The following is a 52,499-nucleotide window of genomic DNA, read 5'->3' on the forward strand; positions in this document are numbered from 1 at the left end:
AGTCATTAAAAAAATCAGCCATGCAAGGCTGTAGAAGATGTAGAAGATAAGAGCAAAGACACTTGTTCTTCAGTTGCTAGAAATAAGTAAATTACTTTTTGGTGTTTTTTTGGTGTTTTTTTTTTCTCTTTTCCAGCGCTCCTGCAGTCTGATATTGAGCCATTTGCAGCTTCTCTCAGACACCTTTTCTAGCCTGAGATATGCCTGTTCAATAATAATTTCCCAAATCCATCTGGTTCTAGTAGGTGTTCCCTGAACACGGCGCTGCCCCATCTTAAGCGCACAATCACTTTCCATTAATAGTTATTGAAAAACTTTGCTTTCCTAGAGGTGTAACAGAACCTCCCTAGGGGACTTCTAGTAAGATTTTCTTGTGATGCTCCTTCCTTCAGACCTGTCTTTGTAAGGCATGAAGTCTGAAGAGATAATTTTATCTCAGTTTTTTAAGAACTGTAAAATTGTTGATGTTTACATAAAAAATACTTGCAAAATACTCTGGAAGACATCTTTGCCCAGCACTAAGCAAGCCAGCCAGATAGAGTTCAGAACATGTTAGCAACGCACAAGGTCAGGAAAAGACCTCATCAAAGAACAGACATAATGGCACATGCCAAAGCAGGAATTATACATTATACATTATATATTATATTATTGCCCATCTCACACTTTTGAAAACCCAATGCTGGAAAGAAATAAAAAGCAGCTGTGGCAGGCCAGTCTCTGGAGTAGGTGCCTAAACAGCTTTCCACAAAGGGCAAAGAGCTATGAACGTTGCAAATATTTTTCATGAGATAGATCAGGCGGAGTTGTTTCAGCTTGCTCAGACTACTCACAGCTCTTGGAATTCATGGATTTTTCCTTCAGGCTTGCAGTTCATTTTCAATCATCTTGGGAGAAGTTTCGATTGTGCAGGTGCATGGCCAGGTAGATACAAGTGTGTGCTGCAGCTGGTTGCACAACATACTGCTGGTCTGCAGGGACTTCTTTGTGTGTGTCAACACAATGGGATGGGTTGATTGTAAGGTGCAGGGGGATATCATACAGCAACAATATGTCCTGCAGATTTACCTTCTCTTATAAGCAGCATTTCAGGAGAGGATAACAAGATTCAATCAGCTGAGGTGTTACATGATTTTCATTCTTCAGTTATCGATTTAAAGAACAGCACGAAGTATCTCCAGACTCTGGAGGAGTACTGCTACAGGAGTGAGTCAACCTGCCTCTCTCCTTGATTTGTTTTCAGCCCTGATGCTGGTGGGATGTTTGAATGTTGTATTTCAGCTTGTCTGGTCATGAGCAGCTTTGGCAGCAAATGGAGCTGGTGGGCAGAAAACCTACAGTTCTAATTTTTATTATGTACCTAGTTTTCTCCACAGAGCCAGTACATGTGCCAAAAGCATGTAGCCTTATTTGTGTTGAGTTCCCCACTTAGTGCTAGTACTAGTAACATTTTATCCAACCAGGAAAGCTGAAAAGGGGAACGCACTATTGCCCTCAGCAATAATTCGTATTATGAAGACAGTTTAATATATACCTTTACCTTCACTCATGAAGTGCTTTCTGTTCACAAGTGCAGGGTCGATGTGACAGTTCAACATGCGTATAGAATAACTTACAAAGCATTTCTAAGGCAGTTGTAAAAGACAGCAGTGGACTGCAGTGACCTGGCAACAATGGAAAATGTCTTTCCTACTTAGCAAATAAGAGCCACTGACTTTAATAAATGATACATCACATCCTATCCTCAGTAGGAAATTAAATACTGCAGATGCTAAGAGCTCTTCAAGACGACATGCTGTGAAATGTTTGCATTGCATTTCCTATCAGTGCCACTTTTCCCTTTACAAGACATTCAATTCCGCAAGCGTTTGCTCAGGTTTCTGGCAGAGATTACACAATCTGAATTTTTTTTTCTTTCTTTTTGTTTTGTTTTTTGAGTGGTTTTATCCTCAAGGAAACCAGGAAGGCCAGCCAAACCCAGCATGACAATCAGTGCTGAAAGGCATGTGATCACCATCAAAAGAAAAGGTGCTTTTGAAGCATCACAATCTCATTCACCTTGGGTGAGGAGTTCAATGAAACCATACCACATGACTGTAAAACTGAGGTAAGAACGAAAGGTTTCCACTAGATTGCCCGTATTTCCAGTAGAAGAAGAAAAGACATGCAGATTAGCAGCATGAATATTTGTAGAACGCAACTGCTTTTGGAAAAAATAATGAAATGTAAATAGGTATTCCATATCCAGGAACAGACAGGACCAGGGATTTTAAGAAAACCATGAGGGGTGTGTTTTCTGCATTAGATTCATAAAAGTTAAGATACTAATCTGGACAGACTTCTGTATTTTTTAAATCATTCAACTTCACACAGTAGTGCCTGGAAGTGTAATAGATAATTTTAATCTGACTAAAAAATATCGTCTAGAGACATGATGATGATGATGAAAAATGACTAATACTGACTTAGAAACAAGGTACAGAGAATTTCTGTCAGGTTTTATTAATCTCACTCACTCAGGGTGAGTGAGATTAATTCTATTTTTAATTGTACAATTCTATTTTTAATTTGTACAGTTTCAGCTTTCAGACACAGGTTGTTGTTATGCCATAGAATAAGGAGCTTTATCAAACATAGTAGTACCCTTTTGCTGTTTATCTGCAGTGAAGGCAAGATGATTATACTGTGTTCAGCTTCCTTCTCAGTCTTTGTTTCTATATGCAACCCAAGCTAGGTATGCCCCTCACTGAGAGACATTTTTTTCATCCCTCAGAAAATTTGTGCAGCTCTTCAACAAATCTTCTCTTGATCCTGTACGAGACATGCAGCAGTTCTATACTCTGCATCCAGCAACCTTAATACCATAAAAATACCCTACTCCTCTTAACATACCCAAGAATCACGTTAGTCCTGTTTGTCACAATGTCAGACTGGTGTTACCACTTTGTGGTTTGGGCAAAATCCTTTACAAATTTACCATTTTCCAGTACCCCATTTTATATGCATACTGCAACACAGTTTGTTTGTTACCAAATCCAGCTCATGCTGCGTTACGAGCCCTTAATCTGTCATAATTTATCATTCTGCCAGTCTTTGTGTCACCCACAGGTGTTATTGGCAGAGATTTTATATCTATTTCCATCTTTAATAAAGATGTTCGATTGAGCCAGTACTGACTACTGCCCACCAGCTTTACACAAAGCCTATTAAAGTAATGATCTGCGGCATTAAACCCCTTCTCTGCATAGTCAGGTCACACACCAGGAACATGATCCACTAAAGAGCAAGTTTGAGGTAAATTAACATGACAGGCTCTATGAAAATTACATGTATGTTATGAACAGCAGCTGCTGATTTATAGCCAACACTAAAAGAACTGAAATAATCTTTACTGGAACTGTTGCATATCCTTCCTTCCCGGGTGAAAAAAAATCAAAGGAAGCCACAGACAGATTATCAATCACATCAAGATCTGCAATAGGAGGAGAGTACTTCAATTGCTTGGAACAGACACTGCCTGAAATCTAGAAAAATCAGGAGTTTTGATGTGACTGCTTTCACCCTCTTCTACTGTCTGTACAGCTGACTGGGTGGCCAAGGTCTAGGATGCTGTCCTTGGTTAGTCATTCGGCACCAGGATTCTTAAATAATGCAGCACTTGCCCAAAACTGTGAAGATGATGTGCCATATTGTGGTGGGTTGACCTTGGCTGGATGGCAGGTGCCCACTAAGCCGCTTTATCACTCCTTCTCCTCAGCTGGGCATGGGAGAGAAAATAAAACAAAAATCTCATGGGTTGAGATAAGGACCTGGATAGATCACTCACCAGTTACCATCATGGGCAAAACAGAATCTACTCAGGGAAATTAATTTATTACCAATCAAATCAGAGTAGGATAATGAGAAAATAAAACCAAATCTTAAAACAATGAAGGAGAATATGTGAGAGAAACAGCTCTGCAGACACCCAGGTCAGTGCAGAGGGAGGGGGAGGACGTGCTCCAGGGACCAGAGAAGATATTCCCCTGCAGCCGGTGGTGAAGCCCATGGTGAGGCCGGCTGTGCCCCTGCAGCCATGGAGCTCCACGCTGGAGCAGATCTCTACCTGCAGCACGTGAAGGACCCCACGCTGGAGCATGAGGATGCCCGAAGGAGGCTGTGACCCCATGGGAAGCCCGTGCTGGAGCAGGGTCCTGGCAGGACGTGTGGACCCATGGAGAGTGGAGCCCATGTTGGAGCAGGTTTGCTGGCAGGAGTTGTGACCCCATGGGGGACCCATGCTGGAGCAGCCTGTTCCTGAAGGAGGGCACTCGGTGGAAGGGACCCAGACTGGAGCAGTTTGTGAAGAACTGCAGCCCGTGGGAAGGACTCACGTTGGAGATGTTCATGAAGAACCGTCTCCTGTGGCAGGGACCCCACTCTGGAGCTGGGGAAGTGTGTGAGGAGTCCTCCACCTGAGAAGAAAGGAGCGGCAGAGACAATGTGTGATGAACTGACCGCAACCCCCATTCCCCATCCCCCTGTGCTTCTTGGGAGGAGGAAGTAGAGAAAATTGGGAGTGAAACTGAGCCCGAGAAGAAGGGAGGGGTGGGGTTAATCTTGTTTTAAGGTTTAGTTTTTATTTCTCATTACTCTACTCTGATTTGATTGGTAATAAATTAAATTAATTTTCTCCAAGTCAAGTCTGTTTTGCCTGTGATGGTAGTTAGTGAGTGTTCTCCCTGCCCTTATTTTGACCCACAAGCTTTTGGTTATATTTTCTTTTGCCTGTTCAGTTCAGGAGGGGAGTGATAGAGTGGCTTTGGTGGGCATCTTGGCATCCAGCCAGGGTCAACCCACCACACATTACAATGCTAATCTTTGCATTGTCAAGTATACAGTCATCCAGCCAAATTTACATCTGTTGGTCTGTGTTGGGTTGACACCAGCCAGCAATGAAACACCATACAGGCCGATACAAAAATTAAGTCCATCACAGCCAGACCCAGTTCAACTGACCTCTTTGCATTTCATGGAAAAGGCTAGGTACCTAGGAAAAAAAATCCCAAATATTAAACCTCCGACTCTCACCAAAGGAAGTGGCAGCATATTTTCTGTCAGTTTGAAGGCTATTTTTCAACTCAGCAGAAGAACATTATCAGCTCTTGTTAAGAAATAAAATAAAGGTGGGAGAACTTTAAGAACAACATTCTTCTATATAGGGATATTTCTTCTTTCTCCAAATTATATAAAATTATTATAATCAGGATTTACAGTCTTTGCAGTATAGGTTTTTTTAAAAAAGGAAGAGAGAAAGTCATATTGTTAATTTAAAGATTGCATTGATGACATTATTTCATCCACTGTACTTTATTAGCTCCCCAATGCTTACAGGGATACAAAACAGCAGTTACTTAGGGCCAAGATGTCATGTGGATATTAGAACTACAAGACAAAGATGACTTTGAAGATCAAGGAAATGGTGCACTGCTTTGTGTCTTAGACAGGGAAAATTGAATGCTGACAGGTGTTTCAAGGTATGGTTGAAAAATTACGCTTGATGGCCTACAAATCATCTAGATTCTAATTCAAGAGAAAATAGAGAAAATACTAGAGACAGGGACAACCATAATTTTATAAACCCTCAACTGCTCAAGTTCAGTTAATGCAAATGGATAAAAACTTTCAGTGCATCCTACTCTCATCATCGTTGTCATCATGTAGAATCATAGAATCATAAAGGCTGGAAAAGACCTCTAAGCTTATCGAAAGTGTCTCATTCTAAGTTTTGACATGAAGGTATAGAGCTTCATGTAGGAGCACTCTTGCTCATTTTTACAAGATATTAATACAATTTACAAAATTATACTTCTAGCATAGGCAATGACCTTAAAATAAGACCATTTGTACTCTGTAATCCGCCATTGGACGTCTGTTGCATATAAAGGGGAATCCAAGGTGAGTGACTTTGATATAGATACTCATTTTCTAGAAATCCACATTTATTCAGGACAGTCCGATCCAGGATACCAGCCAACCCACAGTAGCCAGAAAATGTGAAATTATTCAGCTTGTCTTAACCAACAGTTAGAGAGTTAAAACCTGTATTTGATATAGGCTGGGGCCACAAGGACGTAGTCCAAATACAGATTTCTCTCTTGGTGACCACAGAACAGCTGGTGAATTACCCTTACTGAAGCTCAGCAAATTACAACCTTATGACTGAATTAAAGTTATCTGCCTTTAATTATCACAACTGAAGTTAAAGATCCAAGCCAGCTACACCTTCTTGTTTACAGGTACATGCTACTACTCTGAGACTGAGATGTGCAGAAATAGACGACTTACAGTGACATTTATTTCAGTGTTTTGAAAAATGGTTTACTTAAAAGGTCCAGATGCTCTTAGGGATTGAGTTTGGAGTTTAATTTGTGATAATGACAATCTTTTATACATGCTGGTTTACTGCAGCAATATCACAACACAGAGTTTCCAGTAGGAATGTTAAACACATGCAAATAGCTCACCTCTTCCAGATGCCAGAAACTAAACACTGCTTTGAAGTAAATCCCTAGATAATCCCTGAAAATTGTTGCATTATAAAATGTAAGGAGTAAGACATTTTTTCCTTGTGCTTTAGGAACAGCTTTTTCGAGGAAGAGGAAAAGGGATGGACAATTTCCTTGGTTCCTATAGCTGTAAACACCTTCCACCATATACCTGCTTCATTCCTTACTGAGCTGGACAAGTCTGGGACCTTCTGGGGCCACATGGCCCAGAAACCTAACCTGATTTTCAGATTTTCCGGAGAAAGGAAGTTGCTGCTTCTGACACATACTAAAAGAACGCTATATGAGTCAGAAAAAGGAATAAAGCTATTTGATTTTAAAGGAAATTTTATACCAAACTAATAAAAGGCTTAACTTTACCAACCTGTTAAGAAAACAAAAGAATGTTCATGAGCTTTTCCTTGCCTTTTTCCACCTTTATGTGTTCACTAAAGTAGTTTCCGCATTTGGTAGGTATGTAGAGGGAGAAAAAAGTGACAAAATACTTGAAAGGGAGATTTTAATAGATGAGGCTCAGGAGAGGCAGTGAAGACAAAGGCTCCCAAAGTACAAGGGCTTGAGTTTGGAGAATAGGAAGTGTAAGCAACTTTAAGAAGTATAAGCAACTTTATAGAACACAGAGAAGAACAGAATCATAGAATCATAGAATGGTTTGGGTTGGAAGGAACTTTAAAGATCATCTAGTTCCAACCCCCCTGCCATGTGCAGGGACATCTTCCACTAGACCACATTGCTCAGAGGCCCATCCAACATGACCTTGAACGCTTCCAGGGATGGAGCATCTACCACCTCTCCGGGCAGCCTATTCCAGTGTTTCACCACCCTCATTATGAAAATTTTTTTCCTTACATCCAATCTAAATCTACCCTTTTTTAGTATAAAACCATTACCCTTTGTCCTATCACAACAGGCCCTGCTAAAAAGTCTGTTCCCATCTTTCTTAGAGGCCCTCTTTAAGTACTGGAAGGCTGCAATAAGGTCTCCCTGGAGCCTTCCCTTCTCCAGGCTGAACAACCCCAACTCTCTCAGCCTGTCCTCACAGGACAGATGCTCCATCCCTCTGATCATTTTGATGTCCCTCCTCTGGACCCACTCCAACAGGTCCATGTCTTTCCTGTGCTGAGGGCTCCAGAGCTGGACGCAGGACTCCAGGTGGGGTCTCACCAGAGCGGAGCAGAGGGACAGAATCCCCTCCCTCGACCTGCTGGTCACGCTGCTTTGGTTGCAGCCCAGGATACAGTTGGCCTCCTGGGCTATGAACACACATTGCCGGCTCAGGTCCAGCTTTTCATCCACCAGTACCTCCAAGTCCTTCTCGGCAGGGCTGCACTCGATCCATTCTCTGCCCAGCCTGTATTTGTGCTTGGGATTGCCCTGACCCATGTGCAATAATAAATAGAATAAATAGAGCAACGATTCCTTTCTGGTTTGCCTTCGCCTTTTCACAAACTTGAATAACAGAACATTTAGCTCAGTTTTCAGCAGTCTCACTGAAGTGGCTATTTGGAGTCAGTGCCTGCCATCATCTTGATACAATTAACAAGCCTAATTTAAGAGAAAGAGACAAACTTTTCTCTCCAAGCAATGGCACTCTGTTTCTTGGCAGCACTGTCCCTCTTTTTAATGTTCTAAGGCAGGTCATAGAAGACCACAGAGAGACACATCTCAAGCTCACCAACTGCTCTTTCTTCTAAAGAGAAAGGTTCTGTCTGTCTGCTTTGTGGGGAAGGGGAAAGAAAAGGAGAAGAGAGATCATCTTGTCTATTTTCTTCTCTCCAGAGAGGCTCATTACTAGTGCAGCTTGACACACAGCAGAAACTAAGGAAGTTTCAAAGTGTGAGGGACATGCTTTCTGCAGAAGTTGTGTTAGGTATTAATTTAGCTCAGGTTGCCCAAGCGCAGACCACCATCTTGCCTAAAAGCAGACTGAGAATTTGGACATCCAGCCAATAAGCTAAAACCACAGAGATTTAAGTCATTGTGACTTTGGATAGTAGTAATCCAAATAATATAAGAAACAGATTTAGTTCAAGCATCAGAAATAATGATTTCTCTCAATGTGCAACATAGCTTTTCCTCTTCAGAGATGTTACTTTTAACAATACAATCAAATTTGAAGATAAAAGGAAAAGTGAGGCAGAAGGCAGCCCAGCTTGCCTCTGAAATTCAGAGAAACCTGAGACTGAATTATTCTAGCTGCACTTGACACTCTTCGCAGAATTAATAGGAAAATTGCCATTTCATTATGAAGACTAAATTCAAGTTGGTATCAGGTCTTCGTTGTTGTTATGCCAGAGCACTCAGTAAAGTGTTTCCACAGATTATTTGGGTCATTTGAGCAATATTTAATTTTCAGACTTCAGCTGGCTGACATCATTGCAGCCTCAAGCGACTAAAAGTCATTAACCCTCCTTACATATAAAGCAGACCTTTAACCTTATCTCCTGGAATCATCCTGATGTGTGTGCCTACAACACTGAACTTCATTTATCTCCAAGATATAAAGTAAAATGAATTAAATTTTTCTTTTAGTGTGCAATATTAATAAACTTGCATTTATCTTCATAATAGAAGTATGAGTACAAGTAGAAACTAATCAGGATGGTCTATAGGATAATTATAGAACTTTAAAATAATGCTCTGGTAACCTAAAGTATTGATATATCTAGCACACTGATTTTTATCATGTACACCAGAAGGTGAGGGGTATTCCAAAATTCTGTGTAAGTAGACCTGAATCCAAAGTCCATCACTTCTGACTTAATCAAGTTGATTATGAATGTAGAAATTTTAATCGAAGTTCCACACTAGCCCAAGTGTATATGAAATATACAGTTCCTCTCTGGACGAGACTTATCTTACAGTCTTTATACTCATCCCAATAACTTTGAGACATGATAGACACAACTTCCAAAGAACACTGAGCAGCAGTTTCATCAAGTGCCAGTGAGGAAACTGGGTTAAGTCTGTTCTACTTTGATCCTAGAACATGCTACATTATTGGCTACCAGACAGATTTTTTTTAAGCAGCTACCATATTCAGGTTCTGTACCAGAAACAGAACTGTTCTGTTCAGGTACAGAGCAAATTTACAGAACAAAATTACACATGAGTAATTTGCACTACCAGTCTTCAATATTTTCTGCTTCACAGGGCAGAAGATGCTATGCAGCATCTTATCATAGATCATATTAGGCACATAGTGTTTTTGTGGTACAGGGCAGAAGATGCTATGCAGCTAGAGTAGATCATATTAGGCACATAGTGTTTTTGTGGCGCCAACAGACTCCATGAGTTGTTTAGTTATAGAGAGCCATACTCACCCAAGAATGAGCCAATATGTTGTCCTGGACTACAGGACAATAGTCTAGATTTAGTTTTAGCTGAGCACTTCCAAGCACTTGCCAGATGTGTCTCACCGCTTACCCTTACAGGGTCAGAGAGATTGTAGGAGTTTTGCTAGTCATGTTCAGTACACTCTGGGAGATCCAGTAGCTTCAGTACTGTCCTAGATTGTACACCTTCTGTCTAGCAGAAGGTAATGTGAGTGTGATCACTATCATACTCGAACTACTTGCAGGGACTGGCAAAAAAGCACCTCTGTCCCAAAGAAAGTTTGATTCTCCAACATTGTGGTTACAGCCAAGTTCTTTTATTGCTAATGGGAACAAACAACATCACGTTGCATCTGAGAAGTTAGCTGGTAGGAAAGACAAGAAGGATCTCGGGTTGTTTCTACTTCAGAAAATATCTATTTCTGTAGGGATTGAGATCGGAAAAATGATCTCTCAGCCTTTCTAAAGGCAAAAAGTGTTCAGCCTAAGTAGACACTGTGGTAATCGAGGAATAAAATTATATAATCCAATAGGTTTATAGCTAGAAGTTAAGACTCTCAGACTACCTCTATACCATTATATGAAACCTCAGAATTGCTCCAGATAGTTCCTTTGGCATCAAAATCAGCAAATCAATTGCTTTGTATATTTGTAAGTTTTAATAAGTAAAATAACTGGCAGATTAGTTACAGGGATGCTTTCAATATGCTTATAAGAGCTTTGCTGATTGTTTTTATAAAAATATGATTGCATATCTCAGGTATAACCAAACCAGTTCACAACAACAAGTTCTGATGCTACATGGAGCAATTCCTCATCAGTTCTCATGCAGATAATTTTATACTGTACTCCTCAAGAAGATACAGGAGAATACACTGAAACGCATGAAGAACTGTTATAATTTAGGATTAGTGAACCAGACTCCTCTTCCTTGCAAATCTATGCAGAATTGTACCTGTATGAACTGAATTATTGAGCACTTTCCCTTGATGACTTACAAACTCCGGAAGGATCTTGGTCTTAACAATTACTCTTGCTTGGCCCTTGGGTTAGAGCTCTGTGGTTGTCTAGTGCTTCTGCAGTTTCTTAAAAACTGGCAGTAAGCCTTAAAAAGCTTTCCTGCATTGTGTGTCATATTAATAGCACATGTTTAATTCAACAATATTTGATGACATACTATTACTATTTCAGGGATCAGGTATGGATTTAAAACACCATACTCACCACAGTGAGACTCCTTTCTACAAGTTTATTTTCACAGCATCTGCATCTGCCATCATAGTTACTCATACTGCATTGTTCACTGCTGCAATGTGTGGAACCTGCCCAGAGATGCAAGCAGCTCATTCAAGGCACAGTGGTCCACTGCGGCATCAAGTCCTTCACGGCTTGATAATGCCACTTTCCCTGTAGATGGAGAGTCCTCACAGACAGCTTGCCTCAGTGTGGCCAAGATTTTGCACATTCCCATGACAGAGTTTGGAAAGATCTTAATGACTTGTAACTCTTAAAATCCATCTGAAATGGGATTATGTGTACCAAGGTGATCATTTGAGCCCTTCCCTCAACTCATCCCACAAAAAGAGAACCAAGGTAACAGCAGGATTTAAACCAAGACTAATTACTGTTCCTTTTTGTCTTGGCATTAACTACGTTGTTAGTTAATGAAGGTGGGTTCAATGGTCTCTGACTGTGCTAATGTCTTTCCATCTCACAAGGCCATCTTCCTTTAGGAAGGAATGTGAGTGGACTGGTATTTTTGACTTGATGAGCAGCTTGAACATCACCCCAAAGCAGGTTTATTTAGAACTAATTTTAAAGACTTCATGTATGAATTCATCATCTTTACTCCAGTAAAGTACTCCCTCTTCATAACTTTCAGTCTATGACATAGATTTCCATAAATGAGATAGATTGAGACATGATACCAGAAGAATACAAATTCATGCTGTTACACTATATAATAACCTGTTAGCTGGAACAGTAAAAGCTAGATCAAAAAAACAAATACTTAAGCTGAAGTTTGGGAGGAAGAAATCTCAGTGCCAAAGCAAATGGGAAACTTTCTTTATTCAGCATATGAAGAAATGTGGGTCCTAAAGAGAAGGATCTCTGCTAGCCACCATGCTAAGGGAAGAAATGCCCATGCCAGCTCAGTGGGACAGAAGGAGCATCTCCTTGAAGCCTTCTCCATCTATGGGATCCTCCATGAAGTTTTACCAGCCATTAACATGATTTTGGCCCATACAGATGCAGACAACTGTCTCACTAATAAGAAAGTAACCAAAACAGCTGAACAAAACATCCCTCCCTCCCACTGTCTGAGTATCTGGACACGTAGCTCCAGTAACCTCTTCAGCCCAGGAGAATTCAGGCCTGCATACCCCACCTCCCACTGGCACACCCAAAGTATCAGCTCTTCTGGGCAAGAGGCACTCTACTCCTCCCATTGAAGGTGGGCCCTGGGCAGCGCCAGACACAAGCTGAATATATAAATACTAGATTAATGTGGGTTTATTTTTCCCTCCTAGCCTAACCAGATGTCTGCTAGGTAAACAGGGCCTAGTTTTCCAACAGTAGAGTGACACATGAAATACCAGTCTCTTTTGTCAAAAGTTTTCATACATGGGCCTGACAAGTTATTTGCATACTACATAGTACATATTACGTATTGCATACATATTACATACAAGAAGTTATTTACAACTACTTTGATGCCATATTTTCTGAGAACTTCTAGCCTTGGTACTAACAGTTCAAAGCTAGTACATAATACGTATTGCATACATATTACATACAAGTTATTTACAACTACTTTGATGCCATATTTTCTGAGAACTTCTAGCCTTGGTACTAACAGTTCAAAGCATTTATAGAATATAGGCGGAAGACTGAAAAATCAGAAGAACACAACACTTCTGTAACAGGCTTTGCAGGAGGCCAAGGCAATGAGACATCAGGCTTCAGGCTCCTGTCCTTAAGGATAGGGAAGTGAAGAGAGCTGAAAGGAAACACAGCTTTTTCTGGGTATACACCAAACACAGTTCAGTCACCCCAGAGAGCCGGGCAACACTTTATCATGTACTTAGTTACAAGCAAATGTTTATAAGCTAAACATGTCATAGACAATAACTGGAAACTGGATGAACAACAGCGCAACACAAACCATAAGCTATTTTCTTCTACCAAGCCTATTGCTGCACAACAGAACTGCACTAGACGTTTGTGAAACAACAGATATCCCTGGCTCAGGCTCTGTGACCCAGGGAGTCGTTCCCAACAGTCAAAAGCAGCATTTCTGCTGTTCCCCACTTCTGCTCTTGATGTTGATGATTATATTCGTGACACTTACTTGTATAGGCAGGGGAAGAACCTGAGGTGCTACCACTGCAAGCGGCTTCTTCTCAGAAGCTTTATACACACCAAGGAGGGCACGGTCATGCCTTAACTGTGGTGAGCACTTTGAAGGAGCAATAAGCCAGGCAGTAAATTATAAATGACAGAAGGAATTTTCAAATATTTCAATATAATTCCAGCAAATTAGTATTGGCCTACCAGAAGTTCATGTTAACAAACTAATGCAGAAGGTACTGTTAGAACAGGGATATGTACAACCTAGAGCCATATCAGATCATAAAAGCAATTAAATTATGTTCAGCTTAAATAATTTGGCAGCAAGACTAAAACGATCCGAGAGAATGAGGAAGCCATACCTGCAGGAGCTGGGGAAGAAAGGCTGTTAAAAAAGAGCATGTGTCTAGGGTCATGCTATGCTTGCTGCCTGGTTCCTTCAGTTCTTGCCCGGGAAGATGCGCTGAGGTCCCCTTGTGTACGCCGCATCGGCGGTCCCAGCGGCTATTTCACAGTACCTAAAGCACGTACAAAGAGCCCCTGCTAAGGCAGCATGAACTGCTGTACTCTCAAGATGGAGCAAACACCCCACCAAGTGCTTGCAACAACCCACCCCAAGAGGAACGGCAGAACTGAGCGTAAAGAAACATCAGAAACTCTGAAACAAATGAAGGCGGCCAAGATAGCGGGCCCTTGCTGCAGGGGAGAGGAGGCATCAATGCTTCTGCACATGGCCTCGAGTGCTTCAGGCCTTCAGTCAGCAGCTCAGAGGGATGCTGCGGCTCTGACTCCTGCATGGTGTTTCTGTGAAGCGATGCTGCGCCAGGATTGCAATAGCTAGCATGCAAACACAAGTGTGGGACAAGGCTTCCAGGTCTGTTTATTTCTTCTTGTTCTAATAGTTCAAAAACAGCAGTCTGAGCAGTTACAAGCTGAAGCAGCACTTTGGTCTTTAATGGTTTGAGGAGTTTGGGAAGATGTTGAGATAAGTAGAAACTCCCTTTAAAGCACATGGAAGGTAAATCAATGAAACAGCTACCAGTACTGAGAAGGACAGCTGAAGTTGTTCATTTTTCCTGAAAGATCATGTTGTCTCCACTAGAGACTCACAACTTCCCATGCCTGTCAGCTGGGAGTGGATCCTCCAGAGGGGAAAAAGTAGAAGGCAGATAGGATTTTAAAGTAAATTTTTGGCTGCAGGGTCCATTTGAGGGTTCAGATAGAAGTCGTTATTGTCACTAGCAGCTTTAGAAACTCTATGTATGCCAAAACGAAGGCTTGACTGCGGTTAGGGATTTGGGCATCAAGAGCCATAGGGACATACCTGGCCCACGTCTGCTTGAAGGTGCCTGCTGGGAGGGATGCAGCACACGTGACAGCAAACTCCGACCTCCCTCTGCAAGCTGCCCTGTGCCTCCAGCCCCTCCACAGCATCCTGAGCGAGGAGCTCGTTTACTACCTGACATTAAGCAATGCATTTTTGAGGGACTCCCTCGTTGGAGATGTGAGTTTTTGCGTGCTGAACATAAGCAACGTTGACTTGTTTCCGGCAAGACTGCTCTCCGGAGCGGGAAGGCCAGGAGTGACAGATTGCTTTGGAAAACCCTTTGCGCTACTTTCTTCAGAGATCCTTTTGATTCCTAACCTGCTTCATCTGGTACAAGGTGAGATGCAACGAGATGGCTGTGACAGTGAAACTCAGCGGCGGTGCTGCAGAGGAGGCAGCGGTACGAGGCCGCTGGCCCAGGCAAGGTGCGTGGATGGTGGCCTCTGCAAACCAACTCTTCTCCTTCCCTCCAGCTCCCAGCGCCCGGGGGCAGCCGTCAGCTGCAGAGAACTGCAGAGAGCCGGGAGAGCTGCCAGCTTTCACACCCACCCGCTACTCGTCCACGCACGGTACCGAGAGTGCTGTTTTCGGCAAGGCTTCATCTCTGAACTGAGGGCATTTCATACTCGGATTTTTTCTCCTTTCCTTTATGTGGAGCAATAGCTCTTTGGATGCGGTCCAAATGCATCCGTAATAACAGAGAGCTTTCTGGCAAATACAAGACGAGGTGTCCGACAGTTCCAGAGCAAGCTGTCGGATGAAAGCATTGCTAGCAATGAACTGCAACATGCAGAGCAAAGAGATGCAGAGACAAGCATGGAAAAGACATATACATTTACTCAAAGTGCAGGTTCAGCAAAGCTTAAATATTTTGTACGGGGTCTTTTTACTCTTGGTGAAATATTGTTCGTACAGTTTGTTCTTTCATCAGCTTTCTCAGAAAGTGAGGTAATATTCTGGAAATGTTCTCACTTCACAAGAGAGCAACTGTTAAGAGAAGGATAACTACTGATGGGAATAGGGTAAGCTTACAAGATATTACATGTTACCAGAATGCACTAGTCTGTCATCTTTATTTGAAGTTTTTTCCTCAGCTTGCTAAAAAATATCTAGCAAGAACTGCACCCCCAAAACAAAACAACCAAACAAAACAGTAGAAGGATTCTAATTGCAGATCCTCATGGAAATAAGGCATAAGCCTGGCTCTATGCAGGCGGTATCGTATGAGCCACAGTAACAAGGCAGAACTGGACTAGAGTCCTGTTGGGCAGTCCCAAAGCAGATGTAACCAACGGTCTTATCGCTTTGATCAGGTGGATGCTTCAACTGGATTATCTGGGATAATTCAGAAGAGCGTAGGGATTTTTCAGAATGTTTTTATCAAGTCTCCAAATTGGTAGAAGAAACCCAAAAGTGCTGTGGGAAACAGATTGCTTTCTTCATTTACAAATCTGCTGCAATTCCTAAATCTAGAGAGAAGTTTAGGGATAAAGAAGTAAGAAAAGAAAAACACCTTTTGGGGGGGGGGCAGGTGGCAGGGAAGAACAAGCAGGATTTATGTTCTCTGAGGCAATTCCAGGGAAATCAAGTCCATGGGCAAGGCAAAGTACCACTCAGAAAAAGGCTGACTTTCATTGTACACTCTTAAGAGGAACTGCCCTGTTGTTAGATGCAAGACTTGTACAGTACATGAAAAAAGTTAGACAGATTTGAGCATCCGAAACTTTAGACAACTTTAAACTTGTTCTTTAGATAAGGGAAATTAGTAGGTAGTTAGAAACATGAAACATCTGCAATGCCTATGTTATAGCCAGCAAAACAATATCTTCTCTTGTACAAACCTTCGGAAGTCCTTAAGTGACATTTATCACTAATCTCACTATGGCATTTGCTGAATACAGCATATTGGAGGTAGAGCTCTGGCATTTTGAATATTCTTATTCAGAAATGCCCACATTTTCTTCTGGAAGCCTATCACCTGCATGCCTGTAGGAGTTAGGGTACTTGCATGTCTTCTCATTGCAATAAAAAGAAAACTGATTTGCAAATACTTCTCCTTCCCTACTTGTCTGGTATTCCTTTTAACTCACTCCCTGCAATTCATAGCATTAATGGGATTCCATACGCTGCCAAGTGACTTGCTCCAGGAATGAGGGAACACATACACGTTAGGGGAGTGTATGAGAAGTCAGTCTTTTCCTCAGGAATAGCAGTCACCAGGCATGAGCCACAAATGTTTGAGGGCGTACATTATTGCCATGCCATCTGCTGAGAAAAGCCAGATCTCAGCTGTCAACACTACTCTCACGAGAACTCAATGAAGGCAAGGGTTCAGAGGCTTGCCATACCCTCCAGCCATATCTGCATTTTTTTTTTCATCTTTAAAGCAAGTTCAGAAAATGTAATCATGTGCATTTTAATTGCAAGTTAATGGCGTCAACCAGCAGGTTTTGTTTTGGGCTTGATCTCACTATGCCTTGGAGTTACGAGATTTCATTTCTATTCTTAGCATTGCCACAAACATAGCTTAGTGTTTCAGAAACACCTTTTAGATGTTTCAATTTTCACAGTCCTGCTTTCAGATGCTGGAAACCTGTTTAAGCATGTGGAGTACTCGTTGGTTGGGCTAAACTCCAGGAGGAAACACAAGAACCCAGAATCACTAAAGGTAAAAATCAAGTGCTGGGGCCCACCAGATTGAGGTCTCCAAATGTCACAGCCCAACAATGTAACCCGGTAGAGTGGTGCCAGTAGCTACTCAAGGAAAAAACAGATTTGTTGTTGCTGCTGGCAAAACTCAACTCCTTCAACAAAGTGACCTTTTGCAATAGTACCCTCAGTCCTGAGCAAGGCCTGAAGTCACAGCCACGAGTGGGGGAGCATCAGTTTGCTGCTGGGGACTGTTCTGCTGAGCATAGGAAAAAGGACCTGCTCATGTCTCCTGCTCACCTCCTTCCCCGGGAGACAGAAAAAAGCCACTGAAAACCAATTGGCCTCTTGAACTTTCAGACCAACTGAAGCCAGAATTTTGTGAAGTCAGTGCCTTACATCATGAGTACCGAAGATTTAGTTGTACTTTTCCCAGCTGAGCAGAAGTCTAAGACAATTCACCTGTCTCAAACATCAATCAGATATGAAAGTAGCAAGCTGGCGAGCAGAGATGGGCATCCTTTTACCTGTTCCTGTCTGCACTCCAACATTAGCTTACCTTTCTTAAAGTTAGCCTGGGGCCTCAGAACAGATTCCCACTCCCGTATCCGGCCAGACAAGTATTAAGAAAACTTTGCTCAGTCTAAGTTTCACCAGTACCAGACAGTGTGACATGGTTCCTCCTTCCTGGCATGAGAGCTGCTATAGCCCATCTTCTCAATAGATATTACTGTGCCTGAACAGGAAGCCTGCAGCAAAGCCACAGTTCCTTCCCTGCTTAAGGGAAAATCCCTATTTTTAATAACCCTTCCAAGAACACGGTTTTTTTCTTACTATGGACATTGCTATCTATGCCACTAATAACCCACATAGAGGCCACGTTCCTTTTAAGAAAGTTTTCAACAGAAGTCATTGTCAACAGGCTAATAGTCGGCTATTGCATCATGTGTGGAACTGAGCATGGATATTGTCTTACCTTTTCATTCCAGTTTTTGACTCAAAGAATAGCAGAACTACGGAGACAACTGTGTAAGCCCAATACACTGCTGCTCATTGGTAGTCACCAACTCAACAGCTATAGTAGTTGAAGGAGTTGTACACCATTGCCCTTCGGGGACAAGGAGGAACTGGAGAAAGAAGCCTTTATTTAAGCTAATAGTCATAACTGTGATTTGTTAATTCATGTTTTCATGAATTTCATTTCATTTGAGAGTAAGCTGTATTTTTACTCTAACAAATCCATACATATCTAAAGTACCAGGAAAGCTTTGGCACAGTCCTCAGTTAAAAACCATCCTAAGTGACAGATCTCGACTACAGGAATAAGCATCCTCTTTCTCACATACTCTAGTGGAAGCAATGCCATTCTTCCTGCATGCCTGAAAGAGCCAAAAGCAGGTTACTATTTTGATAATTTTTATAAAAAGTTGTTTATCTCAAGTAGATCTCCACCACTGGTCTGACTCGCAGAGCAAGAGTTAAACCACCAGCACCACCTTCCTATCCACAGATCTCCCCTGCACAGCTGCTGCTTTGCTATTCCACTTCTGCACCTCCTGCACCAGGAACCATCCTTAAAGGTCACAGCACCCCAAAAACACATTGCAGACAGTGTGTCATTGTTGTTTGCAGACTTCAGCTACATCAGTTCATATCAGAATTAAGAGACAGGGTTTCCATCTGTGATGAATTTACTTTGACAACATTTCCTCATTGTGCGGGACCCTCACCAGCTTCTCTTCCTTGGTTTACCTCTTACCTTCAAAATTCCCTCTTATTTTGAAGGAGGTTTCTAGACTTTTGAGGATGCCCTTGCTTCTGACAGTATTAGATCCCATCAGTGCTGGTGACCATAGGGCTGTTTAGCTAGGTTGCCCAGCTCTTCCTGGCAAGACACTCCTGCAAGTGACACAAATCCCAGGATTGCCTAAGCTTCCAGGCTCAGAAGCCCCACTGATTTATTCATGACCATTCAGCACTTCAGTCTTTGTCAGCAGAGCTGTATGACATGAGGCCTTTGCCCCAGAGAGCAGGCAGGATTTGTACTGGATGACATCAATGCCACAAGCTTATCTCTTGTCACTGGAAGTCTCTCCCGAGGGAAAGGAGACCATCGGTAAGATACTTCCCAAGTGAGAGCTATGAGCTTGCTCCCAGATAGCTGCTTGCTTTGAAGTAAATGAGCAAGTCAACCCACAAGCTGGCTGTCTTCTTGCATTTTTGAGTCATCATGTTTGCAAGACATCTACAAATAGCTCAGATTCACTTTAAATAGGTGCAAGTAATTGACTGCCTAGGGAGGGTGCGCTTGGCTGCTCCAGATTTGTTTGCAACAGGTGTTTCACTTCTCTCCCAAAAAAACTCTTCTAGCAGCACAAGCATTGCAGACAGTTGTTGCCACCAAAGGAAGGCCAATTCCCACTCTCAGGCTATAGTTTTGAATATAAAAGCACTATTTCCCTTCCAAAGAAGTGAATGCTAATTGTAGTAAGCCACAGACAGAACAGTTCCCAAAAGGCAAGAAAAGTCATTGCAGGAACCGAGTTCAGCCAGAGTGCATCCTTTCTATCTCGGGCACCACTTACCTGATACTTTCAAGTACTGATTATACATTTACCAGATTTGAGTTTTCAAGTTCCTACAAACTGCTTGCACATGGTGCAGTGTTTCTCAAGCCAATAAAGCTAAGTAAAAACAGCCAAGATAGATAATGACACAAACTTGAGAGCCCCTCAGAGCTTCCTTTTAAAGAGGACCGGAGCATGTGATACTCCAAGAAAACGAATCAACATCAGCAACTTAAATAATTAGAATATTATTTTATTTATACTGGGACTAGCCCAAAGTCAGTAAATATGCAAAAACTCAAAAAATAATAGGTCAAACCTAAGATTAGCTATTCTAGAAAAAAAAAAGGACAAAAAAGAATATTATTTTCCCACAGTCTGCAGTCTTAAAGGCATAAGAGGGTAACTAACTCTCTCAGGACAGGCTGAGAGAGTTGTGGTTGTTCAGCCTGGAGAAGAGAAGGCTCTGGGGAGACCTTATTGCAGCCTTCCAGTACTTAAAGGGGGCCTATGAGAAAGATGGGGACAGACTTTTTAGCAGGGCCTCTTGCAATAGGACAAGGGACAATGGTTTTAAACTAAAAGATGGTAGATTCAGACTAGATAGAAGGAAGAAAGTTTTCACAATGAGGGTGGTGAAAGCCTGGCACAGGTTGCCCAGAGAGGTGGTAGCTGCCCCATCCCTGGCAACACTGACGGTCAGGTTGGACGGGGCTCTGAGCAACGTGATCTAGTTGAAGATGTCCCTGCGGATTACATGAGGGGTTGGACTAAATGACCTCTAAAGGTCCCTTCCAACCCAAAGATTCTATGATTCTATGATTCTAATTATACACGTACAAACAATTTCAGCCCTCACAGCAATGCAGGCTGGGGACAGACTGGCTAGGGAGAAGCTCTGCAGAAAAAGTCCTCAGGGTCCTGGTGGGCAGTGAGCTGAGAGAAGAGAGGTTCAGACTGGATATAAGGAGATCCTTTCCCCCTGGACACAGTTGGGCAGGGGCACAGCCCCTGAAGTCCAGAGAGGCTGTGCAGGCTCCATCCTTGGAGGTTTCCAAGCCCCAACAGGGCACAGTCCTGAGCAGCCTGGTCTGAGCTCAGAGGTGGCCCTGCCCTGCCTGAGTGAGAGACTGTGCTGGAGACTTCCTGAACTCCTTCCCCTTCCAAATTTCCCTATGATCTTATAATCCTATATAAATAATTTACCTACTACGTTGTTACTTACAAAGTCAACAAGTACTAAAATATGTGGACCGAGATATTTGATGCCTAACACCTAGCAGAGTGCCTCCAGGAATTCTAGCTAAAGAGATTTGCATGGGCTGGGGTTTTGGAGTTTTATTACACCTTTATTAACTGCTTTTTGTCATTGGAACAGCATGTTACAGCCAAAAGGAAACTCTAAGGAATTGCTTGACTTCTTTTTGATACATTTTTTGTGATCTGAGCTATGACAGGGCTTAGGCGATCAGTCAGGGTGGACCTCATTATGTCAGGCCTGTACACACCTTGCCTCAAGCAGATTATTGCCTGAACACTGCAAACAGAAAACAAATAAAGTGTCCAGGGACCTTTGGTGGGTCAATACCAGAGCCTAGGTTTATGCCACAACTAGTCATAATGCTAGTCATTGGGGACATAGGTCTTCATAAAGCACAGGAGCAAAAGGGAGAGAAATCATCTGTTACGTTACTTGGCTTTTCATAGAGCCCTATATCCCCCTCCATCATATAATAGCAGAATATAGACCTGTTGGTCAATTGATTCAGGTGGTGCAATGATAAGGAGCTCCCAATCAAGGAAGTAGTTTTATTGCCTTACTTTCCTACAGGTACCAGCACTCTCTCTTTCTGCCCCAAATCCACTTCTTCCTGTAATTCTGTGCCTCTCTGGAGAAAATCTCTGTTGCAGGGGTGCAAAAAGCAAATTAAATTATCCCAATGAGCCTTTCAGATCTTACACTCTAGGAATTGAGCTGTGTCCATTTGATATGGCGGTCTGAAATTAAAGAAAAGAGTATGGGAGAGAATATAACCCTTTGTAGGTTGAGCCTACCTTTTTCATCTGCAAGACAATATGATTTAATTATTTGCCTTTAAGGTGGCGTGTTCTTGAATGACAAAAATAATTAAATAAAAACAAGACAGTGATCTTTGTGCTAGTAAGGGCATATGAATAATAACACTATGACCTACTGGCAAAGGAGGGGTAGGGGAGGAAGGAAAACACTGGGCACTGCGACTCCCTCTTCATTGGTCATCCTAGAGCATCATGTGGCCAAGACTCCTTTTTAAAGATAACTCCTGATCTCCTGGAGCTCATACTATCCTCCTGTCCTGCATTTCTCCTTGATCCTGTGGAAGACTTCCCTCTAGCCTGACAAAATGTGTGACCAGTTTGTGGGCACCTGGAAGCTCCTTTCTAGTGAAAACTTTGAGGACTATATGAAAGAGCTGGGTGAGAACTATTATTTGGACTTGTTGTATCTGGGACGGGGAAGGAATGCTGATTTTGAACTTTATTCCTTACTTGCTTTTTCTGGCTATGCTGTTTACCAAGGGGTTTTTAGTTCAGCTATTTTGATCAGATGGTCTTAAATTGGAGAACTTGGCTGTTTGAATTAGTGGTGTCAAATTCCTATAACACAGGAAAACCTTGATTGGGAGGAATAGTTTCAGGTAAGCCAAGTCTATGCATGCCTACTTAGTAGTGTTAGAAAAGGAAGTAACACACATCACTGCAATATTTTGTGTGGATTAGCTTTTATCCTTGGGCGTACAAAGTGGTGTAATGCTAGAATGCAGCAAGCTTCTCTATGTCTAAAAGCAACACACCTAAACTTCTTCATATTGCTACTGGACTAGGAGACTGATTAATTTTCATGGCTATTACAGTGAATGAAACTCTGTAGCTGCCTGCAGTGAATATTAACTAAGAAAATTGCATGGATTCATGCAGATACTTGCAAAAGATTTGAGGGATAACACTCTTCTCTAAAGATGTAGACTTCTTGCTTAGAATTAAAATTGGTCTTTAAAAGGTTTCCGCATGCTTTAAGTGTGGGGTAACTTGCACTGATTGGATCGGTACATGCTAAAAAGCTGGGGGTTTATCTGGAGATTAGGGATAAAATATTCACTGGGACTTCTGCAGCATTCAGGCAGCTTTCACTGAGACTCTTGCACTCTTAATCTTTGCCCCAGATTTTACTCAGGACGTAACCATTGCCAGCTATTTCTTAATCATTTCCTTTTATTCAGCCTAGCCACTGATAAATATAAAAAGTGCGCTTTTTTTTCTTGTTTGTTTGTTTGGTTTTGTGGCTTAGAAACTGTCATATGTTTTTGCTTATTTATTTTTAGATACAGTTAGCATACAAGTTAGTGTACAAACCACCACAGTTATTTTGAAGGAGTGTATGTGCAAACATCTGGCATTAAAATCTTGTCTCAGTCTTCAAAATATTGCTTTTACTATTCATACAAGGGCATTTCCTTACGTCATCCCACCCAGCTTGGTCTATAACCATACCAAGTTACTGAGATGTAACAAGGGAACTTATGCAACATAGAATTAAAAGAAAAATCAAAAGGTAGTAGGGAAATCAGCATTGAAGTTTTTTTTTCCACTGACAAATAAGAGATAAACACTGAGTAAAGGTAAAAATTTCATAGTGCCCTGTCTTATTTACAGGTGTGGGTTTTGCTACCAGGAAAATGGCTAGTGTGGCCAAGCCCAATGTAACTATCAGCATCAATGGTGATGTGATAACCATCAAAACAGAAAGTACCTTCAAAAATACAGAGGTCTCTTTCAAGCTGGGTGAAGAGTTTGACGAGACCACAGCAGATGACAGAAAAACAAAGGTGAGTCCAAAAACGGCACTTTCCAAATACGTGTCTCAAAAAGGATGTGGGAGCAGGAGGACGGAGTTGTGATTTTGACATCCAGTGTAGAAATGCTGCCTTCAAAGGTAAGAGTGCTATGGATGCTTTGTGCTTCAGTGCTGTTTGGACATGGAGGCAGTCTTCTCTTCAGCCCAGAGAACCCTGGTGAAACAGCCATGCTTTGGTTTTTTTTGTTTGGCAGAACGTCATAACCCTAGACAATGGCATGCTGAACCAGGTGCAGAAGTGGGATGGAAAAGAGACTATCATAAAGAGAAAAGTGGTGGATGGGAACCTTGTGGTGGTGAGTTCATTTTTGTTGCTTAATCACTGAATTCATTGTGCGGAATTCACGTTTGTCAGAGGTATTACGTTGGATTCAAACACGGGGAGTGAAAGCATCTGAAAGGACTCCGGGCACTTGGTGAGATGTCTCTCCGAATGAGTTTGGAGTATATACTAAAACTGAATTGCTATAACACTTATGGAGTAGTATGGCAGTGCTTCTTCTCCATTCATAGCAAGACACGGTTAGGGAAGAGTAGGGAGAAAAAAACAACATCCTCATGAGGGAACTTTTTATATATGAGAATCTTTAAGTCCTGGGCAGTATAGAGGAAGCATTAGCAAAGTCCATGTTAAGTCTGTCTGCTCTATGCTGATGCAAAATACTCCTGTTCATCTCCAGTAGAGACTCAACAGCCATCTATGGGAACTGTACCATGGATCACCAACAACTGTGTCAATAATATGATGCTATAGCAAAAATAAAGCAACCTATATCCGAGCTCTGTTGGTTGGTGTTATCTGGTCAGACAGTATTGTGCTTGACTTGGTGCCTGTGAGGCCCACCTGCAGTCTGGGACTTCCCAGCACTGCCCTCCAGTTTTAGGAAAGACACTTTGAGGAATCTGGGAGGGGACTAAAACTGTGTTCATAAAAGGCAGCTGAGATTCCTACATGCTGCAAAATTATACATATGCACAAAATTCCTGAAGAGTTCTGCCCTCCCCTAGAGAAAAATAATATGTCCATAAATTGATATTTAAATGTATTTGGATAGAGACCGGAGGAGAACAAATAGAAATAGTTTTTAATAACAACTTCATTAAGAAAGGTTGAGCAAAACCAAGTTTGGTCTAACAGAAAAATAGATGAGGACAGAGCCTACCATGCAGAGGCTGACACCAGCAGCTGCAAGTCTGAAAGCTGTGTAGGACTCTGTGGGTGTATGTGAGGGTATGTACACGTCTGTGAAGAAGACTAGCCACAGCTGCAAAAGGTAAAAAGAAAAAAGACTCATGCCCAGCTCCAAAGTCCAATCACCAGTCCTAGGAGCCTTCTTAAGAGTTTTTTAAGAGGAGATCAGAAATCTCCTGGGGGTCGCTGGAGCAATCCTTTGATGTTCTTTCAGTTCTGTGCTTGTATTTCAGACTTCTGTTTCTGAAGCTCTCAAACTTGAGTTTCGCTGTTTTGGCAATTGGTTTTAGAGAAGGAGAAATGCAAATTTTTCCTTACACTGGCTCCCAATGGATAAGTAATTCTCTATCTTCTGACTAACAAACATGTAGTGAGAGTTAAAAGCTGATTAAATTTTTCTTTCTTTCCAGGAATGCACCATGAATAATGTTAACTGCAAAAGAATTTATGAAAAAGCATGAAGATGCCATCTTCACACAGGACTAATGCTTAAAGATGGAGAAAAACAACTTAACCAAAGGAGAAAAACTCCACAAATTCCATTTTAAAGAGAACTGTACTTTTTACAGATATATCCCAAAACAGTTACATGCAGCTAGTCTCATTTGTTGTGTGACTATTCAATAAAATGTTCAGCTTTCTACAACCTGTGCTTGTTGTGCTGGAGTTTGTCAGAAAGGGGCTTGGGGGGGTGCAAGGGTGCTGTACGGGAAAGCATCATGTGAGAGCTAGTACCACACTTGCTGTCACCCATCTCGCTGTAGGCCTACTAGATATAAACCTGGGCACAAAAGCATCCTCCAGTGAGTGCTGCGTGTTTGCTACCCACTGCAAGGAGTCTGTGCACAGCAAGGGGAATAGCAGGGCTGCTTTTCTTGGTCTCGAGTGAAGGGCGTTGCTCCTGGAGCAGGGAGGAGGGCGATTACTGTGGATGCCCTGCATTGGCTTCCAACATGAGCAGGGAACCAGGCACCTTCTCCTCACACAAATGCCGACAATTTTAAACCCAGGGATCATCTGAAGTGGCTTGATCTTCTCCCCTTCCACCTGTGTGAAATTATAGCTGCTGTAGCTCAGCTGTAATTATTTTGTTAATGTCCCTTTCCTTAGCATTTCTTTTTGTCCTAGATTAGACAAAAAGCTTTGGATTAAGAATCATAGCTTAGAAAGTACTCTCAGGCTTACTAAAAGCCTGTAGAAGTTTGCTAGTGGTACAACCTCCTTTGTCTCCTATACGCATTTTTTACTAGCTTATTAGGTTAGAGCAGTCTTGGGACCACAAGCTTCTGTAGATGCAAAGCCCTTTTGACACCGTGTTTTTCGACTCTTCGCATTCCCAAACTGCTTTCTTCTACTGCCTTTAGGCCTGGCCTCCTATTTCAAAACTCCACATCCACAGAAGCCCTAATTTCTACACCTGGGAGGACTCAAACTGAGGACACCAAAAAAAAAAAGAGAAAAGTCTAGGGAAAACCTGGACAAGAAGAGTCTGAAGATGTGTGCAGTAACCACAAAATGGGGAAATGAGCATATATCAAGCTTTGTGATTAGGAGCTGTGAAGCAAATTCCACATATTCCTGACATTCCTGAGGTCAGCTGTCAGAGGCGACAGTGCTGAGTCCCTATGGCCAGCAGCAGGGACCTCATACCCTTGAACTTTCCTCTGCATGACTCAGACTGTTCCCAGGTTTCTGCACTATTAATGCAACTGGAGAGGGGAAAAGAAAAAGAAGGACTTGTACACTCTGAATGAGCTAGGAAGTCATTTAAGGGCAGTTCCAAAAGACTATCAATAAATTCTGCAGCAAATGTTAAAAAAGCCACGAACAAACAGCTCCCCTTGGTTTCATTGGTGATGAAATCTCATCAGCTTAAAGAACAGCAGTTGCACAGGGGAAGGAAGTATGCTTCAGAGTACACCATATATACAATACTAAATCTACTTAGCACATAACAAGAAAGAAAATTATTTACAAAAGTCAAGATAAAACTACAGTTTCATGGCAGAAAACCTACATGGGAGAGATGATAATAAGAAGCAATGACATTGACTTAAATAAGCTATATATAGACATTAAAGATCAGCCCATAGTATTCCATTGTCCACAGTTATGGAAATACTATATTTCCAATATTCCAACCTTTATTTTCCAGAAATCTTATGTTCTTAAATGAAGCCTGCAGTTACAATTGTAGCATTCACAGCCACATTTTTCAGAGGCAAGTAATCTCTTCTGAAACATCACCATTTATTTTAGTACCTGGTGAATGAAATCAGACTTGGTGAATGAATCAAGCCACTTAAAACTTCAACTTTTGACAATTTCAATAAAGCGACATTCTGTGTATAAACTTTAACAGGGCCAGCATCATAACGAAGTAGTAGTGATGCTTTTCTTAGAATATGAACGTTTGAAATTTATTCTCTGAAGAAGGCCGAAATTTATTCTCTAAAAAAGGTGGCAGCCTTAGTGACTTCTTGAACAAATGGAGGTAATTCCTCCCCGGCAAACAAGGGTGTGTGCTCTCAGACCTGGATGGAGGTGACAGCGCACATTTCTAAGGGTGAAGGCAGATCAGTGCCTTGCCCTTGCCTGCAGAGCAGCACAGGTCCCCCTCTCTTTTCTGTAGTGCCTAACTACTCTCCAGAAATCAGAAACCATCCCATAGCATCCCTCTCTGAAAAAGCAGGATCTCACCAAACCCCGTGGGCGACACTTGTATCGCATCAGGCACCCTTGAGTGCTGAGAGGAGGAGATCTTTGCCCATTGGCATATTTGCTCACTACTCCTTTACAGGTTTCTTGGATGACGAGAGGGAAAGGGGACTCATACCCACAGATTTTTAGCAGCTCGGGAGAAAGATGAAGCAAGGCTTATTCTGAGCTTTGGCATTTCTGTTATTTTTCTGGGGTTTTTTTAACTCTTTGTTTCCACTGGAAGGAAATCTGAATACTTTTGCGTCCTGGCCAGCCAAGCCTGGTGTGCGCCCAGCTCTGCAGTCTGCCCTGAGCTGCCACCTCTTCCCTCGGTCCCAGCGGTCTTGGTCTGGTCTCGTGGGATGCCCAAGCTAAGGAGACAAAAGGCTATTCGCACCCTCCAATGTAACTATGGGGAAGAAGCAGACTGCTGGCTTCGTCTTTGGTGTCAACCCCTCAGCTCTGTAGAGTCAGTGTTGAAACATCCTTGGTGTCCTCACAGCAAGGCAGGCATTTGGCCTCTGTTCTCTGCTTTTATTTCTATTTTCTTCATTACTCTCCTAGGAATTTAATTTAAACTGTTTTTGGCACTGAATTTGCCCAGATCATATTTCCTTTAAAGAAATTGACAAAAATTTATTTTCCGTATTACTTTAAGTAGTCTCTTTACATTTTTAGCTCATTATTTTTAAAAGTTTTTACCTTTATCTCTAGTGCTGCTTCACAATCTACAAGTGTATTGATTTCAAATCCTGTTTTACTCCAACCATAAGCAAAAAAAGGGAAACAAAGCTCCTTCTTATCACATGTACTCACAATCCTTGACACTATTTTCCCTTTAAACTTGAAAAGATTAGTTTCCACAGATATTATTTCCACTGAGATGTAATTAGCTGCTCTTCTTGTTTCTAGACTGTAAGTCCTTTAAATGAAAGTGCTGTTTTTTCTTAGTGACAAAGAGATAGATGGTAGCTATCTCAACATTGTTTGAGACTGTTTAAGACTGGGGTTTTGTCTGTATAAATAATTCTCTGTCACTTTTGTTCTTAAGGTTACTGGTACTGCAGTATGGCTGTTCTGTTCTGACTAATTTGCTCCTCTTTAATTTCTTTGGATCTGATTTTACAATGTCCCAATCATCTTTTATTTCCCAAAGGCACCACCATTATCTTGTTAAAGTGCCTTTATGTGGATAAGACAATCAAATGAAAGAACAAAGAATGCCTGAGGAGCAATGGTAGAATATTTTAGTATTAATGCTTGAGAAATAATGGACAGTTTCATTTAGGAGGAGCTTTCTCATTTCCAGAGATTGGATAAAAGAGCTGGCTATTCTTTACACAAAATATGATATAATGCATCTCTGCTTTCAAAGAGCATTGTGTGGACAACACCTTCAAAGACTGACATTTATTTACATATTACAGATGCAGCATCTGCTTCCTACTATGAGGGAGAAAGAGGAGTTCTTTACTTTGTTTTCATTTTCAATCTCTCTGGACTTTCCCTCCCTAATACTGCACTGTAATTAGACCCGAGCAGTAACAGGAAGTTCTGCTCAATTTACCCATGTTGATGTTGTGACTGATGGGATAAAAACATTTTGCATATACAACCAAAATTTGTGACTTAAGACCTTGTTATTTCCCCACAACCACAGTATAATCCAAAGACTACACTATTTTCACTGCTCAGGCTGTATTGTTTTCCTGTTTAAACATGTTCCCCTTCCTGCATATGACAGTTTTCAAGGTGTCCCTCAAGGTTCTGTATTGGGACCAGTACTCTTTAATATCTTCATCAATGACACAGACAGTGGGACTGAGTGTACCCTCAGCAAGTTTGCAGCCGACACCAAGCTGAGTGGTGGGGTTGACACGCCTGAGGGATGAGATGCTATCCAGAGGGACCTGGACAAGCTCAAGAAGTGGGCTCACATGATCCTCGTGAGGTTCAATGAGGCCAAGTGCAGAGTCCTGCACCTGGGTCAAGGCTACTCCCACCATCAGTATAGGCTGATATGGATGAAGGGATTGAGAGCAGCCCTGCCAAGAAGGCCTTGGGAGTACTGGTGGATGAAAAGCTGGACATGAGCCAGCAATGTGTGCTCACAGCCCAGAAGGCCAACCGTATCCTGGGCCACATGAAAAGAAGCATGGTCAGCAGGTTGAGGGAGGGAATTCTGCCCCTCTGCTCTGGTGTGACCCCACCTGGAGTCCAGTATCCAGCTGTGGAGCCCTCAGCACAGGAAAGACATGGACTTGTTGGAGCGGGTCCAGAGGAGGGCCACAAAATTATTGAGAGGGTTGGAACACCTCTTCTGTGAGGACAGGCTGAGAGAGTTGGGGTTGTTCAGCCTGGAGAAGAGAAGGCTCTGGGGAGACCTTATTGCAGCCTTCCAGTACTTAAAGGGGGCTTATAAGAAAGATGGGGACAGACTTTTCAGCAAGGCCTGTTGTGATGGGACAAGGGGTAATGTTTTTAAACTAAAAGAGGGTAGATTTAGACTAGATTTAGACTAGATAGAATGAAGAAAATTTTTATGATGAGGGTGGTGAAACACTGGAATCTGCTGCCCAGAGATATTGTGGATACCCCATCATTGGAAGTGTTCAGGTGATGTTGGACAGGGCTCTGAGCAACCTGATCTAGTTGAATCTGTCCCTGCTGACTGCAGAGGGGTTGGACTACATGACCATGGAAGGTCCCTTCCAACTCAAACTGTTCTGTGGTTCTATTCTATGAATATGAGCCAGCAGTGTGCCCTTGCAGCAAAGGTCGCAAGTGATGTCCTGGGCTGCATTAGGAGGACTGTTGCAGGTTGAGGAAGATAATCCTTTCCTTCTACTCAGCACTGGCGAGGCCACACCTGGAATGCTGGGTCCATTTCTGGGTTTCCCAGTACAAGGGAGACATGGGCCCAGGAAGACATGGGAGCAGGGAAACTTGAAGAAAATTGACAATAGTAGGACACTTTTGAATGCAACACCTTATATGACTGCATTGGATTAAATCTGCCCTTAACTCTATGACAGAGCAACTATCCAGGTGCAGAAAGGCAAAAAGAGAGCAATATATGACCTCCTCCCAACCCAGTAAAACTGCTCACCTCTCACCAAGTGACTTTAAACTGAGAATAAGCCCTTTAATAGCTCAGCCTCTGCTCATGCCATCCACCTGCCAAACACAAGAGCTGACGTCCACTGATGTCACTCATCTTCTGAACATGCCCTGTTGTGGGAGAAGGGAAGCAGCAAAGTTTGGCTGTTTCTTCTCTTTGTGGTGCTGCCTGGGATATGTGCAGGGAAGAACCTACAGCTTGGGATCATTGCTCTGATGCAAAGGGAGAAAACAGAACAGTATAATTCAGTTCTGCCTTTAAATGATAAAACACACAGACCCTTCCCAGGATGGATCATGAAAGTAAAAAAACCCCAAACCACTATATACAACAGCTTCTTGACAGCTCCTCCCCAAAATCCACATGGCTTTGATTTACCTGACTAAGCACAGAGGTGACAATAGTAGTAACGCTCTCTACATCTTCCTGAGGAGGGGAAGTGGGGAGGGAGGTGCTGATCTCTTCTCCCTGGTACCCAGTGATAGGACACGTACATTATTCAAAGCTGCACCAGGGGAGGTTCAGACTTGACATTAGGAAGCATTTCTTTACCAAGAGGGTGGTCAAACCCTGGAACAGGCTTCCTAGAGAGGTGGTCGATGCCCCAAGCCTGTCAGCATTTAAGAGGCATTTGGACAATGCCCTTAGTAGCATGCTTAACTTTTGGTCAGTCCTGAAGTGGTTGGACTAGATGATCGTTGCAGGTCCCTTCCAACTGAAATTATTTTATTCTGTTCTGTTCTGTTCTGTTCTATTCTATTCTATTCTATTCTATTCTATTCTATTCTAATCTATTCTATTCTATTCTATATGGTGATAACAGGAGAATGGCATCGGGAGGACAGTCAGAGCTGGGTTTCATATGGAGTGATAGCAGGAGAATGGCATTGGGAGGACAGTCAGAGCTGGGTTTCATATGGATGCAGTGCTCTTGTGCTTGGTGGCTCCAAGTTGTTGAGCCAGTGTCCCCTGACTGCTCTGCGGATGCAGTGATAACCTCATGTCCCCGTCCCCACACACCCCTCAGTGTCCTGATGTATTCAGTGGAGGAAGCCGAGGCAGGCGTCACCCGGAGCCTTGGTACTGACACGGCTGCCTTGGACAAGGTGCACATTGTCTTGCCCTGGCATTGCCTCTCCTATTGGCCCGTCCTGACCACTATAGGGACTGGGCATCTTTAAAAGGAGGCCAGCAAGGTCTGAGTCGGGCACATAATCTCTCTGACTCCCACCAAGAGCTGCTGTGGCCACTGCCTCTCTCTGCAGGACCACTGCCTCACAAAGCCTATACGATGTGTAACCGATTCGTGGGAACCTGGAAGCTCATCTCCAGTGAAAATTTTGATGACTATATGAAAGAATTGGGTGAGAAATGTTCTTTGCTTTTTTTTTAAAAAAAAAGTTTGCTTTGGGAATGCGTCATCTTCATCTTATGCTTTGTTCATGGATGGTGCCTTCTTCCTAGCCAGAAAAGCACTTTAATTGCTTTTCTAGCATAATTTAATTTTTTTCCTTCAGTATCTAAAATGGAAAACCAGAAAGGTAGGTGCTGAATTACTGTAATAAATTTGCTTCTGTCTAACTGAACTGACCTGATCTAATTTGGTTTTCTGTAATAAGAAGAATCTATGGAGATGCAGCATTTTTTTATGTTTCTCCTGATTGCACCGTTAAACTTGTGACTTGTGATAATTTACAATATATAATGGAGCTGATGTCTCATGACACTTTAGTTTCAGAGGTCTAAATCCTATGAATGAATCTATCTGTTACTGAAGAATGCCAGGAATGTAATAAATTAGGCATTGTTTTTCATTTTAATGCTGGCTTCATTCCTATATAGCAAGTGCACAGACAGTCAGCTACAGCATTGCTTTTGCTATATAAATGATTCACTGAGACATTGATTCCCTGTATTTGAAATGTTAAACTGTGTAACAAAAGAATTACAGTTAATTAATTAACCAGAGTGAATGTGGGTTGAAAATCCAACTACAGGCATTTTTCTGAAGATCCAAACAGAATTGTTTAGTATAGAATAATTACTGCAAATGGTGTTACACTTTACAGATAACTTTATATCCTTTTATACGGCTCTTTTCATCTGAGCATAGCATAGCATTAACAAAGGCAATAGCTACAGCTATCCCCTTTCTGCTTTTATAAACCAGTGATACATAGTCAGTGGCCTTCATTCTAACTTGCCCCAGACTTCACTACTTGTAGACAATGAAGTGGACTGAAAAGCACTAGGCAATATAAAAGGCTTTTGACGTGGGATCGTCCCTGAAACCCTCTGCAGCTCTTCGCTCTTATACTTCAGCATTTTTTCTATTTCATATTTGTACTTTTCACTGAGGTTTGAATGTAAGGATGCTTAAGGGATGTTAGCAGCAACCTAGCAGTTGCCCAGTCTCCGGAGTGTTTTAATGAACAAACACCAGCATATTGGCAGTTCAGTATCCAGTTTCTTCCATGTAGCTGGTTGACAAAACTGCAGATTCTCAGATTTGTCAGGGTATTTTTTTAAAAAAGGATTTTTGCAAGGTTTTATGAGAAATAGACTTTTCCTTTGAATTTTTCTACCCATTCTATCTACACAAATTCATGCAGATTTGTAACCACCTATGTTTCTTCTTAGCTAAATATACACAAGTGTATACTCATGTATATCTTTAATTTATTATTTCTTGCTGAAGGTGCTCTGTGTTAACTGGGGCTGCCTCAGCCTCTGAAGGCAGTACTTCCACGTTCAAAGAATTAGTGTCTCATCTGAATTGGGCATTACAGTATTCAAGAAGTAACTCTTCCTTATTCTTCCACTGAAGATATATGAAAGGGTATTGAGTTTCTTGCTTGCTAGAATGTAATGATAGTTTTGTTTCTGATTTCTAGGAGTAGGCTTAGCCACCCGGAAACTAGGTGGCCTGGCAAAGCCTGATGTGATCATCAGCATGAAAGGGGACATAGTAACCATCAGAACTGAAAGCACCTTCAAAAATACAACGATCTCTTTCAAACTGGGCCAGCAATTTGATGAAACAACAGCAGATGACCGGAAAGTCAAGGTAAGGGGGCTGATGATCTCTGAGTGACTTTGATGTCCTAGAAGAGCACCAGGAGGAATTTCTCCTACCCTCTTAGAGCACTATGAGTTCAAAGAAACTATTCAAAGAAAGCACTGAAAGAAGAAGTAGTACAGTGCTGAAACTAATGTTACTAAGCGTGTCATTAGCCAAGAATGTAGATCTTGCTGAACATAAAGTGAATTGCTACACTAATCTGAAAAGCTCAGACTACAGTTTGAAACTCTTGGCCTTTGCAGAGTGTCATAACCTTGGAGAAAGGAGCATTGGTGCAAGTGCAGAAGTGGAATGGCAAAGAAACCACGATAAAGAGAAGACTGGTTGATGGGAAAATGGTGGTGGTAAGTTCACACTCCTTGTATGTTGATAAAGGTCAGTTTGCTTCCATCTAAACAGGCTGTCAATTTTGGCTTTCTCTCTGGATTATGAGATAATTTAAGAGGGAGAAAAAGGAAAGCAAGCTTAGGAAACAAGCTGGAAGGAAATAAATATTGTTCTATACAGCAAATTGTCTTTAACGTGACTATACTGGCAGAGCTGACATAAGTTGACAGCATACTTACTGCTCTCAAGATGGCTATTCTTAAAAGAAATTAGATTTTCAAATAGCTGAAACCTGTGAAATGGAAATAAAATTTTGCAAGTTGGGTATTGCTGTCCCTGGACTGGCTCTTTCCTTCTTCCTCTCTTTGGAATAAAGCCTGTGCACCTTAGAAAACTGATTTGACACCTTTTCACACATCTATTTCCACTAAAGCCCATCAATTCACACGCTTCTGTTTGCTTTTTCCGCAAAAAAAGCATGCTGAGCCACACTAAGCAGGTGCTTGAGGTTTATTGCATGACAGCCAGCAGCCCACACCTGCCTGCGTGGTGACCTACAGCAGGACTGGCAGGTCCTCGTCGCTCCTCTGAAACACCCGCGGTGGTGCGGGGAGCACGTCTTTCCCGAGGACGGGCAACAGTGGCTTTCCCTCACCCCCCTCTTCAACCTGCCTTTCTCTAGCAGCCATGTGAAAGCCATGGGTTGGCCAGCCCAGGGTGATAACACATTTTAGGGACTCTCGTTGTAAAGGTCACTACTAAAATTAAGATGTCACTTCTGAATAAAGGAAGATACTTTGTTCATTGAAGTTTTTAAAAGGTGGAGCCAAACTAATATGGGCGACTTGTTTGAAATCGGCAGCATTAATCCTTTACATGCTGGCTTGTTCTGATTGCATTTTTGTTTAAGCTCTCGTACGTTTGAAAGAGTGATTTACTTTCGCATCTCGTCATGGCTGCATTTCCATGTAAATTTTTTCTAATTATTAAACCATCTTCAAAACACAGAGAGGTAGAGTCCCTCTTCCATCAGCATCCTGCCATCTGCCCCTTGCCTAAAACAGGTCTGGGGAGGAGGCCTCATCTTCTGCCGACCGACGAGGTCTTTTTTAATGTCTTGTCACCTCTGTTGCATGCACCTCATGGCTGTGAGTCACCAGGAGCCACTGAAGACCGCTGGGGCAAAAGGGTCAGCAGAAATATTTTGTGACTCACAAGTGCAAAGTTTTTGAGGCCAGAAGCTTGAACTCTGAACTACAGAAGCTACTTCTGTTTCCACAAAAAAATTCTGTGTAAAATTGAAAGTGTTCATGGGCCATGGTATAATAAACTAAGTAGTGCTGGTATTTCTGTCAAGCCAGCAATAATACTAAGGAAGGTAAATTTGGAAGCTGGGCCTAGTTTTGCAACCTATTTGTCGTTATAAGCCACTTAATTAAGTCTAAAGATGTTAAAATAGAAACCACTCCCATTGTAATACAAAAACAGCTTTGCTGTTTGCTCTAAAAATTATGTAAATATGAAAAGATGTAAAATATGACATCTGGATTTTCGCTGACTTCAGCGGTTACTGCAGCAGATACACCTGCTGTCAGAGAAAGATATATATTAATCTTTTCCTTTGTGCCTTAGGAATGTGCCATGAAAGGAGTTGTCTGCACTAGAGTCTATGAAAGAGAGTGAAGAAATTCCCTCTCTGCACCAGACTGGGACTGGCTCTTAAAACTTGGCTTAGTTCAGTGACCAAAACCTCATGCACTGTGCTGCTTTATATTCTTATTTCCTTTTATTGGGAGAATGACTACACTATAATTTGATATTTCAGAGCCATAGTGTAACTAATCCAAAGTATTGTGGTGATCCAATAAAAGCTTTTCAACACATAAAATTGAGTGTTTTTCTCCACATGAATGGTTGATGTTTTCTTTCTTGCATAGTGCCATCTTTTCTGCTGTTCTTGTCTGTATAAATGGTCAGTGTTTCTGAGTAAAATAGTGAAACAGAGCTGATCTGCCTCTAGGAGTAGGTTAACTCTGCTTCCTTGATATATGTAAAAATTTTCATCTCATGGATTCAATATTCCTTTCCTGTAAAAAATTTTATTGCTGAATAGCTCCTATAGGGAAAATCATCTTTACCACCAGGATTTTTGACTTTCAGTACGATTTATTATTTCAGCCTTATAGTTTTACCACATGTTTGTTTCATTCTCATCCCGAAATGTTTATACTTCTTTCAGTACCACTTTTTCTATCCTGGCATTTATTTGGAAGAGAACAGCTACTGGAGGAAAAAATTATCAGAATATATTCCATGTTTTTTTGCCAAACAGTTCTTGAACTGTGAAGTGTGGAGCAGGTGTGAATGAACTACAGAAATCTTAAGGCTAAAGGGCTTCATTTTGGGAAGTGCTCAGAAATCCACTCCATTTCTAGCACAATGTTTAACCATGTGCTTAATGTTAAGCACACACAGGAGATTTCGTTGGGCAGAGTTTGCTACCAACCCTGGCTGAGTAACTAAGCTGTTCATTACTCCCATTACACTTATTCTGTGCTTTTAAGGAAAAAACAGATGAACCAAACCTAGATTTCTGGAAATATATTTAATCAAAAAGCACTGTAGCAGCTTATTAATTTTTGCCTCCATTAACTGCTCTTTAGTTACACCACAGCATTCATGCTGACCACATGAAGTGGAGCATTTCACCCCATGTCATTGCCTCCATGCCATCACGCAGGGCTCTCCCTGTCTTCTCTGTGGGGTTAAAACAACTGTGAGAGACACGTGTGTTTATTTTGGCTTGGTAGAAGCTGCAGTTCTGATGTGAACCTTTGCCTACTGCTTTTACAGTCAAGAACACAAATTCTCAAGGTTAAGAGAGATCCTGAATGTCAGAATCTAAGTTGGTGTCGCCAAGCAGATAGTTTAGAAATGGATATCATATGTGGATGCAAAATGTAAAGGTCACCTTTCTTCTCTACCCATCACTGGAAAAGCTAGAGACTGGGGCCAGCTTTGGACGCACTGTTATGTAGATGCAGACTAACTGGAGGCAGCTGCCAGAAGGCAAACAGGACAAATACTAGAAAGTATGAGTTGTGAGAGAAGGCTGTGAGATTTATGGACAGCAGTTTTAAGGAAGAGTTTATCCTGGTCTGGTGGAAGAGTTTATCCTGGATGGTGGAAGCCACCCGGAGCCTTTCAAGCAGAGCTCATCTCCTCGCTCTGAGCCACAGGCAAAGGCGTAGGTACTGCTGCAAACAAGCTCTGTATTTCTTTTTGCTTTTCCTGCTACAACCTGTAAATTCTTCTCTGAGGTTATATGGGACATAAAATGCCAATTTTCAGCTTTTTATTTCCTTAAGAAAAGGAAATACAATTCATTTTGGTACAAACTGTGGGGTTTTTGCAGCTCTGGAAACAGTAAAAAAAGAAAAAAACAAAGGACTGGTCACCTAGTCCTCATTCATTTGTTTACTGTCTTCTTCTTTTCTGTGACATAACCCACCGCTCTCCTCTTCTCCATGTGGAACTTTTAATTACGTTTATTTTTCCAGAGATTTGGGATTTAAATGATAGCTTTGGCTTTTTAAGTTCCTAACTAAATGCAGATATGTTATTAGGAGTCTAGTATTTGGCACTTTCACTCTATGCAAAGGTCACATAAAAATGTCCTGAGAGCTGGAGATTTTCCAAAACAGGAAAAGTGCAACAGAACTGATAGTGTTGAAGGCAAAAACAATAAGGCAGGTGGTACAAATCAGCACAGAAATGGAGCGCTTTTTGGATACTGGTGTCTGTAAAGAAATCCTTGGGGTCTCCAAGAGAATTTAGGAGGGATATGAATTGTGGAGTCTCAAGGTCTTTTTTATGTCTTACTGTAAATGAGTTTTTCTTCTTTACTAAAATTTTTACATGGGCCACATACTTATGGAATGAACATCTAGACTGAATACGATGCCTGTGTCTTGAAGCGAGCTTTCACATTGACAAACAAGTGCATTTGCCATTTCCCTGCTTCTGTATGCGCTTAATCTAGAAATATCAGTAGCCTGATGCTGGCATATAAACAGCGTTATTTAAAGCAATCAGCTTGATCTAGTGCCCACCCCAGGTAAGGAAAACCTGGCTGATTTTAGAGGGCCACGTTCACACTCCTCTGCCATCGGTCACTCTTTCTGCGAGTGCTGTAAGGCTCTGTTACACCTCCTTTCGCCCGCATCCCCCCGGGCATTGGGAAACTCCTGCACGGGGTATTCACCCTCCAGCTGCTACAGAGCCGCCGGCATTGCCTGCCTCTGCCCTGCCTGATGTCTCTTGACAAGCAGGCATGACAAGAGCCCGCCTCAACCCCGGCGTTCCCACAGGGAGCACTGAAATCCAATAAAAGCTGCATCGGGACTCTGGGTACCATAGCTGTTGGACTGGGCAGAATTTGGCTATTTGGGATAGAAAGCATCTCTTCGTAATGCACAGCTAAACATGGGATACCCCGGTCTTTTCCACATGAATTGGAGCAGAGAAGAGAGGCCAGGCCACTGACTCTCCTGCAAGGGAGTCTTCGTCCCTGCTGATATCTTAGGTACTATAAACTTTTTTTGGCTGTTTTAGGTAAGTTCATTTTGGGGACAACTGTAGTCTTGCAAAGCAGGTTCACACCCACCCGGGGCTCAGCACATTTTTGTGCTATTTCAGTAGCACGGAAACCTTGTCACCTATAGGGACAGTTTCACTAGACAGCAAACGTACGGCTGAGCAGTTCTAGAAATGGCAAAGGTTTGGGGAGGAGGACTAGGCTGGGTTATAAAATTCAGTTGTGCTTCAGAAGAAATCCTCACAATTTACCACATTTTTTTCACAGAGAAACCACTTGCTATGCTGATAAACACTATGCTGTATAGAAATTACTCAGCTGTGTAATTTGCTACCTTCCTTAATTTTAATTTTGGATTAAAGATGTTCTGTTGATGTCTGTGATACAAAGGAGTGAAAGGTTAGCGGCGCTGAAGGGATAATCAGTTAGAAACAAATAGGCTGATGCCATGAAAAAATCACCTTCAGAAATCCTGGAATTTAGATGTAATCAAGGTCTTTGTTAGGGAGGCAATTAGAGCATATCCTTGCCATTGCAACGCAAACCGTTGTGATTGGCTATTGGCCATCCTGCTGCAGATGGGAAACAAGAAAATGATGTTATTTGGGCTAAAGGGCACAAAAACATTAGGAATAATAAGGAATAGTAGAGTCCTTGAGACACTACAGAGAGAGAAATCTCTGTTACATAGATACCCTTCATATAGTATTTTCAAAGGAGGCTGTGCCCTTTTTGCCTTTAAAGTAACAAATCAGTATGTAAACATATTTTCCTCAAATATGACAAAAATTTAAAAAGCAAAATCAAGAGGAATGCAATGATTCAGGGATTAGGAAGGGTGGAGTGAATGGATTACAGCTAGATCTATTTTCAGGTCCTCAGTGGAGTACTAATTGAAAGTGTTTGAAGTATTTTTCATATTATTTGCTATAATGTGATCACAAATATTGATCATATTATTTGTGAGAAGAGTGAGGAAGGGGAAAAGGTTTTCAATTCACTTCCAGTTGAACATGTCTACTTCCTGGCACACTCCCTTGTGGATAAGACTTCCTTAGAGGCACCTCTGTCAGCAAAGGGGTCAAAAACACTGCGAGAATTGATCTAGTTCTTCAAGTTTATAAATACTCTCACTGCCACAGTTACAGTTACAGGAGGAGACATCTGTAGTGGAGTTGTGGGACATGCCAGCTAATGCACAGCCTGTATCAAATGTGATTGAGTTTAAGGTTTCTTTGGGAAATCTGTAGATATAATTAGTGGAAAGGAGAGAGATTTAATGTATCTAGCTACTGTACAATACTTATACATGCCAACAATAATCTCATTTATCTCTCAGATCCTAGCATGAATTTCCAGAACTGAAATCTAAAATACATACGCATGTTTTACTTGGGAGATCTGCACTTTTGATATGAAAATCTGTCAGACAGTGAAGGTGGAGCCCTCAGTAGCCTTGTATAGAGAATCTCCCTAGCAGAGCGTTATGGCTTTGTATGGCAATGTGCCATCTTCTTGTATCTTGTACCATACAGCGTTCAGAGTTTTACACCTACTTATAAATTTGTATCGGCAAATTCCTTTAAAAGGAATATTAGTTCCTTCACACACCTCCTCTCTTTATGAATAGTGGAAAAATGAGACTATAAAGTGATTTGACACTGTAAGACATAACATTCAAGGCCCCTAATTACCCAGTTAACACAAATGTTTTCATTTAAGTTAACAAGAGATAGAGCAGTCAGATTATGAAAAGTTAGGTGCATAAATGTCTGCGCTTTCCAGATAGGATCTGAGCCCTCTGGCCAGGAGCACAGGAACCAACATTAAGGCTCTCCCTGGTGCTTCCTTTTTCTGGGTGTAATCAAGAAGCATGATCACAGTTTATCCTGGCTCTGTCTCCAGTTGGGCAGAGAGCATGTTGTGAAATAAAAAGGCAATGGTTATAGTCCAAGCTAATGACTTTGGAAAACTTATGTCAAGGAAGAGGAATAATTTTAAGATTATATTCCCTCCCTCCCATTTTTTAAAGAATGGGGGTCTAAGTCATTTCAAACCAACCTCATTTTCTTTTACACAAGGTGGCAAGTCTTGTGGATGGAAGAAGAGCAGTAGTAGTCACCTCTGTTGACTTCTATAAAGCTTTGACAGTAAACCCGAAGAGATGTTCATAAACATGTTATAAATTTAGGCTAGATTAAGCTGCTGCTACAGAGAAGGGGTACGAACTGATGCAAAAACAGTATTTGGTCTGTCAATGGTTCACTGTCAAAGTGGAAGGATGTATCAGGTGTACTTCTGCTGGTCAAATCCTATTCAATCTCCTCAGTAATAACCATGATGTTATTTATAGACTGTACAGAGATGAGAGGAAATGCAAGCATACCGGAGGGCAGGGTTCAAATTCAAATGATCTCAGCAAACTCAGGAAATAGTCTGAAACAGACAGGGGGACATTTAAGAGGGAAAAATGCACAAGGCAATATCAGCAGGAGCACAAATACCAGATGGAGAACAAGCAAGAACTGGTGCAAACACTGGGAGTTCATAGTGGATCACAGACTGAATATGATTTATGTTTTTGATGTAAGTCTATGCTATCAGAATTAATATCTTAAAAGATAGTTCAGGTGATAAGGAAAATGGCCAAGATTATCTCTTGCTGCTCAGACGAATTCATAGTCGCCTGTGCTGTTTTCAGACACTGCTGGCTATCTACTGGATGTCCGCTGGCAGCAGAGCTCACCTAGATGGACTGATGGGGGACTACTCCCAAGCACTGGGGCAATAAATCATTCCTGGAAAATATGAAACACGGAAGATGACAACCAGCCCAGTCAAAAATGGCATTCTGAAAAACTGCCTGCAGTGCTGGAGCTGGGCTGAGTGTCTTGATACCCACCGACGGTGCTGTGCACCGCTCCGGGTAGCGGCCACAGCCCCTTTGCTCCATCCATGCGAGATCCCACCCAGGGCACCTGCAGTCCTTCACCTCTTGTGGGCAGAGGTCTGGGATGTGCCCCCACTCAGGCTGCAAGTGCGCTTTCTGCTGCCTGGCTACATCCATGCCTCATCCAGGAACTCCTCATTTTCCACCGCTGTGTAAATGGCTGGTTTAACTTAATTTCCCACTAATGCACCTTCATCCCGATGAGCAGGGGGAGGGAAACAAAACGCAACCTGCCTGTGCTTGCGTGAAGGCGGGGTGTTTCATTCTGCGCTGGTCTGCGTGGCTGGCCACGCCTATAGGCGCATGCACAGCGTGTGTGCGTGTGTGCGGGCACGCACACCTTTTGGGGAGACAAATCCAACCCGACCTCACCGCCGGCTGTACCGGGGGCGTGGGCCGGGGCAGCCTCACCTCTGTGGGGCTACCGGCTTCAGCAACCCCAGGCAGACGACCCTGCTCAGCCCGCTGTGACTCAGCCGTGCCTCTCCCTCCGCTTCCAGGCCTCAGTCAGGCCCTGCTGTACCAATGAGTTTTGACATGTATGTTGCTTCATCTGGGTCCGCGTAAGTGAATTGCTGAGCTTAGGATCACTCTCCTTTTGAACCCTGGCCTCTGATCTTCTCAAGACACCACAGGCATCTCCATTTGAAATACCTCCCTATGTAGTCCCTGCAGAATGATAAGCACCTTTAGGAAACAGTTTAACTGATCTATTTCAAACGTTTTTAGGAGGTAAATAACAGCTTAGAACTACTTGCTTTTCTCCACTGACTGTTAAGGGATATATGTTATTGTCCAATACTTGATGTAACAGCTCACTGAACTGAAGGTTTAGTAGTTCTCGCCACCATTTTGGCTAACAGGTCTACGGCTAAGCTTTCTTCGGTGGCAGACCTCCAAGGAGCACCCAGCTTGGAGACCGGTGGTGTGCTGCGGATGCAATGAAAACCCTCCCGCATTTCTGACTGTGTGCCAGTGACACACCATGATACCCACCTGGAAAATTTGATCCACTTTTTCTAAACAGGATCAACACTGTTAACATGACTGAAGATCGAGATGAGTGGAGAAGGTGACCTGCTTCCTTCCAACTCGAATGTGAAAGCGTGGTCCTGATCACATACAGGCACACATCAGTAAGTGTGGTGGTGTGGGTTCATTTGCCCCTGCATGCGTGCTGCTGCCTTGCTTCCTGCTCTTTCTATGGATTTGGCAGCCTGCCCCGCTTCCTGGGCTAAGCAGTTGGGCAGTACTGGTGGCTGCTTTCCAGCTGGTTTCTCATCCTAACTCGAAAGTAGCTTCAACTAGTTTGCAATTGTAGTGTTAGGAAAATGTATGGGAACCTGGGGAGCTAAAAGGTCCTTCTTGGCTAAATGAAACAATATGTTGTTGTATTGTCGTAACCTAGTTTGGACTCCCAGGAGACTCTCATGAATCTGACAAACAATGCAAAATGCTGGAAGCAAAACTAACTTTGAATCCTTGTTCTTCATTTGCTTCTAAAAATACTGCAAAATAGTAACACAAAATAGCAACAAGATTCTCAGGCTTTATTTATTAAATCAGGAAATTACTCAGTACTCTCCCGAGCAGTCTTTGCTCTTTCTTCCCCTTCTCTTGGTAAGTCTGCAGAGAGTACTTTCAGCAGATGGGGAAAGGGTGAAACACAGAAAGGATGTTAGAGTTCAATAACAGCGTGCTGCTTGTGTCCCAACGGAAAGGGGGACATCACCTCAGGGACTTGAGCTGAGCATCCACATTATGATAACATGGTGGAACATTCAGATCCAAAGCCAGGCAACGGGAATGTGACCAGCGTCACTCCCAGGTGTGGCGCAAGGATGCACCACAGCCAAGAGGAAGGGAACTCTTTTTTCAGTAGCCGATAATTCTCCAAGCACCATCTGGATTTGAATAGAAGTACTCATTAAAGGAAATAACTTATAAACGATGACACTATCCTTTGTAATTTATATGCCTTTCCACACACATCCTTTTTGTAACGCACAAAAACACACACACACACACAGAGTTGATGTACTGCTTACAAACCCATTCATATGCTATAATTTTTTTAATCTTGCAAATTTATGAGAAATCTCTCAAGCCTTGAGGAAGAGAGAACATGGCCAAAAGACAGAAAACTAAGGTGTCCTTTAGCATCTAAATATGAAGTCGGAAGAGAGGATAAGTTTGCTTTCCTTAACCCAAGCAATCCATTAGTTTAAAATGCAATAATTAGTGTGATTGACTCCTCTGTAATGGTTTATGGGGAAAAGGTGAATCTGAAGGTATAGCAATAGTACATCACTACATGTCTTTAGTCTTTCCTTCTGATGCTTCTGTCTTTGGTCTTCCAAAAAGCTTATAGAGTCTCATAAAAGTGAGGTCAGCAGGAGTCTGTAGAAAAGTAAAAATCCTCCGCAGGATTTATTGTTGATTGTTATAGCCTACAATATTAATTGAAACAAACCTGGGGGGTTTTTTTCTTATTTGTTTTCTATCAGTCTATAGACTGTAAGACATTTCTTCATCCCTTCTGGAACTTCATCTACAACTTCTATAGGAAAGACGCTCTTCTCTATTAAAATGTGTGATATTTTTTCTCTAAATATGTTCCTGTTTAGTCTCTTGGATGTGACTAGTACCTCCACTAATAAGAAATAAAGACATGATGATAATGTGAGAGAACATTCCTTAAAAGGATGCCTTATCTGACAGGGTTATCTTGTTTGCTAGCAATATGAAAGCAGAACCATTTGTTATCAGATCTTCCGGCTAAAAGTGAATGATATTCATAATCAAACTGCAACAATACAATGAAACCAGGACTAACACGCTTTGTGTTAGCCTCTACTGACACAGAACAGTTTCTGCTCCAAGAAGCTCATGGCACAAAGACCCCGACTATCACACATCTCCAAGAATGCAGATTTACTTGCTATATGGCAGCTAAATAGCAAAGGATAAAAAAAAAGTAAAACTGGAGTTGCTCCTTTTGGATCCACTGGTTGTAGCTGAGAGAGATTCTGAAGTAAATACAAGCAGTTTCCATGGGTTGGAGAAATTTCATGCTTGCACGGAGGTCAGGTTGCACACTCCTCTTTGCAAAGCAGATTCCATGCATGTTAGCAGAACTGTATTTCCATTCAGTTTTCTGTCCACTTCCTGGCCAGCATAACCAAACTGTGGTATCTAAGTTGGTGAATATCAAAAAATGTAACAAACAGTCACCAGTAGCTGCTAATCACAACGCTTAGGAAACGATGATTAATTTGAAAGCAGCAGACCGTATATCTGAAAGATAACATGTCCTCTCCCTGCCATCAGTGCTAGCATTAGCTGTTCAGTCACCTTTTTGAGCAGATCCAATCTGAGTTAGTGCATCCATAGCAAGGCAAACTAATTTTTACTGTGTCATTTTCACAACCAGACTCACCAAGCACAGTCTAGTCCCATTCATGCAGGTGGAAACTAGAACAGGACGATTTGGTGACCACAAGTGAATGGTAGCTGTGGCAGACAGATGGAACGAGCCATGTGTCAAGATGTAGAGGGAAAAATTATTTTATATCTGTCATTTCGTAAAGAACCCATGGTCAGAGTGTCTTGCATTGACTTATTTGCAGTTTGAAGACACAGAAAGCTTACTGCTTTTCTTTTTCACCTCAGTTAGCATGACAATCTCTATTCCAACACACTTACCTAAGGAATCAGCTCTTAATCACATTAAAAAGTTGACATTGATCTCAAAGCAAAGGAAGAAAAGGCTTTCCTTGAAAGGAAAAGAGTATTTTCCATTTTTCCACTATTAACCCAAACAGAAGGATATGCTCTGAAGTCTGGCTCTGTAAGGTACTGGGCCAAAAACCACCTAAGTCAACACTGGTCTTCAGTGTGGTCAGTGAGCATAAATAGTCACCTGTAACAAACAATAGCAGGAAATCCAGCCCTCAGGCAACGGAAAGCTCCAACATATGAAATCCAACACATGTATTATTTATTTCCGTATTAAGCATACTCAAGGTGGATGAATGGTGGAACAGTAACCCTATGTAATGTTTATAGCCATAAAATAAAAGCTATTTATAAAAGATTATTAAAAACACTTATTTTTGTCCAACATTAAAAGTTTCTGTATAAAAAATGGTGAAATACATCATATTCTTTTTGTCCTGTGTATGTTCTCCAATCAGAAAAAGAAAAATAATGATGAATAGTTTTGCCCCATTTGTTAGAAAATAGTACTGTTTAAACTGACAAAACTTGGAATAAAAAATAATTTTCAAATGTTCTCATTGAACAGGAAAAGACAGGGAAAAATTCTTACAAAAATCCCACTTATGTTTAAAATAAAGCACTTATTTTACACTTTCCGATCTACTTCACTTTACAATTTCATGCCAGAGTGACTCTCCATCCACTTCAGGTAGGTAAGCCTTTTTTCTTCCTTGTCCACTGCGTAACTGGCTGTAGGTTATTCCTTGTCGCAGGTTTCCCTCTCACACGTTCTGGAGGTGACAGGTTTGGGCATCTCAAGGTAAGGAAATCCTTGGACTAAGAATTACAAGGATTCCACTTGGATAGGACTCAGGGTTTCATGTTATAATGTTTTGTGAATTTTCCAATATTACTTTCAGGCAGCTGTTAAAAATATGATCCAACAGCTGTATATAGATTTGCTTTTTTGTTGTGCAGGGCTTTTTGAGATTGTCAGTTTCTAATGGGTTAGCTTATGCATATGGATTTATAATAATGCCTTTGGAACTTGGGAGGGAAGAGATTATAGAAGGTGATTCTTAATTACCAAATTTTCCTAGAAGAAAGCAGCTTTGATTTAAAATGGAAAGGCCACAAACTCTATGCCATGGCAGGCTTGAAGATACAGTTCAGCAAGGATAAAAGAAACCCTGTACTACTAACAAGGTCAAAATGCTTTCATGAAAATAAAAACGACACTTGTAAAAAGTCCATTTTCTGTTCCAAGAAACTATCAACTAAGTCTCCTGATACCAAAGATCACTGCAGGAATACATATTTTAATACGTAAGGATGCTTATGTGAGGCTGAACAGCTAATAACAGAGCTAATAAGCCATATTAAATTTCTGTATTACAAAGGACAACCAGGGACTTCAAAGTTTTTCTTAAAAAATTATTTGTCATTGCAAAGACTAGCGGGATATTTAGAATCATAGAATTATAGAGTCATAGAAAAGTTTGGGTTGGAAGTGACCTTCAAAGATCACCTAGTCCAATCCCCCTGCCATAGGCAGGTACATCTTTCACTAGATCAGGTTGCTCAGAGCCTTGTCCAACATGACCTTGAACATTTCCAATGATGGAGCATTCACAACATCTCCAGGCAGCCTATTCCAGTGTTTCACCACCCTCATCATAACAATTTTCTTTCTTATGTTCAATATAGACCTACTCTCTTTCAGTTTAAAATCATTGCTTCTTGTCCTGTCATTAGAGGCCCTGCAAAAAGTCTGTCCCCATCTTCCCCGTAGGCCCCCTTTAAGTATTGGAAGGCTCCAATAAGGTCTCCCCAGAGCCTTTTCTTCTCCAGGCTGAAAAAACTCAACTCTCTCAGCCTGTCCTCATAGGAGAGGTGTTCCATGACCCTTCTGATCATTTTTGTGTCCCTCCTCTGGACCCGCTCCAACAAGTCCATGTCTTTCCTGTGCTGAGGGCTCCAGAGCTGGATACTGGACTCCAGGTGGGGTCTCACCAGAGCAGAGTAGAAGGGCAGAATCACCTCCCTCGACCTGTTCACCCTGCTTCTTTGGATGCAGCCCAGGATACGGTTGGCTTTCTGGGCTGCCAGCACACATTGCCGCCTCATGTCCAGCTTTTCACCCACCAGTATCCCCAAGTCATCCATTTCAGGCCTGTTGATTAATCAATTTCTCAGTCTGTATTGATATTGGGGATTGACCCAACCCAGGTGTAGGACCTTGCCCTTGGCTTTGTTGAACTTCATGAGCATGGGCCCACTCCTCAAGCTTGTCAGGGTCCCTCTGTATGACACCCTTTTCATCTAGCATACCCAGTGTAAAATTTCAATGAGTCTCAGGAAAGATCTCCCATCTGTGTTATGTACTAGTCTCTTGACTGTGATGATCTGCTGCACCCTTTTCTTCTAGCATATCCAGTGTAAAATCCAGGCTCTGTTTCTATGAGTCTCAGGAAAGATCTCCCATCTGTGTCATGTACTAGTCTCTTGACTGTGATGATCTGCTGTTGAAATATCTCTGGATGCTGCAATCTCAGCACAGCAGAAACTTTACACAAAATTATCAATAGACATAAACCATCAAAATATATTTCAGAGGTCGTGAGGCTAAACTTAGTCTGTTGTAACAGAAGTTAATCACCCATAATTTTTCTGACAAACGGAGGTAATGAGGCTAAACTTAGTCTGTTGTAACAGAAGTTAATCACCCATAATTTTTCTGACAAACATTCGCTATCACTTGTAGAAGAAATGGAGACAAGGCACATGGAACAACAATTGGTGGATGTGGTGCTGCCACTTGCTATTGCTACTAACAGGCAACACCAGTGGTAACTTGACAAAGTCTCTATATGGCTCCAGCTTATCCAACTACAGAATATTTTCCTCCTCTTTACATGAAAAAAACCTAGTGCATAGAAAGTCTTCATTCATACCTAGCTTTTTTCTAAAAATTTCATTTCCTATTTTGCTTTTGATGATTTTCTTAAGTTATCACCTTACTGTTTTGCTGTGTCTACTGGAATTTTTATAAACTATTTTAAAAGACTTCTGAGACAACATGTTGTTGGAGGAAACTGGAATATTGTTCTCCACCCGGATGTTTTAACACAGCTAGCTGCCTTTTATGTAGTACAGAGACAGAAGAGGTTAACTACAGACACGATGCCACCACAGAGGAAGGGAGATTTCCTAAGGTGTGGATCTAGCACATGCTGCATGCCATTGCACAGGAATCCCATCTCTCAGAAATGCTTAACTAGGCCTCGCTATTTTGGTGGTTCCTAAAGATGCGTGTGCTTTTATTGTCATCAGCCCCAAACACATGGAACCCTGACATTGTCCAGAAACACAGTACTTTGGAACCCTTTCTGGTTCTTACCTTGCCAGTGATCACATTTTCAAGCTTCCTCTGACAGTATTTTACTGGTTGTTTTGTTGTTGATTTTTTTTTAAATGAAACTGAGGGTCTTGGAACACTACTCCAGGAAAGGCAGTTTTAAGACCAAAGGAACAAAGTAGTAAACATGGTGAAATGAAATTAAAAAAATATGTGCCAAGAACTGACTGACTCCACAAACACAAAAGCCAGACAAAAAATACTTTTCCGTATATTTGACTGGAGAATCATGTGACAACACTGAAGGTACACGAGTCTTACCGAACGGGAAGCTCTGTAAAAATGGAGAGCATAGTATCTACCTTTAAAGTTAATGTTTTGTGTATGATTTCTAGCCAAGTCTTCCCCAGGCTCCTGAATCCCCAGTGTGTATTTAAGATCAAATATGCCAACCAAATACAATAAGTCTAGAGGATTTGTCTTTTTTTTTGTTTACTGTGTGTGTTTGTGCATTTTGAAACATTATCCACTGTAAGCGCATCTGAAAGGTCCAGCAGTATGTTATTTGGATTCACAAACTCTCACTGAAACTTAACAGTTTGGGAAAGGAAACTGAAATTAAAGAATTAGATTAAATCATAGAAATCAATAATAGGTTTGGCGGTAGAAAGCAGCACATTAAAAATCCATTAAAGAAGTCAGTGCACATGTGTTTGATAGACTGCATGCATAGTGCTTGTTCCCAGACTCTCCTGGGGTACTGGGACTGAACACTGCTGAGGTAGCTTGCCACAGAAAGACAAGAATTTGCAAAATCAGGTGTAAAATAGACTTGGCTGTATCACTGTTGCTCATAATACCTGGCTGGGATAAAAATTTCCTCAGGTCAATCCCTAGTGAGAAGTGGCACAGACACCCTGACCCTAAAAACAGGCTTTTCTGGCCAAAATAACCTATCTGTCAGCACAGGAATTTGGTCTGTTTTGCAAGATGACTCCTGCATTTACAGATTTTTTGCTTGTTGTGAAATTCTCTTTTCCCGTCTTGTGCCCAGGGAGATGGCATCTGCAGCTAGCAAGGCTGGCCGCCCCATGGACAGTGGCCAGGTGCCACTCTGCAAGACCTCCTGTGTGTATAGTGTCACCGTCCTTTCACTGTGTGGGAGCCATTGGCATCTCCCCTTGTCTTCATTGCTACCCTTTCAGGTACCTGGGTCTGTGAACAGAAGGTCACAAGACATGTAAAAAACCTCAACTTGATTCATCTGCTAATGCAAACCATCATATTAAATATTCTGTCTTCGTATACCATTATTTTATAGCTGGTTCTCTAGGAAAGCACTAAGCTAGTTTGCACTCTCCAGGTTAATGTGTGCTTGAAGGACAGGTTGGGTGAAATCAGAAATAGTAATTTTGGCAGAAAATAAATCACAGATTATACAATTTGTTTCCTATCCAACAGACAACAGTGTCCCAGAAGAACAGTCAAAGCAACTGCGTGTATAAAATTCTGTTTTATTCATTTGTGCATGAGAGAGGAAAATAGTAAATCAGTGATCTTACCAAGTCATGTACTTTTCTTGGTATTTTAAATATGTATTACATAATCATGTGAATGGCTCAGTGCCTAGGATTAAGGTTTATGTTAGAAAGTCACATGCATCCTAAGCCAGGGACCTCTGCTTATCATATTTGTTCTTTTATTTTAAAGCTGTTTTGGGGAAGATGCAGTTAACTGAACATGACTTACAAAGCCTTTGAAGACAATAAACTGTATTATAGCAGATTTCTGTTGAATTTTTTTTTGTGTCTGATTAGTGAAACACATATTCATTAAGAATTAGTGCTTTCCAACACTAATGACATGACTCATTACCATGCAGAATTCTGATATGGTGTTGAGGATTGAGACAATTTTTAGTATTCTGAGAAAGTTTATAGCACACCATTACACAGTTACAACCTGTAATCAGGCAAGTGGACACTACAAGACCCTGACACTAAAATGACAACATCTAAGGAAGACATTTGGTCTTCAGCCTCTGCTCAGGAGTTATCTGGAACTAGAATTAGTGCTTTCCAACACTAATGACATGACTCATTACCATGCAGAAATTTTGGCACGGTGTTGAGGATTGAGACAATTTTTAGTATTCTGAGAAAGTTTATAGCACACCATCACACAGTTACAACCTGTAATCAGGCAAGCGGACACTAGAAGACCCTGACACTCAAATGACAACATCTAAGGAAGACATTTGGTCTTCAGCCTCTGCTCAGGAGTTATCTGGAACTTATAATGATTTCTGCTGTCCTGTCCATTTTGCACCCTCCCAGTTGCAATAGGGGCATACAGAAAGCCTGTAACACGAAACAGATAGTTTGAGGGGGGAAGAGAGGGTAGCATTTTGTTTATATTTGCTTAAAAGTTTGAAACTACATGAGTGGCCTAAAAACCAATGCTAATACACAGCTTTATTTTCTTCTTCCATGTCTTTTGTCATTGAATGATTGTCAAGGGCAGGAGGGCACTGAACTTGCCTCTAAAAAGAAATGCATGGTAGCTGAGCATGAAGAAATGTGTGTGTTGACAAATAATTAAAACAACAAAAATCAAAAGGCCAAATTTTAATGCTACCTTCCTCATACATCTGTAATCCTCAGTGACAACTCTGAGGGTTTTTTTCAGCTTAAAAAACACTTTCTGAGTCATCACTGTCACTGATTGTGTGCCACTGCTATTCTTAGTCATCCATGTGACAGCCTGATTTACTCAGGGTGGATAAAGTGCAGAGTGGGACAAATTTCCCCATATGTTTTTTCTCCAAGCATAAAAGTCATCCCTAGCCTATTATTAGAATGCATATGCCTAATGCCTAATGAGACATATAATCCCTATGACCACCCCTGGAAAGACATAGCAGATAATACAAAGCCTGGCACTGGAGTAAAGTGGTATGGGAACTAGAAAATGGCCCTCAGCTCACTCTGCTTCTGCACAGGCCTCCTGAGAGCTGCTGATGAGAACAAGTTATCTGGGTTGGAATCCAGCTGGCAGGCTAGAAGTGCAAAGTCTACGTCTTACTTTCTGTGCCTTGAGTCATCTAGGCTTTAATAAGAGAGGAATGTACAGGTTATCCATACAGTGTTTTAAAATATTAAAAGTATGGTACTAGCTGCCAAGTCAAGCCCTCAGAAGTTAAGAAATGTCCTTGTAGAAGTAGTTCCTCTGCTTAGTACATAGAGACTTTCAGTGACCATACTGTTCTTTTTTTTCTGGGTGGGTTGTTGGCACAGTCTATAATCAATACCTACAAGAGCACAGACATCTTCCAACTGTGCTCAGTGTGCACCTGGCAGCAGATAAGTTGTTTTCTTTTCTGTGAATCTAAAGGGAGGGCACAAAACAAACATCGCTTTTCACAAATTGTAAGAAGAAAGTGATCTGGAGTAGCAAGATCTTCAAGCTTTAAGAACACCTGCTGATTAAAACTACAACCACAGGTAGAGCGCTACATGCACAGGCTCAGCACAGCTTCTCTGAATAGTTCTCTGACTGAAGTTGGGATGGGTGCCTTAGAGCCAAGTCTCACCAGAATGACCTTGAAAAGCCATTTTCTTGGTCTGCCAAGAAAGGCAGGGCATGAGACCATGGTCAGAGAATCAGAGAATCAGAGAATTAGAGAATAGTTTGGGTTAGAAGGGACCTTTAAATGTCATCGAGTCCAATCCCCCTGAAATCAACAGGCACATCTTCAACTCGATCAGGTTGCTCAGAGCC

The 52,499-nt window shown here is 41.8% G+C and overlaps 2 protein-coding genes across 2 annotated transcripts; both read left to right on the forward strand.

Annotated features, from left to right (window-relative positions):
• The first annotated feature begins 22,087 nt into the window (after window positions 1-22,087).
• LOC104617105 (fatty acid-binding protein, adipocyte-like) lies at window positions 22,088-25,510 on the forward strand. Its single transcript, XM_010282334.1, has 4 exons — window positions 22,088-22,234; window positions 23,471-23,643; window positions 23,867-23,968; window positions 25,275-25,510. Exons 1-4 carry the CDS (start codon window positions 22,162-22,164, stop codon window positions 25,323-25,325), a joined length of 399 nt encoding a protein of 132 aa, XP_010280636.1. The 5' UTR covers window positions 22,088-22,161; the 3' UTR covers window positions 25,326-25,510.
• Window positions 25,511-31,901: 6,391 nt separating this feature from the next.
• Window positions 31,902-35,982, forward strand: LOC104617106 (myelin P2 protein). Its single transcript, XM_010282335.1, has 4 exons — window positions 31,902-32,049; window positions 33,580-33,752; window positions 34,010-34,111; window positions 35,727-35,982. Exons 1-4 carry the CDS (start codon window positions 31,977-31,979, stop codon window positions 35,775-35,777), a joined length of 399 nt encoding a protein of 132 aa, XP_010280637.1. The 5' UTR covers window positions 31,902-31,976; the 3' UTR covers window positions 35,778-35,982.
• Window positions 35,983-52,499: the final 16,517 nt, after the last annotated feature.

This window comes from Phaethon lepturus, unplaced genomic scaffold (genome assembly GCF_000687285.1).
Source record: "Phaethon lepturus isolate BGI_N335 unplaced genomic scaffold, ASM68728v1 scaffold7812, whole genome shotgun sequence".
Lineage (NCBI taxonomy): Eukaryota > Metazoa > Chordata > Aves > Phaethontiformes > Phaethontidae > Phaethon > Phaethon lepturus.

Coding starts and splice junctions, on each gene's coding strand:
- LOC104617106 (XM_010282335.1), top strand. CDS start 31,977: ATGTGTAACCGATTCGTGGGAACCTGGAAGCTCATCTCCAGTGAAAAT. Junction 33,753..34,009: donor CAGATGACCGGAAAGTCAAG/GTAAGGGGGCTG, acceptor TGGCCTTTGCAG/AGTGTCATAACCTTGGAGAA. Junction 34,112..35,726: donor TTGATGGGAAAATGGTGGTG/GTAAGTTCACAC, acceptor TTTGTGCCTTAG/GAATGTGCCATGAAAGGAGT.
- LOC104617105 (XM_010282334.1), top strand. CDS start 22,162: ATGTGTGACCAGTTTGTGGGCACCTGGAAGCTCCTTTCTAGTGAAAAC. Junction 23,644..23,866: donor CAGATGACAGAAAAACAAAG/GTGAGTCCAAAA, acceptor TTTGTTTGGCAG/AACGTCATAACCCTAGACAA. Junction 23,969..25,274: donor TGGATGGGAACCTTGTGGTG/GTGAGTTCATTT, acceptor CTTTCTTTCCAG/GAATGCACCATGAATAATGT.